Source organism: Dermacentor silvarum, chromosome 2 (assembly GCF_013339745.2).
Source record: "Dermacentor silvarum isolate Dsil-2018 chromosome 2, BIME_Dsil_1.4, whole genome shotgun sequence".
Classification (NCBI taxonomy): domain Eukaryota; kingdom Metazoa; phylum Arthropoda; class Arachnida; order Ixodida; family Ixodidae; genus Dermacentor; species Dermacentor silvarum.
Genome location: NC_051155.1, coordinates 219,322,140 through 219,394,228, shown reverse-complemented (window position 1 = coordinate 219,394,228; position 72,089 = coordinate 219,322,140). Strand labels below are relative to the sequence as shown.

At 46.0% G+C, this 72,089-nt stretch overlaps 3 protein-coding genes across 10 annotated transcripts in view; 2 read left to right on the top strand and 1 right to left on the bottom strand.

The window, feature by feature from the left end:
- Positions 1 to 2,805, bottom strand: part of LOC119442675 (steroid 17-alpha-hydroxylase/17,20 lyase-like) — a 103,978-nt gene extending 101,173 nt beyond the window's left edge. The window contains exons 1-3 of one of the 8 annotated variants that reach the window (XM_049662303.1): positions 2,627 to 2,805; positions 1,413 to 1,510; positions 827 to 978 (exon numbers count right to left, since the gene is read on the bottom strand). In XM_049662303.1, coding sequence (XP_049518260.1) covers positions 827 to 978; positions 1,413 to 1,510; positions 2,627 to 2,708 — 332 coding nt within the window. In that variant the 5' untranslated portion in view covers positions 2,709 to 2,805. Of the gene's footprint in view, positions 1 to 826; positions 983 to 1,412; positions 1,511 to 2,626 lie in introns of all 8 variants that reach the window. The other 7 variants (XM_049662302.1, XM_049662300.1, XM_049662301.1 and 4 more) reach the window with 7 other exon arrangements.
- Positions 2,806 to 45,233: 42,428 nt separating this feature from the next.
- Positions 45,234 to 63,171, top strand: LOC119442670 (uncharacterized). The gene is made up of 4 exons (XM_037707635.2): positions 45,234 to 45,366; positions 56,108 to 56,310; positions 61,315 to 61,440; positions 62,831 to 63,171. Exons 2-4 carry the CDS (start codon positions 56,169 to 56,171, stop codon positions 62,992 to 62,994), a joined length of 432 nt encoding a protein of 143 aa, XP_037563563.2. The 5' UTR covers positions 45,234 to 45,366; positions 56,108 to 56,168; the 3' UTR covers positions 62,995 to 63,171.
- Positions 63,172 to 63,814: 643 nt separating this feature from the next.
- On the top strand, positions 63,815 to 66,377 carry LOC119440709 (cytochrome P450 1A2-like). The gene is made up of 2 exons (XM_037705594.1): positions 63,815 to 63,824; positions 66,019 to 66,377. Exons 1-2 carry the CDS (start codon positions 63,815 to 63,817, stop codon positions 66,375 to 66,377), a joined length of 369 nt encoding a protein of 122 aa, XP_037561522.1.
- The last annotated feature ends 5,712 nt before the right edge of the window (positions 66,378 to 72,089 follow it).

Here is a 72,089-nt window from a genome sequence, read left to right as displayed (position 1 = left end):
AATAGAAAAAATCCTCCATGTGTATACAGGGTGTCCCAGCTATCACGCAGCACGATTAAAAAAAAAAAAAAAGAGGGACGGCCTTACGCTAAGCAAATCTAATGCGTATTGTTTTCAGTACAGTGGAGTAGCCGCCAGTAATTTTTTTGTTACTGGGATGTAATTAGGTTTTTGTAATTAATTATCTAATTCGAGAAGTACTGTCCTAATTATCAAAGTGTCAATGAGAAAATTGTAGAGCAAAATGAAAAACTCCCGATACAGCTTTCTGTTGCTCAATACGTGCTACATATAAGTGTTTTTCCGAGCGTGAAAGAAGCCCGCCAATACTCGCAAAGTGCCTCGAGCGGCCAGTCGCGCGGCAATTCTGCGTGTATTCGCGGGCTTCTTTCGCAGTCGGAAAAACCCATGTAGCGCGTATTAAGCAACAGAAAGCTGTATCGGGAGTTTTTAATGTTGCTCTACAATTTTCTCATTGACACTTTGATAATTAGAACAGTACTTCTCGAGTCAGATAAGTAATTACAATTACCTAATTAAATCTCAGTAACGAAAAAATTACTGGCGGCTACTCCACTGTACTGCAAACAATAAGCACTAGGTTTGATTCGCGTAAGGCAGTTCCTCTTTTTTTAAATCGTGCTGCGTGATAGCTGAAACACTGCCCATGAAATTATGTTACGGTTGTACAACTGGCTCGATAGGTTATGTGAAGTAGTATATTGTGACTTTGTGACTTCGCTTCTTAGTGAAGTAATTAAATCGGGGCTGCTGAGTCTATTCCCTTGCGAACACGATTTGAACTACAACAAAACGTATTACATACCTTGTGCCGTATATAGACACGCCTATGACCTTGCAGAACATAGAGAGGATAGGCTTCCTTGAGTCCACGATCTGCGTTCTATCTTTTAGGGAGTCCACAAAGGCGTCGACGGTGTCGGTGCAAAGGTTTCCCAACGACTCGCTGACAGCGTACTTTCTGCGATTCAGTAATACTCATCATGTCAACGGGTAGCCACCAGTCTTCAGGAACATTTCACAAAAAGACAACACCACCATTAAAAAACACAAAAAAACAACAACACTAGAACATAAAAAGATACAAACGATGAAAATCCTATATGTTGCATTTGACACTACTTCCGCATCCCCCCCCCCCCCCCCCCCCCTTCACTTTCCCCATCATTCTGTTGCGTTCGTCTTCGTTGTGGAATATCGCCATATCGCCAGCAAAAAATCGGCTGCCGAAGGTCAAACACACTAACATCGCTGCACAAATAACGCTTCTTGCGTTCGGTTGTTTGTGCATTTCGAAAGTGAAATCTTACTTTTTAAATAGAAAACAGAGTATGCGTAGGAAATCACAGTGCATTAAAGGCCTAGAGTACGTCGAAGTGGGCAAGGTATACTCGCCTCACAGCTGACCAAGCGACCTTCCGAAGCGCCTTCCACTGGGGGTTGTAATCCTCAAACAAGATGTCGTGGCTGCCTTGGTTTTGCAATGCGGCTGAAATCGGCAATATAGGCAATAAAACTGAAGAGAAAATCTCTCGTTCACAGCACACTATCACACTCACTCTCCTTCGCAGCTTTGCGAGCTCCCACACTTCTGGCACGAGAAATGCAAAATAAATTAAAGCGTATCGAACGCGTCACGCCCGTCAGCGCTGAGTTACATGAAAAAAAAAAAAAACATAAAAACTAGCGTCCGCCTTATGATTTCTTAGGGGCGACATGAAATATACAAAATACCACAAAATATCGCAAGATGAACTTCGCGAGTAGGACGAATTTCGCAAGGTGTCCCACAAGTTGGCACGCAAGACTTAGGAGCCGTATTACGGGGCTCATTCCAGCTGATGCTGATGCTCGTGATAACGCTACTAACGTGGTTTGTCACTTGTCTTGTAGTGCGCGGAGTGTTTGGTTCATTATATTGTTCTTTGTTTTTTTTTCTTTTATGAGTAGTGCGCGGGACTTTGGGATAATCGGCCTATAAAGAGGCCTTCCTCCCCACATTCTTCACCCAATTATACGTAAGTAAATATGGAGTAATATGTTGCAGCGTAACAACTAAAAAAGGTCGGACTAACAAACAGCGGTAACATTACCAAACTCAAATATGTTTTTATAGCTTTATTTAATCTCTAATGAATTTCTCTTTCTTGCTCTCGAAGCGAGACTCGGCATGCAGTGAAGAGCGTCGACATGTTAAATCTAGGTCTCAACGTTGCGCTGAAAAGAAAAGCAATGTAATGAAAGTTATGAAAACAAAACTGAAGTAAAACTAAAGCAAAACAGATTCTTGACTGAGGAAGCAGTAGCGCCGTCAGCTGAATTTCTTGTTTTCAAGCTTTTAATACTCATGGCGTGCATGAAGGGTTGCTGGTGAGGGTCGGTGGAGGTCGAAGTTAACCGAAGCGGCACGCTATCGCGTTTGAACTATAGAACGATTGTACTCGCCATATCACCGTACGGTTTCTCGCTGGGACGTCCCAGTGCATTCGAATTAAGTAAAAGGTCGAATTACTCAAGGTCGCATTTACGAGAGTCATGTGTAAAAAAATAATCACCTGCTCTACGGCGACATCTGTCACTTCGTTTGCCTCACTCGTTTGCTCACCCGTTCTAGTTGGGAAGCGGCCAGCGAAATCATGTCGTCGTTCCAGAAATGCTTCCCGGATAACTGAGTAGCTGTTCAGCATCACCACAGGCCTGTGGGATATCCACAAGGTGAGGACGTCGCCGTATGTCTTAGACCATTCGGTTGACTTGGAGTGCAAGTTGCTCGCGTTGCGTAGAGCTGCAGGTAGTGGAAAGAATTGTTAGGCAAACGTTTGGTTTGTGCATCATGCCAAAATTTTATAAATTACATGAACGTAAAACTCAAAGCGGAGCTCTTGGTGCGCGTACAGTTAAACGGGATTGGTCTCCACTGGGTAAATAATCATGCATGTTAAATAAACATTTTATTTAAGGAACAAAGCGTAAGGAAAACTGCTTAGCTATTTCCACTCCGGACTTGCAAGATCAAACGATGATCGAAACGCAAGGTTTAGCCTGATTGGAGTGCCTCAGAACAATGGATCGATGTCTAAAAAGATCTGATAACCATTGAAAAAATAGAGAGAAAAAGAGATAGAGAGAGATATATTTGTATTAGCCTAAAAGATGTGATAAACATTGAACAAAGATAGAGACATAGAGAAAGAGAAATACTTTTATTAATTAAAAAATATGTACATATATTAAAAGGCAACACCTATGATTTTTCCGGTGAGGTGCCTAAATAAGGTTATTTGTTTCCCTCCTTAACAGGTCTGAAATAAATTGCCCTTTTTAGTGCCTGTCCTGTCGTCGTCCTTCTCAACTCACGCTTCAGTCTCCTCGTTATGGAATACCAACTAGCAGACTCCCGAATCTTGCTTAAAGACTGCCTTTGTATCTTCAGCACATCAGGTTTAAAGGGATAGCGTAGTTAGCTTAATGCGACTGCATAACACAAACGCCAACGATTACGAGGCGCCTGCATTTATGCTTCTGCGATCTTGAAATTTACGAGATAACGTAATATGAGCTTCAGCAAAAAAAAAAAAAAAAAAAAAAAAGCTATTTGCTGGACCAATCAGCCTACAATATATCATCAGTTTATCTCGGTTAGTGCACAGCAGTTTTCCGTACGTGTGACCGTGGCCTCCGCGATCAGCTCCGGCAGCGCGCCATTGCCGGAGCTGATCGCGGAGGTCACGCTGCGTCCATGGAGTTTCCAACAAAAACTACTAGAGGGAACTTTGGCGCTAGTGTCTACGGGAGCTGGGAGTAGGGTCGTTGAGCCAGCATGGGAACGATGATTAGCACACGGACTCACCTAAACTTGGCCCTTTGGGTCGAAGCGACTTTGTGACTTCACAAATTGATGATTTTCAGCAACGTATTGTGCTATAATTGTCACAATTCGCAACTATATTGCCTTGCTTTGTTTAGAAAGGTATGAATGCTTGGAAATGTAAAAAAATGAAACGTAATAAATAACGTCATGCGAGCGTTTCAAGCCACAAGTACGAAGATTAGACAAATCCCTGTACTAACCATCGTTCACAGGGTAGCTGAACGACCCCAGGGCCAGCGTTGTCTCTAGTAAGTTTTGTAGGAAACTCTATTTCTGTGGCGAACCTTAGTGTTGTGAGAGGCGAGTATTTTGTAGCGATGCCTTTCCGATGCTAATGCCTTCTCGCGCTTTTCGCGCTTGGTCAGTGGTCAGAGCGACGGTCCGCTCACGTTATCAACGGGATCAGCCGGCCGTGAGCTGTGGATGATAAGACTAGTGTAGAATAAAGCATAACGCATCGCTACAAAATACCGTCCCTAGTACTTTTACGAGTGTGACAGGCTTTGGAAGTAGTTATACACGGCTCTATGCACTGACAAGCGGGGTGCTTTGTGAGCATTTATCTGCGTTACGTTTAAATTACGACTTGGTACCACCCAAAAAGTCTGTTTCAACAACAACAACAACAACAACAACAACAACAACAACAACAACAACAACAACAACAACAACAACAACAACAACAACAACAACAACAACAACAACAACAACAACAACAACAACAACAGCCATGGCGTCAGTGGTAAAGTTTTTCTTGCAAATAAAATTCTGCGGACAAGATATAACATTAAGAGATAGTTTATAAAACTAAGCGGTGCTCTTCCACACTTGGACAGCGTAGAATGCGGCGAGACATGGGCCGGTATTTTGTAGCGATGCCTTTAAACTAATAATGCCTTTTCGCGCTTATCGCGCTTTGTCAGTGGTCAGAGCGACGGTCCGCTCACGATATCAACGTTGATAATGCGAGCGGACCGTCGCTCTGACCACTGACAAAGCACGATAAGCGCGAAAAGGCATTATTACTTTAAAGGCATCGCTACAAAATACCGGACATGGAGCCTTTATCCCCTGGAGAGAGTATAATTGCTGCTATACGGCCACTCAAGGAGCGTGCGCAAGTTCCCGTGTAGGCTAGAGAATGTTATCACCATTGCGGGCGTTCGAAAAAAACACACAGAGTTCCACAAGCATGAGACACAATTTTATCTTATATCTGCCACAGTCGCTTTATCAATCAGCAACAAGTGCGAGCCTAAAGCCCCTATATTTATAAATGTAGCGCCATTCTTAGATCTTGCCGCCACCGCGCTCACCCCGGCGCTTCCTCCTCGCCCTCTCTTAGCCGCCTCCTGTCGCCCCAGCCTCCTCCGCTCCCCCATTGGCCAATCCGTGTCACGTGGAAGTTCGCGTCGCGCTTTTGTATATTTTTTTCTTTCCAGCGCGCTCCGACTGCCATTCTCGGGCCTGTGCGACGAAAGTGCTGTACGCACAAACGGATCAAACGTGTTAGGGACAAGAACTTCGTTGTGATGGCATGCTGCTGCGCCTTAAGTTGCCGCAACCGACAAGGCGAGGGCAAAAGGCTTTTTTTGTTTACCATCCGGCGTGCGCAAACGCTTGCTGCACACTTGAGATTTGCGCCGTCTCGCATCGTCACGTTGCTACTTCCAAAACGGCATTATTAAGACCAGTTACTGACTGACGAAGCAAAATCGCGCCTCAAAAACGTCTCCGCAGGGCGCGATAGAAGTTTTCCTCGGATTTCCTCTGGTAGCGCGTTGGCTGTCGTCTGCCACGGCAGGCCCGACGCAGGCGGCGCCACTGTCGATATCGCGCCTCGATCGCGCTGGTCGCGCCGAGCGCGATAGTGGAACGGAGGAGGAGGGAAGTGGATGGCGCTACTTTTATAAATATAGGGGCTTTAGTGCGAGCCGATCAAACAGCAGCAGCTGGGACACCATTACGTGGTGGTAATCGCGAAGCACAAAACGCTTTGTACTATGACATCAACCTACGCATCTCTCAATTCTGGTTTTCGTTTATATGCAGATAGATAAGGCTTATCGGTGTTCGGCAGAGTGTACGCGCTTGGCCAGTTTGATTGCAGTTCTTGACGCCGACCTACACATTTTGGTTGCTTCAGAAGCGCCTCATTGTGGTACGTGTTCCCGATGCGCAGCATGACTGCCGGTTTGACATTTCAAGCCAGCACAACTTTGTTCAACTGTCGGTGGGGCAAAGCGTTCTTATTTGACGTCAGGGTCCCCATTCTCCCTCGGAATGCATTGTATGGCTATTGATGATATATGAGGTTTATTGTGTACGCCTATTCCCATTGTTGTGGCATCCCTATTCATTTGCTAGGATTCAGCACAGCATTTCGCGAACAGTACCAATTAATTTAGATATACAATCGTCGCTCTTCCGTTGCCCTTCTCTTCTTCGGCATCAGTCGTAATGTGGCCGGGACCACGCTGTTCGCAAGTTGCTGTAGGCTTCTCAGAGCTCGTGCCGATTGTAGATGGCTGGTGGCTTCGTCTGCCGGCAACGAGTTTCAGGACAAAATGATTCCGGGTCTGTAGCCTGCCACAACCTACAGGGTGTTTTTTTTTTAGCTGCACCAAATTTCTAAAATTAGAAAATATATATCTTGGTCACGTTATGTTTAGCATTCGAGTGTACGGATTGGTGACCTCTAGATACAGAGCAATTTCCGCACTTACGTGCGTAATTAGCGAAGTTGCAGTAATTACCTTTCTAATTATCAACAATAGGTGGCTACAGCAAATGAGTAATTTGGGGCCCGTTCTCGACACTACCTATCTCAACGAACAAATTTTGAATAGCGGAATTCATGTGGGAGCTACGCGAACAATTAGTTCCCCTTGGCAGGCTCTTTGAAACCGAAACTCGCTGCAAGAAGAGCATGTGTCGTCGATGTCGCCACCCCCCCGCCTTTCGTCACGTCTCCGAGGTCTCCACCGGTGCGGCCCCGCGAGCAGCTTGCATTATCTCCTTGCTGTCTGCGGCGTTCGCAGTCGACGCTACAGACTGATATGACGCTGTGCCTTCAGTATCTAATAGCCCAAGGAGCAGGGTCGGCGCTAGAGCGCAACGTGGCGCCCGACCGAATGACTAAGTAAATTTGGTGGTCCGCCGGCATTGAGGCGCTAGGCCAACGCCGCAGACAGCAAGGAGATAACGCAAGCTGCTCGCGCGGCTAGACCAGCGGTGACCTCGGAGACGTGACGAAAGGCGCGGTGGCGGCGACGACACAGATGCTCTTTTTGCGGCCAGTTTTGGTTTCAAGGAGCCTGCCAAGGGGAACTAATTGTTCGCGTAGCTCCCACATGAACTCCGCTATTCAAAATTTGATCGTTGGGACAGGTAGTGTCGATGACGGGCCCCAACGTACTCAATTGCTGTAGCCACCTATTGTTGATAATTAGAAAGTTTATTACCGTAACTTCGCTAATTACGCACGTCAGTGCGGAAATTGCTCTGTATCTAGAGGCCGCCATTCTGTACACTCGAATGATAAACATAACGTGACGAAGATTTATATTTTTCGAATTTAAAAAAATTGGTGCAGCTAAAAAAAAAACACACCCTGTATATATGGTGTACAATATTGTTTCATCTGTTATAAGTCGACAATAATGAACGTGGCGTCATCGGTTGCACAACTGAGTGCAAGCAGTTCGCAAAAAAGTTTCATCAGCACTAATAATAACAGAGGAGGCATCGCCAGTGACACCATATGCAACAGCAATAAAACCGTGCTGGAGAGGAACTGTGCTGCAGGAGCCTATGAGCAGTTCTTCTATTCGAGCCTGGGCCATCGGACCTTTGAAAATAGATACGTTCTAGCGAAGGAACTATATAGCATAACGAAAGAAATGGATCTATCGGGGGCCTCGAACAAGCCCCTTACGTTTTAAAAGGACTTGCCCACATCGCTTTTTTTTTTTAAAACTTAATGTTCGTCGCAAAAATGCTTGTATAATCGTTGTGTCTTTTTTCTGTATCCCTACGCACGTTTATGGAGATGCCGGAGAAACTAATGCGCATTAAAATAGCCCAAGTTGGCACATGGCTGAGCACGAAGAGACTCACTCAGCAGGTTGCCGACAAGAGGTAAGTGGGAAGGGTCCCTTCGGGTACTTGGACACCCGGTGGTAGAAGCGTCCCACCAGGTACGTTACCACGAAGACCAGCGCTGTGGTGATCCATCGCCAGTCCAAGGGGTGGGAAAAGAAGTCTCCGAGAACGGTCATGTCTGCGCCTCTAGAAATTTTCAGTGAAATTTCGAATTTCTTTATTGACCACAAGAAAGACAAGGTCACTTTATAGACACAACAGTCTCTAAAGAAGCAGCTTCCACGAACTGCGTTACAAGGATGCGGATGGCGAACACATGCTTGAAGAGGAGCAAAGGAGGCAGAAAGGTCACCTGATGTAAGTAATCAAAATAAGACACGAAAGCCAAGAATAAAACAATAAAATATCTACTTGTATTGCGTGTCACAAGAAGCAACAAGAAGCATCACCGTCACTACTACGTGACAAAATCACAGATAATTGACAACTGAATAGCCAAACTGATACAAGCAAACGCAATCACTGATAATCAACAGCGGCAGGAGCTAACAAGTAACTAAACGTTGTCGTATTACTCCTGTAACTTCTGCCTTGTGAACTGTTTGTCTAATGATCGTTACGTTCAAAGCGTTACACTGGGTATAGAAACTGGGTCTGAGACACGTAATGCAAAACCAGAAAGTGATATCTCAAAGGAGGTAGATAACTCAGCTGAGAAGAAGTTTGTTGAAGCGTGTCACGTGCTGCTGAAAAACAAAGAAAATTTCCAGATAGTAGCCACTACGAATATTTAAGATGCGACCACGAAGTACTGCGACGCTCAGCGCATGCGTGTTCGTTTTTGTTTTCTCTCACGGAAAGAAGCCTAGTATGTGCGTTTTTAGACAACAGGCATTACGCTACAGAAACGCGCCAACTTATAACGGAGGTCGCTGTAATAAAGAAGAAACCTTTCTTTTCCCTTGTTCAGGTTACTTTGGTGAATATTAAACAACTGTGAAACAGAGAAGGAAACTATATGTCAGGGAGATTAAACAGGACTGAACCAGAATGGCTATCCTGCACTAGACTAGCTGCTGTGCTATACGTGTATCAATGACGTAGAAACAGTGCTTGGAGTCTTCTGTTGCTACTGCTGCTGCTGCTGCTGCTGCTGCTGCTGCTAAGCCTTTCCGCGTAGAATGCTCTTCCTGCACTATAGTTGAACAATCCTGTCATATGAACGCACTTTTATGACATACTCCGAAGAAACACGATTGTATAGAACTGTAATAATTACGGTTGTCTGAACCTTTTCTGCGACCGTATGGGCAACACTCGAGTTCTTTTTCACATTCTTCTCGTTCTTTGACCCCAAAGGGTGTCCTCCGCCATTGAGCCTACCGTACCTTTGGCAGACAGTACAAGATGTCGTCGTGTTTGCGTTCCGCCACCTAGGCTTTGAATGGAGATGGCTATTTGCCTCATGTCCTATATAGTATAGCTGCCTAAATGACAATGTAAAAGAAAAATAAAACAATCTAGAAAATAGTAGCAGGTTCCTTCAGAACATTAGGTATGCTGATTTCTTTGGAGCAAGAAGGCTCATTCTTGAAGCGGTGTTCAAACTATTTCTTTCTGAATTTCGCGCAATTCGGGATGCAGGTAAGGCAATAACATGTCGTTTATTTGGCGACGTTTACTCGCCGGAACAGTCAACCAAAATTACGAAAGACTTGTGCGACTTTTGTCGAATTGCAACCCAATTTCCAGCTAAGCAGTTTCAGTTGCGAAACTGATGCAATGTTTGACGAAACTGATGCAATGTTTGACGCAATGTTGACGCTATTTTCCGCCGCTGCTGTTAGGCTGCCTTCCATGCCGCCTTCCACCTTACGTGACTCCCTTCACCACACTTACTATCACCGGCTACGCGTGGATCATGCCACTTCGCTGCGCGGCTTGTGGCTATTTCTTCGATGATCGGCTTTCAAATGTGCATTCGATAGTAATTATCGGGCTCAGAATAATGATTCTGCTCTTTCAAATTCATTTTCAGTGAACTAATCAGAATGTAGAGGGCCTCAATATGCTTGTGAAAAAATTTGTGTTGGCGTGGTCGTGCGACAATTTTAAAATTTATTCCGACATTTAACGTGTTCTTGCGGCTCCTGTGGCCGTTAACTATATTGTGGCATCTTTAGTTGCCTTATGAACTTTGAACTATACTAGCCTGTTTCACATATATAGATTGCATTACTAGAAATTTTAAACTTTCTTTGGTCAGTTGTTGCGTCAAGGCAACGATTTTAATTTCCGAAAACACCTCTGAATCGTGCTTCACTTAGTGCGACATTGTTCATCATTTGTTTGACTCCACAATCATCCTAAAGCTATGACACTTCTCTGGCAAGTTTTTCAAACTACCTACTGCGTACCTAGATGTTCCAACCTTTTCAGCCCTATGCTACTTCCGCGGCACTTCATTTAACTATGCAGTTGCGTTCGACAAGCAGTAAACGAAACACCAATCAAAGCTCAACCACTCAGGCCGCATGCTTGTAATTTTGATTGCGCACGTTTCACACTCTCTTGCAACATTCTTTTCCAATCTCAACTATAACAAAATTTTTCTTATTGAAAACTTATGGCGGTCTTTGCGTGATAAAACTTCTAGTGTCAGGTTTTTCAGGGAACGTTTTTCTTTGGATGTGTGTGAGGGAACGGCATGTGTCGGAACATTTTTGCTGTATCTTGTGGCATCGACAGCTTTGCAGTAATTATTCGCTATTTCAGTCTCTACTTACTTTAGAGCCCCAGCGCAATCATTCTTCAATGAAAAACGTCTAAATGCTTTGATCATTGCAAACAAACAAGAGGGACACGTAGATCACGGGGTGATGGTCGTGTCTGCAAAGTAATCAATTGGTGAACTCCGTGAAAAAAGTTAAAATTCAAATTAAAAGTCGCGTACCCTCCCTCTCGGAGAAACTGGACTACCCTCCAACAGCTCTGACGTCGCAGGTAGCCTTCGTGTCATCGGCGCCACCCGTAGCGCTTAAATGGCCATCAGCTACAAGAAGATGGTGGGGCTTGTGGTGAAATGGCACTGCGCTCAAAACTGTCACGCGAAAGGCTTCGAGTAGCCCGAAGGGAGATAGAGAAGAGGCGAAGATCATGACACAAGCAAGCATCACGTGGGCCCTTAGCTTCGATATGGGAGAGGCAACAAATGTCACTGTGCGCTCTGGTCGAGGACGTGTAAAAGAGACTCTGCAGCCTGAAAAGTAGCCAGTTCTCTGGGACCATCGCTTCAGAATATTTTTTTTCTAGTCTATATCCAATATTACTGAACCCTTTCTAAAAAGTGTTGCCGTAGAACGTTCCCTACGTGATATTTTACACCTTTCCCGTGTGTAAGCAAATTTCCATACGAAGCCTTGTGAGGGGTGCTTGAACTAACCCAAAAGAGATGCGGTTAAAACCTATTAGGCCATGGCTCACTGGTGCATCAACTTCAAGATGACCTCGTCACCTGCCTTCCAATTTTGAATGCTTTCCGGCTTACTAAGCTTGCACTCATGGTGTGATCTACTTAATTTGTCACAAATGTGCAACTTGACGATCAGGCCTTAGCGTAACGTTTTTAGCGTCTATTATAAAAAATAATGAAACTTTGTATCGTGTCGAACCTTTTCAGTCTTTGTTTCTAATAGCTGAAGATTTCACCATGGTTACGACACTTATATTCAAGCAGTCAACCAGGATGAGCGACTCTAAGAAATTGCGCCGTGGATTTTAAACCAGACTTGTACACATAAACAGAAAAAAAACTAACCGATTGCAATTACAATTACTTCTTTCAAAAATGTAATTGATTACGATTATCGATTAGTGCTCCACAAAAGTAACAGCAATTACTAAAATGTACTCGCTTACCTTAACGTTACCTTCCTCCATTATTTTATTACCGTAGCACAAATGCAGTAAAAAGAACGAGCTCGCCTGGCTATTTCAATTCGTCCTCTGCAGCCCTTGACACGTTATTTATCTTCACTAAGAATTGTTTGTCCAAAGTTTATTCAGTAATCTTCCCTCGTTTACTTGTGAGGTCATCTGCAGAGACACTGAAGACTCGCTAATTGTGTGCGCTGGATACAAGGGCAGTGTAGTAACGTGCAAACACCTTGCCCAAAAGATTATGGTTACTCAATGCCCCGATGCTCTGGCATATAGGTTGTCTATGAAGCAGAGTGTTTTCAATGTTGCTAGAATTAAGCGAAGGCGCTATCGGCAGGACGAGTGAAAAATTGTGTTAGGTGATCATGAACGTCCGAAGTGGCCTTGAAGCGTCGTTTTAATATAATTGCCAGCATACGGTGGACCTTCTTTCGGCGCCCTACTCTCGTTAGTCACTTAGAGCTTGAAAGACTAATTGTAACGGATCGCAGCAAACTTTGACGTTCCCCGAATGAGTGTTCTCATTTGTAATGTAATTTATTATGATGCTGCCTATTATTCAGGCCTAGAAATAATGTTCCCGTGTTACAATCAGAAAAATAGGTGTATATAAGTCACGTAAAATCAGACCGATAGAAAAATATTTGTACGGCCAAAAACATCTGTCTATACCAGAGAAGTCATAGACTGCACTAAGCGAAGAATTGAGCAGCAGCTTTTACCGCCTGTAACGGCCGCTTATAAGCGCTTCCAGGACAGAGAAACATAAATTTATTATAAGAGAAAAGCTCAGACGTCGGACTTCCAAGAGAAGTGTGCAAATGTTCAAGTGATTCATTCGTAGCTGGAAGACACTGATTACAGGAAGGAGGTAACCTATGTACACGTTTTCATTCTTCGGACTCTGTTGTTGCCGAGAAATTCGAGTGCTCAAAGCTGCCTCACCTGTCAGAGCTTGTTTCCTCTAAAATGTAACTGCCTACATATAATTGATTATTAAAAAAAGTAATTGAATTACAGCGAGCGTTACTGAGTAAACAAATCGTTAAATTACAAAATAACGAAAATAATACGAAATTGATTACAAGTAATTAACTGAACGTAATTCGTTACGCACAAATCTGTTTCAAACACATACGAGGAAGATGTCTCAATTAAACAAGGAAGAAAGAAATAGCGTTACAGCTCACCCTAGAGACGCTTGCGCTCTGCGCCCCGAACTAGAACGACACCGTATTACATAGAAAACACTTGCGCGCCAGCGCACATTATCGCGCTAACATAATAGCGAGCACGGCGCTGATAATATCTCACCACATGACTGCACATACGTATGCTGCGCCTTACCAATTCCATGCACCACAGTGAAGACTACAAGTCCGGCCAGCCAATCGGTAACGAGAGCCAGCTGCATGTATCGGATAAGGGAAGAAAGCTCTCCCATTGTGCGCCACTAATCTTTGCATGACGCGTTCATTCAGTCAGCGTTGCTCACAGCATGCTGAATTGAGCGGATTGGTACAAACGCCGTATTGTTTAGTGCTGTTTCCTTCAAGTTTCCTCGCATAGAGGTCGATGAGAGGCCATCAATGGGTGAAAGCTTCTGGTGCTTTTTTTTTTTTTTGGATTGGCTGACGTGATCCACAGCTTTCGCTACACTGCACGGAATTAGTGAGACTGGAGCTCACGGATGTGAGCGCAGAAGCTGTCTTTCTGTGCCATAGGCTCCAATTTGATTGTTGCTGAACGCGTAGATACGCGTCCCCTTTTTATCACTCGTCGCTGCTCGACCTTCCTTTGTGCTTCTTATCCGAATGTGTTGTCTGTATCGAGTTTTCTTCGTACGAAATCGAGCACACAATCTTATCGGCTTTCATCGTGTGAATGATGTGTTTGTTCACGCCCATTAGAGGGAAGTATATAGAAATAACGGATTGGAAATGAAGAGGTGCCAGGGGCAGCTGTCCCAGCTAACGTTGGCCAAGCTCTGAGAAATAAGATATAGAATATACGAGGACACAGCCAATGGTATTCTGTCAGCAGGGACGTACCCCACCAGGAGGATTTGTTTCCATAATTGAACTATCGATAATTAGATGACACTAATTCACGAACGTTTTAATTACTGAATTTAAGTCGCGAATTTCGATAGAAAGTAGTAATTGTGTTTTAAAACACCCGATTCAGTTGTTTTCATTATGCTATGTCTCGTGTAATTATTTTTTCCCGCGTTTTAAAGAAAACGCTCCAAGTATGAAATAGCCACATGATTAGCTCTGCTCAATGCCTTTAAATTTCTCCTCAATGCCGCTGCGCAGTGCATTGGCTTCGCGCTTCACGTGTAAAAGGCAGCTCGCAGACCAACGCCAACACCGATGCCACGACACTTTCAACCCGCCGTGGTTGCTCAGTGGCTATGGTGTAGGGCTGCTGAGCACGAGGTCGCGGGATCGAATCCCGGCCGCGGCCGCCGCATTTCGATGGGAGCGAAATGCGAAAACAACCGTCTACTTAGTTTTAGGTGCACGTTAAAGAACCCCAGGTGGTCCTAATTTCCGGAGTTCCCCACTACGGCGTCCCTCATAATCAGATCATGGTTTTGGCACCTAAAACTCCATAATTTTTTTTTCCACTTTCAGGTGGCAGCCGGGGCAGGCATATTGGCTCGGCTGCCACCTGCGATATCCGCCACATCGACAAGTGAAAGCTGACCGATTAATTTAATGATGGGGCCTGACGTCACAAAGAGAGACGTCTGGTGTGGAGGGCTCCATATACTTACCGTTCGAAGTAATGGCTCTTGCATTCCTCTGTCATATAAATGTGGGCGCAGCGGCCGATAATTGAACTCGTGATCGGGAATTCAGCATGAGCCACTTGCCGATAAACCACTTCTGGTGGGGGCTGAAGATCGCAGCGGTAGACCGGTCATGGTTGAACACGAAGATGTTTCACAAGATGTTGTATAAGGAAGGCGTGCTGAACATGCCGCACCTGTTCTTAGACGCAGCAAAACCAAATGAACTTGCGCGTTCATAATGTTAAATTACGGCTTGCTGTGGCTAATCGATTGTTTTTATATGAGATACCTGTCAGTGATTTGCAGCGACTCAACCACGGTGATTTGGAAACCCATGTACTAAGTCCACTGCTTGCGTGTGTAGGGAGCTAGAGTACATAAATTTATCGTCCACTTCACCTGCGTACGAAACTATGCGCTGGCCATACAAAGATACGGTCTTCTGCGTCCAGCTGCCACCGCAATTGTACGCTTATCGAGAGTGCTTCTCGCTGTAGTGGCTATGCAAGTTCATGCAGATATCGTGTGTTTACCCAGATTCTGTGATCAAGCAACAGTCCTACACAAGAACCACTTCTGGTTCTTGTTTTGGTTGCCCGATCTGGAGAGTGGTTGAGTGCCATCGATAATGATTTTGTGAGCGGCAACGCATCGGGAAGGTTAAGACCAAACCATGTAGTCTCGTTGAGCGGAATTACGGACAGCAAGAGATGAAGTAGACAGGACAGACGCTCGCTTACATACTGCGACACTACATGATGCACCAACTCGCCCGGCAGTCTACGCTTCTGAAGACCAAACCTATTTTATGCTCCAGTCACTCGTCTCACTAGGACATTTACTGCATTACCACAAACTACTTCTACCATACCTGTCTCGCCTACTCAACAGAAAGCACCTCAGCTCACGGTTGACAGTAGAAGGTAGTCTAGCGAACGTGTTCAAAGTTTGTTATTGTTGCTCTGTAACGTTGATGTCGTGCAAAATGAGACGACAGCAACAAAAAGTGCTGTTTCGTATATTATTCTGGCTCTCTCAAGCTCAACTATTTCGCAATTTCCGTTCGCCTTGAGCATGCGCCCTTCACGACGAACTATTTGCTCTACTCCTTTTGGGCCGCTTCACGGACAGCGTGGCAATCTTCGCGGCGGTGAGAAATTTTGACTTCACAAAATAATTTACACCCTTAAAGTGAATAAGGTTTGCAAAGGGGTGTACTGAACAGTTCAGCTGATAATGTCATGCGTAACCGATTAGTCAGGCGACGCAGAGCAGGAACAGCTGGTTGCCCGAGTGGCTCACACTTGTGCCAAGCACTGGCGATCCGGCTGGCTCAGTAGTTGCACTGCCGGCATCAAATATACGATCTGTCTGGCCTTGTCCATTAGCTCTTCTCTTACAGCGTAAGCTGTTATGGGCTCACTCCTATAGCCGTTTCGGGTCGCGATGATGCCACCGCCGGTGGCGTCCACCGCGTAACCGCTATCGCCGGAAACGCTAAAAAGGTACCCTATTCTCGTCGCCGGGATCGAGCCCGCGCCCGCTGCGTGGGAGCCGGATACTCTACCATCGAGCCACGCAAGCGCTTGCTATCGGGCCGTGGAAACTACCCTCTAAGGCAAACGCAGGGGGAGGCGACTCGAGCCTCCGCCAGTATGGTGGCGCCATCTAGCTAAGATGCCTGCAAACGCAGCGTCCGCAGGCGCAGACGACGATATGCGATTCAGACGAGGCGCGCAATCAACGCGCTCCCGAGCTGCCGAGCCTCCACCAGTATGGTGGCGCCATCTAGTTAAGATGCCTGCTAACGCGGCGCGCCCGACATGTAAGTTGCAGTTGTAAGGCTTGATCGGGCTCAGCAGACTGCTGTGCAGAGAGAATTACAAGCCGCAGCTCGCCGTCGACGCCGGGCGGACAGTTCAGATCGTTCTCATCAAAACGAGGCGAACAGACTGCCGCGAAGACCCTGTTGTGCGTGGTGCCCGAATTGGAGCTACTCTTGAGCTGCTCCACCAGCTTACGCTGTGACTGTGCTGCGTGTGCCGCACAGGCCTGTGACTTTTTCATTACAATTACCCCCGGTGCAAAACGGAGCCATCTTGGCGACTTACGACGTGGATACGAGCGGGTTATAGTATTGCTTCAAGCGGTGAACGTGGACAACATCTCGTCCACGGCGGCGATTGTCGGCTCTCGGTGTAGGCGGCTCTATGACATAGTTGACCGGCAGTAGCGCACCCAGGAGCTCTGCCAGGGGGGGGGGGGGTTGAAAGTTTGCCAATACCATCTAAACAGCACTAATTTCAATTTATTCACGGGAAATTGTCAAAAAATGCGATTTTTCAGAGTGTGCCGACGATTGCGCGTCTTACATCTTAGTTGCAGTACTCAAATGCGCAAGGAAAGAAAAGGGGTTTAAACAAAAGGGGGGCTTAAGTTGGCCTCAGGGGGGGGGGGGGTTACAGCCCCCGAAACCCCCCTCGTCGGTGCTCCACTGTTGACCGGAGAGGTGCGTTCGACGATGCGGTATGGTCCGTCATATTTCGAGAGAAGTTTTGTCGAAAGTCCAGGCGTGGTACAAGGGACGGACACCAATGCAAGTGTGCTGGGAGCGAAGTTCGGGTTCGTGGTGTCGCCATCCCGATTGCCTTTTTGTCGTTGCTGGTCGGCGGAGGTGAACTTTCGGGCTAATGGACGGCATTCCTCGGCGTATCGAGCGACGGCTGAAACGGGAGCATACTCTGACGCGTCTGGTTGATAAAGTAAAACCGTATCGATGATATGAGAAGGTTGGTGACCGCAGAGGAGAAATTAGGGAGAAAATCCTCTAGTACTTTGAGTGGATGTATTATATGCGTACGTGACAGACGGGAGGATAATGTCCCAGTTTGTATGATCCGATGAAACGTACATGGCGAGCATGTCCCCAATAGTTCTATTGAAACGCTCCGTAAACCTATTAGTTTGAGGATGGTACGCCATGGTGGTTCGCTGAACAACGCGGCATTGAGCAAGCAGAGCTTCAACCACTTGCGACAAAAACACACGGCCTCTATCGCTCAGCAGTTCCTGAGGGGAGCCATGACGAAGAATGAAACGATGGAGCAGAAAGGATGCAATGTCATTGGCGGTGGCTGCAGGTAGAGCGGCAGTTTCAGCATACCGTGTAAGGTGATCGACGACGACAATAATCTATCTTTTTCCAACGGGTGTTAGCAGTAGCTGCCCGTACAGGTCGATTCCGACATGGTCGAAGGCACGAGCAGGGCACGGAAGCGGCTTTAATAAACCGTGGGCCGGATGAGGCGGGGATTTGCGGTGTTGGCATTGAGGGCACGAGCGTACAAACTTGTGGACAAAGGTAAACATTCTTCGCCAGTAGTAACGCTGCCGCAGGCGCTCACACGTCTTCAAAAAGCCTACGTGTGCATATTGTGTGCACATATCGGAACGCAAAGTCATCGGAATGACTAGGAACCACTTGCGACCATCGGGCTGGTAGTTGCGTCTATACAAGAGCTTATCCCGGACGGCAAAATGGGCAGCTTGGCGACGCAGGGAACCCGAGATGGGAGATGCAGGCGAGCCAGAAAGGAGATCTAAAAGAGAGGCCACCGAGGGATCCTTGCGCTGTTCTGATGCGAAGGTGTCTATGTCGACCGACGACACCGCCTCAAAGGTGGAGAGGGAGGCAGACAGAGCGTCTGCGTCAGTGTGCTTGCGGCCTGAGCGGTAGACACCGCTGGATCTCTGTGCCGAAGAGTGCCAGAGCAGGCCACGGACGGTGGCGGCGATGTCTGCTGTAGAGATTCAGGCATGACTGGTGGCAGAGTCCGAGACTGGAATTCCAGGGTGTAGAAGTTCTTAAAGACCCAGCACCTCCACCAATTGTAAATGGGTGTACTGAACAGTTCAGATGGTAGCGTCAGGCGTAACCGATAAGTCACGCGACGCAGAGCAGGAACAGCTAGTTGCCCGAGCGACTCACACTCGTGCCAAGCACTGGCGATCCGGCTGGCTCAGTGGTTGCACTGCAGGCGTCAAATAGACGATCTGGCTGGCCTTATCCATGTGCTCTTATTTTTCATTAAATGGTGTATATTTGTCTATAACGCACACCCTTACACTTTTTTTTGGGTGTAAGGGTGTTAGTTATAAATCGATTTAAACCCTTATTTGTTTTCAAGGGTGTAAAATCTTTTACAGTTTAGTTGGACGCAATCATAGTGTTTGCTCCCTGTTTGCTGACAGTTTGGTTATTTCTTTTTTCTGTATCCCACACTGTTTGTGAACCAGTCTTAGGGGATCTGGACCACAAGAAAGAAATCCACAGACACACAAAAATGGATATTTGAGTACTATGAGCAGGTGCTTCCAAGCCACGAATGGCAACCAACCGGCGTACTTGAGCATTTTTTGCCATCCAGTACTAATCAATGGGGTCGAAACTTGTAGTGAGAAAGATTAAGATTGTTATCATTTAGTTATCTATTTTTTTGCTGTACATCGTGCAGAAATTGCGATGCCGAGGCGCTCTCTGCCTTAATCTCTCCAATGAAATATCAATGTGTAACAGAACAGAACAAAAGAAAGCAACTTTAAGGAAGCTAAACACTCAACGGGCGATGACGTGACAGATAATAGAAGCAACATTAAGAGGTAGCAAAAGGCTTTGCGGATTTAAAGCAACATAGAATTGTTATGGTATTGTTGAGATTGTTACGGATAATTGAGCTGATCAGGAAATGAAGACGCAACCGAGCGCTACAGGTGATTTGGATCAGTTATGTGGTTAGGAAATATAGCCGACCTCTTCTTGCATTTTTGACAAAGTTATTCCTCGGAATTTTGAGAATGACAGCCCATAAACAAACGTCATGCTCCAAAACACCGACAGCGCATGCCTTTTATGTTAAATCTTCTCAGACTGAAATATTAAAAGTGCGAAATAATAACAAAAACCCAAACATGATGTAATTTTCTGGGCGCGGCTGTGCACTACCTCCGTGATCAGCCCACTCAAGAGGCCGAATTTCTACCAGAAAGCTCGCCTTCGTACATATCAGTCTGTTAGAAAAGTATCCAACTTTATTATTTTTTTTTTGCGAACACCTGATGGATATAAACAAGCGCGCTTGCATCAGCTGACCTAGAACATTCGTGCGCATGTGCGAATTTTTTCCCGACTGCCGATAGCGTCAGTCGCTGAGACGCAGAGTTTGAGTGAGATAGTGCGCAGTGCTCACGTCGGTTTTTTTTATTGCAAGGAAAATGACCGAGCGACTGGAGCAGCGCTACTGCATCAAATTTTGCCAGAAACTCGGCGACAGCCAAGTGGAAACCATTCAGAAGATTCATACGGCTTTCAGTGACGATGCTATGAGCAGCACGCAGATTAAGGAGTAGTACAACTGGTTTAAAGACAGCCGCACATCAGCGGAGAGCGAGCCACGCTCCGGTCGGCCATCAACATGCCGAAATGACCAGGGGCCGTATTCTGTAACGCTTCGGTTTTCGAAGGATTCGGTTTGGCGGTGGCGTCACATTGGGGCGGTCCGTTGACGTAATGAAAACAAGTGAAAGGGCAGAGAGCAATCGGTGCGAAGGTTTCTTTTTGTGGCAGTGAACGTCACAAACCGAGTAAAAATATACCAATTTACGAGCGCTTCTTGGTAAATAAAAATAATTTGTTCATGGTATTGATGAGGTTTACGTTTTTCATCATGAAACGCTTGTGAGTTGTACTGGCGGTGAGTGACTTAACGAATTTTGTTTACTTCGGTTGACCCATTTATGCCGCTAGGTGAGACGTCGTACGCCAACTTCGCGTTGCGGCCAAAATACACACTCAAGTTCCTCGCACAGTCGGAGCGCTGTCTCTTTTGAGAATCTGAATTGTCGCCTGAATCCCTCATCTGTCATCTCAAAGGCGTCTTGTCGACGTCGAGGTTGTCGCTGTCTATCACGGAGGCTCGCTAAAAGCACGATAACAGGCACCACAGGCACCGCACACGCCGTCATTTTGCTCCGAGTGCCGCGATCTCGCCCGTGCACACGGCACGCACAGGCTCTGCACACGGCACACCGCGCTTCGGATCAGACCGAAGCAGCCCGCGCGGCTTCGCTTCGTAGCAGACGACAAATTCGGTTTCCGCGTGATTGACATGTGCGTGACGTCAGCAAAAAATGCGTTCGCGCCCTGAGGCGATGGCGTCACCCAGGCGGCGACCAATCGCTGCACGCAAACCGAATCCTTCGAAAACCGAAGCGTTACAGAATACGGCCCCAGGTCATTGCCCAAGTGAACGCTGTGGTGATGCGGGACCGTCATGTGACTATCCGAGAAATTGCGGAATAGGTGGGCATCCAGCACTTTTTCTCCACATTCCATTATGACCGAAGATTTGGCCATGAAGAGAGTTGCGGCGAAATTCGTGCCGAAGCTGCTCACGGTGGAGCAAAAGCCACTTCGTGTTGAAGTCTCAGAGGACATGTTGGATTCCACAAACAGTGACCCCGACTTCATGAACGCCATAATCACTGGTGACGATTCTTGGGTGTACGGGTACGACCCGGAAACCAAATCGCAGTCGTCACAGTGGAAGCATTCCACGTCACCAAGATCAAAGAAGGTCCGCCAAGTGCGCAGCAACGTCAAAGTGATGCTGACTGCTTTCTTTGACTCCCGCGGTGTGGTACACCACGAGTACGCACCACAAGGTCAAACAATAACCAAAGAGTACTAGAGGGATGTCTTCCGTCGCCTACGTGATGCTGTGCGGTGCAAGAGACGGGAGTTGTGCTCAACAGGAAATTGGCGAATCCATCACGACAATGCTCTTGCACATTCCTCGCACTTGATTCAGACTTTTTTTGGCAAAAAACCAGACTCCTGTAGTTCAACAGCAGCTGTAGCTCTCCTGATATGGCCCCCTGAGACTTCTGGCTGTTTCCCAAAATCAAGAGGCCATAGAAAGGAGCGCGATTTCGACAAGAGAGGGCATTATGGCTGCAACAACAGCTGAGCTAAACTCCGTTCCGAAAGAGGCCTATTCGGAATGCTTCCAACAATGGCAGCACCGCAGACAGAAGTGTGTGGAGTCACAAGAAGATTACTTTGATGGTGATTAGGTTTCCAACGCTCCAGTTATGCCAGTTTGTTTTCTTCGGCCAAAGGTCGGATACTTTTCCAACAGACCTCGTATATCGTTCGCCGCAAGTGTGTAACATTACGCCGCAAGTGTGTTATGTAACATTACGGTTACATAAGCTACATTTGCCGGGAAGCGTGAGAAGCAGTCAGGGATCCTCGAATGCTATCACGTTCCACTCTTAAAGGCGAAGCTTAAGCTTCGTCCAAGTTTTTTATTGCGATAGCAATCATATGGAGACTCCAAAGCAGATTTCTGCCGTCGCCGTCGCCGTGAGGTTCCGTTTGACGTCAACGGCGATGAAATCGTCGCCGTGCTCTGGACGCTGTATGTGCGAGTGAAAGGGTGCGAGGGACGCCCGCTTTCACGGGGAGCGAACGCACATCAGCGAGCAAACGCGCGTTTTGCGAAATGCTCCCGAAGGGCTGCAGAATTAAGCGTCTCTTTCCTCCTTTACAATCACCATATATAGAGAGAAAACGCGACTTCCATCGCGCGAAAGGCCGTGGGGGGCCGGGAGGGAGGGAGGGAGGGAGGGGAGGCGACGTTTAGCTGCGGCACCAAATGCGTATTTATATAAGAACGTTGCGAGGCGAGAAGGTGGGTAAGGTTTCCGACGCTGCTGGACGAGTGTCCCATTCTGATCTGGTCGAAAACCTCCGAGCCGCCTCCTGAGGCACCGGCAACAGTCACCAACGCCGCGCGCGTTCGGTGTGAACGCGGGCAAAACGCCGACGGCGTCGACAACAGTTCTGTGCGTTGCTGGTGCTGTGACATGTCCAAGTTTATACAGCTGATAAAACTGCGATTCTTACTCCGTATAGCTCTCTACTAAATTGCTATCGCAATTGATGCTTCGCATTTCGGGTGAAACTGCGCCATTTTTTTTTCATTGTAATTCAATTCCTTCATTTTCTATTTTATAGATACCGCAAACCACTTGCATGGTCCAGACAGGAGAGGCTTTCAACCGTACAAAAGAGAACAACCAGAACAAAAGACAATCAAACTTTCAAAAGAAATGCCGAAATAAATAACATACACTTGGACAGTATATTTAGCAGCCGTAAAAGTGACACTCCAGTTCGTGCACAGAATTGTTAGCATCAAAGATATTTTCAGGGAGTCCATTCAACTCAGAAACAGCTTTAGGAAAGAAACTGTTCCTAATTGGTTTTGTTCTGGCAGAAATTGACACCAGAGCTCTATTTTGAGTACGTCGAGTTTTTCTATAGTTGTGTGGGGCTTTGTAGATGCTGGGATGGTAAATTTAACATTCCCAGTGAGACAGTTAAGCGAAAAACGCAAAGCGACAAAATTTTCTTCGAGACGCCAGCAAAAGAGAGCGCCGATGCATTAATGAAGTGGGCGAGTCGCGTTTGCGGTACTTACTGAAAAAGTATCGCACTGACTTTCTCTAAACTAGCTAGAGTTGTTTAATGTCGCCTTTATTGTCCCTTTATTGTGTGGGTCCCATAAAATCGCTGCGTATTCCAGCTTTGCTTTAAGACAAGCGTTTTATGCGGGAGCTTCAACACTAGGTGACGCATTTTGAACTTTTTTCAAAAAAAAATATTTTTTTAGTGCCGATGACCAAATAGTGGAAATTTATGTAGACTAGAAATGTTTGTTGCTTAACGTCACGCCAATGTAGTTGTAATAATCCATCTCTACTATGCCACGGTTTTTGAGTGAATGAACGGATGTTCTAAGTTGTTTCTTGTTTGTAACACGTAACGAGTTAGCTTGTTTTCAATGTTCAGTACCGTATTCCAGCATGTGCACCAGTCACCAATACAGTGTAAATTTCTGGTAGCGCACAGTTGTCATTTTGAGAAATAATTTGTTTTTAAAACAATCCCTGTCACACCGCTGTATCCCGACGGCCCATTCCCGTAATCGCCTAATTGCCAGACGCGTCATGCAGCCAGGTCTTCTAGATTACAAAAAAAAAGTGGGTCACAAGTGAGCAAAAGTGATTCCAGTTAACGATGCTCCTTTTGTTTACCAAAAGTAGACGTAATTGCTGTGCATTAGTAGTAAGCTGCGATATGATGCGTCGTTTTTTTGGGAATGCTTTGCGCGTGATCTTTATCTTTTTCCCTTCATGGTTCTTTGGAAGCGAAACACTGCTTCTCCCCTTCATTTTGTCCGGCTTTGCGCTTTCCTAAAGCAGTATCCGCTTTGGAAGTGCTTTAGCTGAATAGTGGTTTTGTATATATATTCGCGTTCCTTTCAATTTACGGGCGTTACTCTGTACTTCTTCTCTGTAATCCGGCAAGTGTGATATAATCAACCTTTTTGGTGCAGTTTTTTCTAAGCCGATCAATACGGCAAATAGATATGCAACTTACACCTAACTAGTCGTGAAACAGCTTTTCGATAACTTTATTCACCTTTGTCAAAGCGTATTCATGTCTGATTTGTTGCAACATGGTACAACGAACGCCGTCATTTATGAATTTTCCTGTACGACACAATGCAGAAGAGCATTACGAATATGAACGCGCAATGAAGGTGAATCTAGGTTAGTACGGGTGGCTACTTAATAAAGCAGACATTTAGCGTACTGCACTCGGATTACTCTGCGAAATCTAAACTGCTTGAAATAACCAGAGGAGAGAAAATAAATACCCCCCCCCCCCCCCCCCCAAAAAAAAAAAGGAAAAAAAAGAAAGAGAAGAAAAGAAGAAAATTGTGAATTATGCAATTAATTTTAAAGATGCTTTTAGTGAGTTCGCTACTACCTTAACGTATTGGAAACCAGGAGTTTGAAGAGGGACTATTCTGCACGCTATACGCCACCGGCCACATATAGTGGCAGCCAGAGTTTTAGCGCAGATTAAGCAGTACACAGATTAAGAGGTAATCTGATTATCAGCGGCCATCAGTGGATAACGAGGCAAGCTCTAACTTTGCTCACGTTAGCTTCGACTCAGGGTTTTACTGTACGGACAATTGCGCTTTCATGGGGCCGTGCGGGGCAGGTAAAAGCAGTTCTGGTAACATTTTCTGTTGCAAAGAGGTGCGGCGCAGAACGCCTTACATTGTTAGCTAAATGTTGTTCATTGATTATGACGATGACAAATGGCTCGGAATTTTATATTTTTCATGTTTTAATTGTTCCTAGGTGCATTCTTTATTATTCTGAAACTATAGCTGCTTTAAGTTGGCCACCTAACGGTCGGAAAGTGAAAGCACAAAGCAATACCATGCTGATGTTTTTTTTATATTGGCATCAGATTGGAAGTTCTGCAAATTTTCCGGGACTTTGCATAGAGCAGCTGCTTTGACGTATTCAGATGGCTCACTAATAAGCTCTTAGTTATGCCTTTACAAGAAGCGAAAATGGGAGGCGCACATCCTCTTGGGATGAAATGGTGGAGGAGCATTGAAATGTGCTAATGTTCCTTGAGGAGTTTCACCAGGGCAATTTACTGGCTATTTATGTCACTAAAAAATCACTATAAATTCGCTAAGATTCCAAGAAGGCAAAGTTGTCGGTAAGGCATAACTAAAAGTTCACTAAATTTAGACTTTATCGCTAGGTTACTAACGCTATCCGAAAGTCTCCCGCTGTGATCACGGACGTGCATCGCGTGTAAATTGTACTTCATACGCGAAACAGAAAAGACAGACAAAAAGCTACTTAGCACTTTTCAGACTTGATATTACAACGGTGACTCGTTTTTCCGCTTTGATTATTCTTATAACTGGCGCTGCGCTAACACTTTTAACGATATTCCTAACGAAACGGGCTTTCTTACCTACGTGCGCTTCAATTGATTTCCCTCTTAATCTTCACTTGGATGCTAGGTTCTTTCGCCATCCTTAGAAAGAGCCAATGGAGCTCTTTAGCCGAAGTGTCCGCTCCAGTTGCAGGAGAAAAAAAAATTAATTGTGTAAGGTTCACTAATGAAAAGCGTGATTGGATATTACCGAGAGCCGAGATTGGATGTTGCCGACGGACATTAAAAATCTCATCAGGTCTGGCGCTGTTCACCTTCTTTACCTCGTGGCAGGGAAAGGACGCGTACGTGAAGCAGCGTTCGCTTCAACGCTGAGGCTGAATTCACGTTTTGTAGAGCTCTACGGACATAAATGTACGCGTGCCACTAGAGAATTATTCGAAGACTCAGTGTTGTGGCGGCCGTAACGTGGAACAGCGAAATTGTTTACAGAAAGAGTAGTAGGTTTGGCCTCAGATGGTTTGTTCTAGTTTGCTACTCTCTAACGGGAAATAGAAAAAGACGGCAAAAGCATTGATGGAACATGGAAGGTAGGAAAAAAAAAAGCCATACGTTGTCCGGATCGCTGACATCACGCCAGATGCGAAACCAGCGTGATTATTCTGCAACTGCCATCAAATAGCGGTGCTCCACTTACGAGTATGTGTAATCCAACGGTTGCAGTGTTGGTAAAGAACTGCTCACATGATGTGACGCACTTTCTGTACATTAGAAGGTCAATGCTTTGGGTGGAGTCATCGAAACTGTTCATATTGAGACTGCCGGGTGGACGGCTGCAGAAAGTCGGCGTCTGACAAATGCAAGGCTTGCTCCCCGCCGGGCCAGGATAAAACTACAAATAAATTCCACAGTTTTACGTTCCAAAATCACGATCTCATTATGAGGCACCCCGTAGTGGAGAACTCCAGGTTGAGTTTCACCTAAGTGCAAGCACACAAACGCTCTTGCATTTCATTTCATCGAAATTCGGCCACCGTGGCCGATATCGAAGTCTCAACCTCGAGCTCAAGAGCACCATATAATAGCCACTGATCTACTGCTGTGGGCCACCATCCAGGGATAGATAGCCTGTGATAGCGTTTCATCAAGTTGCAAGTTTTCGATCAGTGTGTTTAGCTTTGTGCTTGTTCATTGCGGGGCTTAATTTAATTTTATGAAGTGTTATTTCGTTCCGTGTGTTCCTTTATATGCTAGCGGGGGCTGCTCACGAATTATTCCATGAAGCCAAGTCGCGTCAACGTCAATGATTTTCCCCGGTCCTTGGACTCATACCGCGATAGCAGATCAAATATGTTGATGGGCATGTAGTTATTAAATTTGAAGAACTACTTTGGCCCAAACACAGATATCTGCGGCACCCCGGATGTGACTAGTGCAGTTTTGGGTGACACGTTTTCTATTAGTGCAAATTGGGACCTGTTTTCACAAACAAAAATAAAAACGTTTTAGTCCAGGTGGTTACTTCCCCGTTACCGAGCGCAAGTTTTAATTTCGCTATAAACTTTTTACGACAGACAGAATCAAATGTTTTAGTGAGATATCCACTTGACTGTAGCTGTTGATCGAAAGTTCAAGGTTATGAACTACTTCAGTTAGCTGCGCAATAATTGCTAATCCGCTACGAAAACCATATTAATTAGGCCACAGGTAGTCTCTAAAAAATTGGGATATGTTTCATAATTATGTGCTTACGCCATCCCCCTGTGCAGAGTAGCCATCCGGACACTTAACCTGGTTAACCACTCTGCCTTTCTCCTCTTATTTTCCTTCCTTCTTATGTGCTCGCGTAATTCACAGGATGCTCTCGGTAATGATGTTAGCCTGAAACTAGATGGCGTGTCTGTGTCTCCCATTTGTAGATTTGAATGAATTTTGCGACGTGACAATCATATGGTAGCCTTGACGTAAATGATTTGCGAATCGTAGAACATTCGCATGCAATCGTGTCATTTTTCGTCAACTGTAGTTGAGTGGCACAAGTTGACTGACATAATAAAATCCCAACATTCGTTGTTGACTTTCAAAACATATCTTCAGGAAGGAAGGTAAAGAGAAAAAAGTGCTGCTTGTGCCGAGATTGTGTTTTTCAACGCTTTCTTTCTCTCCCATCCGTTCCTTTGATATACTTTCACGGTGTTTCTTTTCTTGTTAGTTAATCTTATATACATTGTATGTACTTAACGTTATATGAACTGCGGTGCCTGTCATGTCGTTCACAATAATATGTTCTATATTCTGTGTAGTTCCCCCATTTTTGTTCCCATTCTCTGTAGTTACATGTGTACCACGCTGCTAGGATCTTGTATAAGATCGCAGTATTCATAAATAAGTAAGTAAATCTGCTTGTTTGTTCTTGCAAGAGTGAGAGCTAGGGAAAATAAGGATAGCAAAGGCAGGGAGGTCAACCAGAAGAGCGTTAGGTTTCCAACTTTACGTTGGGCGTAAGGGAAAGGAGGAATAGAAACATGGAAAAAAAGGGAGAGAGTGAGCACTGCGCGTACACAGTAGGATGCTGCAGGAGGACTGTAAAAAATAACTCCGACAGCTGTACTTCTAAACTCTATAAGTGCTCTAACACATTTTTGCTCCAGAGATGGATGTTTGCCCCAATCCCAGTATTTCTTAATCATAAAATGATCTGAAGTCCAGACGCTTTGAAATGGTCTGCAGCGAGTACCGCTTGATGTCGTGTTTCCGTAAAACTTCTGGTAGCCACCACATAAAGCATAGCGCTAGCTAGCGTAGGGTAACATACCGGATCTTCCAATCTGGTTAACCACCCTGCCTTTCCCCTTTATTCTGTCTCTCTCTCTCTCTCTCTCTCTCTATAGCGCTAGCCAATCCCTAAACAAGTTGCTCTCCGCGGACACCCCTTCACTTCAATTTGCATTTCAAAGAATAGAAAGCTTGGATTAGCAGAACTGCGTTTTCGCGGCTCTTCGGCGCGGAGGTGGACATAGTGAGACTTGCCAACTCGCGGAATGAACCAACCCAGATTCATCTTTTAGTTCATACACCGTATATTCTGTCGCAGTAAAAGGTAAATGAAAGTAAGGATGAAGTGTCTGCAAAGCAAGACACATACCGGTAACAAGTTTCATGACAACCTGGATCATGTTGCCTTAGGTGAGGTTCACGAGATCGCCTTTCTTTTCGAGGATAGCGTCTTCCCGAGCGGCGAGCATGACATGCATAAAGGATTCCGTCTGCTTGGAAAAAAGAGAAAGAATGAAAAAAAAAGGATATGTAGTCTTGACAACGTTATGGGTGAATATTGGCTCGCAGTTTACGGCGCAGCAGTCATTTGAAATTCTGTGTCGTATGTTGAGTTCAAAGCGGCTTATTCTCCAAAGCCATACTAACACTGATTTTCTTTTGTATTCAGGCAGGGTAGGCAGCGATTGCTTGCGGAGGACAGCGAGGGTCGATATACTTTGAATGAATGCATAAACCAGCTTTATTTCCTCTCAGAAGAGTGGGCGAGTATCGAGAGAAAAATCTCAACAGAGCTTGATGGGCTCCCGAGCGTTAGTACGTAATAAGAGACTCGTTATCTATTACATTGTTTAATAGTAGTGCTCTGTGAAAGCTTTTAAGTATTCTGTGTTATGCTGCAGGAAGCTTCGCGCTGGCGCGGAGCCTGCTGTAGCTACAGAGATGGAATGGGAAGAGTTGCTACAAGTAGACAATACGAGACGTCATAGGGAGAGTTCCTTGTGTATGAAACCAGATTGGGTTCTTTTGCACGCACCGCAAATGCAAGGGCCTTTTCACAGTCTACTGCCATCGGAACGCGGTCGTGGGGCCGGAACCAGGGAAAACGGCGCTGTGTTCAGCAGCGGTATCAATCAATCAATCAATCAATCAATCAATCAATCAATCAATCAATCAATCAATCAATCAATCAATCAATCAATCAATCAATCAATCAATCAATAATCAGTCAATCGATCAATTGCAAAAATAGCTGTTCAAATCGGCAGTGTTGTAGCCATTGATCCATCATTGCGGTTTATGAAGAGGAATGCCAAGAAGGGGTAAGCACATGAACGTCTGGTTTGCTACACTTGTACCATGGCGGAGCAAGAGTGTAATAAAAGAAAGAGAGAAAGAAACGGAACAATTCGTGAACACGTCGTCACGCAAAGAAAAGGAGCAAAATGAACTTCGGGAGAGTGTGTTAAAAGAAAAAATTGTCATCATCCCATCAGTAGCACAAAGGCATACGACAGAGAACAAAAAAAAAAAAAAGAAACTCATAAGGTTTTTTTTAGAACCAGAAATTAGTATGAGTTTCCCGTTTCTGAGAAACCCGTACGGGATTCTTTTATAGCTTCGTGCTATAATTACGAGTGGACACTATTTCCCATTCATGAAATGCCATGGATCTTGGCCATTTCCACAGAATCGATCTTCTTCGAGATAGGGCACACGAGCTTACTATCTGTGTCCCTTGATTCAATTGCAATGCAGTGCAATGTAGTGTAATTTGGCTTCTCATAGAGGTGTGTGCGCAGTCGGGAAGAATTACTTTTGATGATGAAACTATGAACTGGATAACCACAGTGGTAGAAATAAGCAGCGCAACGCTGGGATGGGCTAAAATGAGAGTTTTGTCAAAGTTTTGCTGCCTGCTGCAAGAAAATGGGAAGGGGGGGGGGGGGATAGAAGAATGTAGGAATATTGCAAATTGAGAATATTTGAAATTGATTATTCTCACAGGAGAGGATTTTGTCCAGCAGTAGACCTTATAACACTATGATAATGAACATGACACATAACATGCATCATTTCGGAGGATGGGACGACAATGGGATTCACGTTCAGGCAATAATTTTCTTTATCTTGCATGTGACTCAGGCTCTCAGACAATGAGCCGACGAGGTTCGCTTACCATATTATTCAGGATATAAATTGAACAGGCACCCGCCGTGGTTGCTTAGTGGCTATGGTGTTGGGCTGCTAAGCACGAGGTCGCGGGATCAAATCCCGACCACGGCGGCCACATTTCGATGGGAGCGAAATGCGATGTCATCCGTGTACTTAGAATTAGGTGCACGTTAAAGAACCCCAAGTGTTCCAAATTATTCCTGAGTCCCACACTATGGCATGCCTGATAATCAGATCGTGGTTTTGGCAAGTAAAACCCCATAAAAATTACTGGTGTGTATGAAACCGTTCTATCCTTTAAATCTGAAGATGCCCAGAAAAGTAAAAACTTGGCTTCCTAAGCAGAGCTCAAGGAGAAGTCAGTGTCCCGCCTATTACTGATTAGAAATTAAAAAAAAAATTGTCGCTGTTTCACCCAAAAGGGGAAGCATCAATTGCGATAGCAAATTAGTAGAGAGCTATGCGGAGTAAGGATAGTAGTTTTATCAGCTGTATAATCTTGGACATGCAGCAGCACCAGCAACCCGCAGAACTGTTGTCGACGCCGTCGGCGTTTTGCCCGCGTTCGCACCGAAGGCACGCGGCGTTGGTGACTGTTGCCGATGCCTCTGGGGGCGACTCGGAGGTTTTCGACGAGATCAGAATGGGACACTCGTCGAGCAGCGTTGAAATCTTACCCCACTTCTCGTTCCTCCTTTACAATCACCATATATGTAGAGCAAACGCGCCTGATGATGATGATGATGATGATGTTAAGTGGTTCTGGAGGGAAGGGAAAGGTTGACGCTATCTTCTTCGTCTTGGTGTGGCGTTTGGGGGCCGCGAGGCCTTCGCGCGTTCGCGGAGACCGAACGCACGCGGCAGAAAGGTGGTTCGGCCGGGGAAGAGTAGGTGACTGCAGGCCGGGGACGTTGCCGGTGCCTCTGGGGCGACTCGGAGGTTTTGCGCGAGAGGCAGTGGGGGAGGGGAGGGAGGGGGAAGGAAGGGAGGCGACGACGAGTGATCAGAATGGGACACATTTTCAGCGAACGCGGGCAAAACGCCGACGGCGTCGAGCAGTCCAAGTTTATACAGTTGAACTATCATTACCCACCTTCTCGCAATTGATGCTCGCACTGCGACACTTTTTATATAAATACGCATTTGGTGCTGCAGCTAAACGTCGCGTCCCCTCCCTCCCTCCCGTCCCCCCACGGCCTTTCGCGAGACGGAAGAAGTCACGTTTGCTCTCTCTATATGGTGATTGTAAAGGAGGAAAGAGACGTTTAATTCTGCAGCCCTTCAGGGAGCACGGCGAAGAACGCGCGTTTGCTCTCCGACATGCGTTCGCTCCCCAGTGAAAGCGCGCGTCCCTCGCGCCCTTTCACTCGCACATACAGCGTCCGGAGCGCGGCGACGATTTCATCGCCGTTGGCGTTATACGGAACCTCACGGCGACGGCAACGGCGACGCCGACGGCCGAAATCCGCTTTGGAGTGTCCATATAATTGCTATCGCTAATAAAACACGCCCTTTTGATATTAGAAAAAACGAGCCCGATTGATTGTCGCATATGAATTGGATTGGACAGCCTGTAGATGGCGGTGGAAGTGGACAGAAACCGTTTTCAGGTGCCGTACCTAAAAAGCGAGGACACAGTTACAAACGAGGACATACAGTAATCCAGTAATGTGGAATATACTATATCCATATATACACACGACAAACGAATGCAAGTCATGCAGCTCAAGAGCAACTCTTGAGCATATGCTGTGGGAATGCCAAGGGCTAACGAGTAGCAACGGGGAGACAGCCTCTAGCGAAAGCCTCCGCGCGCGTTGGTGTGCTGTGCTGCTCAGCTCAACTCCAGAAGATCAACTGTGGGCAGTCCAGTGGGCCGACGCCGACGCCGCCGCCAGAGCCCAAGGGCTCGTGGCAGACGCCTAGGCAAGGTGAAGCCCACCCTATTAACTTGCCGGACAAAAATGAAGTTTTTACCTACCTACCTACAGAATGGATGAAGAGGTCAACAAATCTGGCAACCAAGTACAGGGAAATTGAAAGTGTAAATAGACAACCACGAGTCATGAAAATGAAAGGGAGAGAAACAGAGGCAGTGAATTGGATGCAAAGAACGGAAACTAAAAAAAAAAAAAAGAAAACGCTTAACCTTGCACTCGGCCACGCAACGCTTGATACAGCGAAGCTGGGTGATCGTTGCCCAGCATTTTCCGGAAGTGCGCGCGAACTTTTCATCTTATTACTCATGATGATGATGATAATTTCTTTTCGCGCGCCTCGGACTTACGGCCGTCACTGTGCGTTGCATAGCGCAGCTTGCAACACCGACACCTCGTTCCAATGCCGACACCATATTCCATGAGACCCGCTCCGTGAATACGTCTTTTTCTCTCTCGCTCTCATAGCGCGCAAAACCGCTTCACCTCGCAGAGCACGAGCAGAAGATAGCGCCAACCTTTCCCTTTCCCTCAAGAACCACTTATCATCAGAGTACGAGCGTACGAACGCGCCAGCAGTGGACGAAGACGGCGACGCTCGAACGCAATCATGTGGCTCGTATAAATGCATGTTCTGCACGCGTGGCTGTATAGCTTAGTGGTCGGCTCCATCGACAGCAGTTCGGTAACATTCCGGTTGTTTTATGTTCTCTAGATTGGGCTGTATAGCCTAGTGGTTACCATGCTCGCCTTGGGACCTGGGGTACGCGGGCTCGAATCCCGCCTCGGCAAGAAAGTTTCTTTTCTTTCTTGGTAGTTTCTTGATACGCACCACAAATTACGGCTGGCTTAAACAGCTTCGCTGTTAAAAGTGGTCAGCTTGAACTAGTGGTGCAAGGCTGAAGTAAACAGCGGAGCTGGGGGTCGACCTAGCTTCTTTTCAGGTTTTACTAGGTTTGGCTAAGTTTTGATAGGAAATACTAAGTGCTGCTATAGGCACGGTATTCTGAATCGGCTCGCCGCCGACGCGCAGATTCTCGCTTGGCCGCGTGGCGCGCTTCAAGATGAGCGGCATCTTCTTTGGTGGTCTCATGTCAAGGCTATACATGTGCTCGCCACAGAGTCCACGAGAGTTGTGCCGCCATCACGGCGGTTACTCCTGCCGTGTCTCCCCGGTGACGTCACGGCTTGCCGGGGCGTGGCTGGTCGAAACCTGCCGAGACTACCTGCTGCAGTCACGGACACCCCGCGCATTCGTCGCTAATGCGGGGAAACGGGGAAGTGCGGATGGCGTCGGCAGTAGCCGGGGAATGCGGGCGGCGTCAGCCGCCGCTCCGCGCGTTGCCTCGTTGGTGCTGCTACAATTTCTTTTCTCGCTCTCATTTTCTCTTTCTCTCTCCCGAGCATTGCGCACGCCGCGCGCATGCTCTCCTTCCCTCTCCTTTACGTCCCATGTCAAGGCAACATGTGCATGGTACGGAGAGGAGGCGAGGCACACGCCGCTCCGCGAGGTGGTTGCCAGGCAACGCAGTGACGTCATATCTCGGCGATTATTTGCGGCAGCAGGCGGCACTTTTTACGGTTAGCTAGAACAGCTTCGCTGTTAAAGACCATGGAGATTTACAAGAACGGGAAGAAAGAAATTAGAAAGGAAAATCTGTACGATAATACAAAGGCCAGTGTCTTGCAATTTGAGGCTCGAGCTCATTGCCTAAGGACAAATAAATACAGAGGGAATACTCGCACTAAGTTGATGCATGTGTATGCTGCAGCAAAAATCTGGAAACCACTCAGCACATCTTAATGGAATGCGAAGAGATTCACCCAGTAAGGTCAGCAGGTGAGGCATACCTTCCAGAAGCGCTTGGATATAAAGCGGATGGATGTATCAACCAATCAGCAGTCCAGATAAGCAAGAGACGTTTAGAGTACTGGTAAAAAAAAAAACAGCGAAGAGATTGATATGACTGGATCCGTTACAGGCACAGGTAGCGGTACAAGGTAGATAGAAGTAGCGCTTACCTTGTCCCTTCAGCCCCTTATGTTTTATGTCGATTTTCGCTAAGTGGTCATAATTCATATGGTGCGTAAAACAGTAGATAGAGAAGTTTTGATGAAGAGAAGAAAGATTAAGGAGATGCATACAAAAATGCTAGAATGAAAATAATGTGTAGCATACCTGATTAACTCAAGCAGGCTAGGAGACTATTTGCAACCGCCAAAGGAGATGCCAAAAAATGAGCAACCACCAGAAGCACCACAGCATTACCTCCCTTTCAAAATGCCCGTGGTCCAACACATGACCAAATAATAAGGCAAAAAATTGATGAGCTGTGCCAATCTCAACAGCAGGCGACGCACCGTCATGCGGTGAAGCAAACGTAGCTCGTTGCTTTATCCCTATGTTCACTAGCGTCCGCTAAGTTTCATTCGCTGGCTCCAATGCATGCCGGACCTTTGGGGTATCCAATGGCAAAGCGGTGACGACAGACACGGTGAGAGAGGTTTGATATTCCCTTACCTCGTCGTAACACTCACATTGAAAAGAAAAAAAAAAAGAGTAGAAGATACGCACACTTTCATCAGCGCCAATAGAAAAGGCGTGGAAGCCTGCATCGCGTCGACCTTCCTTCAACACAGTAAGTCGGGAAGCGAATAGGAAGCCCACGAATGCGTTACAGCATAGCGTGGATCGCGAGCAGTCACTCGGCAGGTTTCCGAACAACGGAAGCGGAAATGGTCGCTTTGGATATTGGGACACGCGGTGGTAGAAACGGCCCACCAGGTACATCACCACGTAGGCGAGTGCTGTGGTGATCCACCGCGAGTCTCAAAAGCATTAAACAACAAGCTTCTTGGGGAGAACGGGCATGGCTGGGCGGCAGCTGCAGTCAAAGTGCGTGGAATGGGCGAAAGCCTGGCGAGAGGCAGCCCCGCGTTCGAACGGGGCTTCGCTGGAGAGGAAAAAAAGAAAAAGAAAAAAGAAAGAAAAAATGCAGCCAAAAAGTAGGACGCTGGCTCCGTCACTCCGTAATGTGTAGTAGCTGCGCGACCACGAGACCTTGAAAACGGCTGGCGTTTTCAAGCGGCGCTGCTGCGTTTCCTATGCGGTGAAATCAATCAGCGGAACAGAAAGCATCATCAGCGACGGTAGGCCGAGTACTAATGGCTTACCTCTGCCATTTACCTTTGCCGTCATACATATAATGGCAGTATTACGACTTTTGGCTCGTATTTCGGAGCACTGGCGTGCATTAAAACATGGGAAATCTGGCGCTTCGAGAATAATGCGGCAGTTATTGCGCACATTACGTCCGCATTGACGTGCAACTCTCATATGACGACATGTATAGTACGTAGACATACGACTTCCCGGTTGCGATTGAGAAACAGCAGAACGTTCGTATTGAGCTTTTATTCCGAAGAGGGTGAATCATTCGATCACAGTAGCAATATGCACGGGCCGTGTAACAAAATCTTGTAACTAAATAAAAGTGTGTAACACACACACACACACACACACACACACACACACACACACACACACACGCACACGCACACGCACACGCACACACACACACACACACACACACACACACACACACACACACACACACACACACACACACGCACACACACACACGCACACGCACACGCACACACGCACACACACCACGCACACGCACACACACACACACACGCACACCACACACACCACACACAGCACACGCACACGCACACGCACACGCACACACACGCACACGCACACGCACACACACACACACACACACACACACACACACGCGCGCACACACACACAAACGCACGCATGCACGCACGCACATATAAGCAAAAGCTCCAGGCTAATATCTTAACGAAGCTATAAGTAAAGCAGCACTGGTGCTACAAATGAACATCTGGTGTGCTCTCTCTCTCTCTTGCCTCAAACACCTGGCCTTTCAGGTCACCTGAAAATGGTGGGCCTACATCCCGCGTCACCACTGGACTTTAACTTGTCGTCATTGTCTCCGCAATCGCGACCTGCTTTTGTGGAAACCGGCCGAAACATGTATACATGATAGCCGCGAACGTTGGTGCACAGTATATTAAAAATAAGAAATAAAAATAAAAGGGAAACATGGAAGAAATAAAACAGGGTCACGTCTGCTTCAAAGTATGTTATCTCATTTCTCACGCATAAAAAGGGCACGTCAATCCGCTCCAGCTGTTTATCCAGCAACCACGTAAAAATACACGTGTAGCCATGGAAGTCTTGTATAGTCCCGTCGGAGCTAGATAAATGAATGGTAGTTGCCATCCCAGCAGCGCGTCGGGTGCGCGAAAGAAATTGTGAGTCTATTTGGTTCTTTGAAGTAGAAAATGCCACTTTTTATAGCCTTTCCTTTTTTGTTTCGAGACTTCTGCAAAATTTGAGTTTTCAATTTTGATGAGATCTTGAAGAAGAATTAACATGTGGAGTAAAGGGGGGTGCGGGGTGCGAGGGCTTCAAGGAAACAGCCGTCTCGGATGATGCGCTTAAGCGTTTCATGGCACGATATACCTCGAAGAAATGCTTGAAAGTGAATACAGGCAATGACTCTCCAATATAGTAATAGCACTGTTGAGCGTATTCTATTATAGTTTTGTGCTTTACCTGCGCGCTAGTGCTCGTCTCTGGTGTTTCTTGCTTTTTTTTAAACGAAAATCATCATGTTTGTTGCTGTAACATTTCCCGCCTATTTTCGATCATGGTGAGAACCACGCGTCACTGCTCCAAAATATTTCCTCTCATTTTGAGGAAAGCGTTCATTTTGATTCTTCTTCATTGACTACCAAGGGAAAACTTGCCGTAAAGCGAGCGTGCAGATAAATTGTGAAGGGCGCCGCCAAGTTGAACGCTTCTACACCAAAGAAAGTTATTAGAGTTCTTATATTAAGGGACCGGCCTCAGCATGACCATTAAGCGCAATGCTCGAGGATAAGGCATCCGCGCACATATATAGTCTGGGATTTCCTTTGAATGACATGCGTTCAACCGTTCTTTTTCTCACAGAAGTAGCGATGCGTTCTATGTCCAGTAAACGCCAAAGCAGCCGCATTTTTGCAATACATTTCCAGCACCTTAATTGTGAAAAAACAAGGGACGAATTTGGGATGTGCATGCAGGAAGGAAATTGTGTGAAGCAAGGTAAAGTGCTCCAAAATAAGCAGATTTAACCTGGACTAGTACACTCTACCTTGACTAAGATTCGCATCGTTCGGGCTAGGTTTTTTATTGTTACGCTTCATGAGCACAGCACCTCGAGCATTCACTTGTCTCGTGGCATTAGTGGCCCTCAAACATGTCTCCCCAAATGAGCAAAGCACGTAGGCGTTTATGAATTATGTGCATAAGTGCAATGGCGTACATTGTCTAATATATCTTTGGCTAGAGACCAAATTTCATCCATGGCCATTGCCTGTCAGATTCACTGGAATATATAATTGTGCTCAAGTAACGAATGTTTTGTTAAGTTTAGGGCATGAACAATGCTTTGGCATGGTCAGAAAAACATTTCTTCGTGAAATGGACACGAACAAAACTTTACCATTCAGCCGCATGCCTAACCAGACACGGAAGTTAAAACCGGCGCCCGTATTCACAAAATTTATTGCACTAGAATTGTTCTTCAGAGGAAATTCTAGCCAATCCGGGCGCTGCAAATATTATTAACGAATGCGGTTGGCCAATGGCACAGCACATTTGCGAACACAAAGCTTTGTAAATTCATCCCCGTGTCTTAAGTGCCGCCTTGACGGTCGACAGAAAGCAAGTGCTTCGCTTGTTTTTCTGCCGCATTAGCGTATATTAAGACTCACTTCTACTAGTTCGCGTGGTTACAATCGCTGCACGTTTTTTTTTACATGATTGTTAAAATATTTTTGTTCCTATAGTTGTCGTAGGCGAGTCCTTTCAACATAAGGTAATATTATGAGAAGAAATGCTAATAAAATACTGCACTAAAATAAGCGGCGCAGTGTGGCCTACTTGAAGCATTTTCAAGCCAAAGTTATATTTGTGAGCGTGTGTAATGCTCAACAGTAAGAAATTCGAGTGCGAGTGCTGAAATGAAGGAAACGCAGCTGTGCCAGTATTAGTGAAATAGTTTTCGAGACAATAATCTTCATTGTAGTCTGATGAGTGATTGAACCTTCCTGTACACAGCCCAGTTTCTTCAGGATGTTGAACCTGAACACATCAGCGCAGGCGATCACCTGCATCGTGATCGGTGCGACTACGTTATTCATATGGCACGTTGTTCGCTTTTACCGGAATGTATCGAGGCACCCGAGAGGTCCGTTTCCATGGCCTATTGTTGGAAACTTGCTCGGTAAGCGATAATCTTGACCATCGCACGCGGTGCATTAAAAAAAAATATCGATGGAGTTTCATTGCTTGTTTCAGCTACAACTAATTATAGAAGATAATGACATAAACATGATAACACAGTGATTTACGCGTATCTTTAGTAAATAAGTTTTCTGGTACCTTAAGCTACAGGCCTTAGTGCTACAGTTCAGCTTGTTTAGCTTTCTATGTAAATAGCAAATTGTTATCCCCTGCTGAAAACTGGCACTTGAAGCTTACGGACGCGATGTGAGCCATTAGATTGAATTTTATATTTCGAGCTAGTAGATTTATCTTCGAAAAGCGTTTGTTGATGATATTAGTCTAATTGCGCCCGTGCAACATTATTAAAATTGCGTCGCATTGCTTTAGGCGATGTCACGTCACACTCTATATACTACAGATATCGTGATAAACCGCACCAATGATTTCTCTAAAGCAAACTATAATTTTGCATGTACGAATTTACGCGCTGCCTTGAAGTGCCCACTCGTCCGCTGCACAACATATTTGGCCGCGCTCGTGAACAGATGACCTGTTTTCTCGTAATGTCACAGTCCACGCACGCGCACCACAAGGGTGCTTCCTAAACGGTGTCGAACCAGTGTATGCACTCGTGTCAGTAAATGTTGCCGCAGAAATATGGGCTAGTTGGATTTCTGATAAGTGATGCATTTCCAGTGCTTATATGAAGAAAGCGCCGGACAAGCGGGCTCGTATGCGCACGAGTCGTACATGACAAAAAGCACAAAAGGCCTGTCTGCTCAAAAAAGCACGCCACCCCTTTCAATGCGTGCACTACAGCGGTTGTTTATAGCATCCCCTTGTCACGTGACAACTGCTACGTCGGCCAGAATGGGCACTGCGTAAACGACAGGCTAAGGGAACATTGTGCGCAGGCACGGGTATTAGGGGGATCCGGTGACCTTGCAGACCTGTGTAAGCGATGCGAGTACACCCCTTTGTTTCGCAGCGCACGTGTTATGCGAAATTACAAAGACGAAAATGATTCTTGAGGCATACAACATCAAAAAAGTTGTCGCAGTTTCACCTGAAAGGCGAAGCATCAATTGCGATAGCAAACTTGTAGAGAGCTATACGGAGTAATGATACTAGCTTTATCAGCTGTATAAACTGCAGCACCGGCAACACGCAGAACTGTTGTCGACGCGGTCGGCGTTTTGCCCGCGTTCGCACAAAATGCGTGAATCGTTGTTGACTGTTGCCGGAGCCTCTTATGTAAATAGGCACTTGGTGACGCAGTTAACATCGCCTCCCTTCCCTCCCCCACGGCCTTTCGCGCGTCGGAAGAAGGCGCGTTTTCTCTACATATATGGTGATTGTAAAGGAGGAAAGAGACGCCTACTTCTGCAGCCCTTAAGGGAGTACGGCGCAGAACGCGTGTTTGTTCTCCGCCGTGCATTCACTCCCCGTGAAAGCGCACGTCCCTCGCGCCCTTTCACTCGTACATACAGCGTTGTGCCGTGAGGTTCCGTATGACGTCAATGGAGATTTCATCTCCATTGACGTCATACGGAACCTCACGGCGACGGCGACGGCGACGACGACGGCGACGCCGATGGCAGAAATCTGCTTTGGAGTGTCCATATAATTGCTATCGCAATAAAAGCAGTCCGAGAAATGTATTAGCAGTGCCTGTTTACAATTGACAACGTAAGAGTGTGACTATCTGCGTCGAAACTAGTGTGATACACATCTGTGATGAATGGCTTGATGCCTACGCCATGATTCAAATTTTATTGCGATAGCAATTATATGGACACTTCAACCGGATTTCTGCCGTCGGCGTCGCCGTCGCCGTCAGGTTCCGTATAGATAAAATCTTCGCCGTGCGCCGTATGCCCGATCGGAAGCGTGCGGATACACGCGCTATCACGGAGAGCGAACGCACTCAATCTCCCACGCGCAAGCAAGGAAGCGGGAAGCCAGCGCCGGAGGAGAGCGGGGGGGGGGGGGGGGGGGCGCACTTCTACTCTGCCAACAACCGCGCTCGTCGCTCGCCCGCACCGTCTCTTATCTCCACACGGCTCTGACCTTTCTATGCGCTGTGCATTCGCCGCTCAGTTTCCGTTGAAGCGATAGACCGCACGTACCTTCGCCCGCTGCGGCGTATGCGCTTGCTGCCAGCGTTTTGACAGTCGTTGTCTGCAGTCATTCAGTGTGATCTATTCATGTTTGTTTGTGCAGCGTTCACACCACGCTTGTTCATTCAGTTAGTAATAGTTGGGCCACATTTTCCAACGCACGCTACACATGCAATGCTGCCCGGATCGGCAGTGCAGCGCTACAGGCGTGTCCCTTCGCACGCGCTGCCCACGGGAAGCGCTTCCCATCAACACCACCATTTAACACTCGCGCCTTCTCGTGGTCATCGAGTCTCTTCATGTCGGTCTACTTACGCCGCAGCACACCTGCTTACTTAATCAGCTCATGTTTACTACAATTAATATTGCTACCAAAGCCGCTCACCTTCGTACTGTGTTGCTATCGCATTCATTGCTTCGCCCTTAGGGCGAAACTGTGACATTGTTTTTTCCTGTGCTACCGCGTGCGGTACGGTTATATTTTACGGAATTCAAATTACTTGATGACCAGCACCCTCACTGTCCTGTTCTTTTTTGCTTTCTGATTTTTTTCTGTTTCTTCCAAAGCGCTGAAACCCGTCACTTAACGTGTCAGTAACATTCAGCAGCTGCCCCAACTGCAATTGTGAAAGCTAAGTCGACCCGCGCTCGTTATGAAATGGTGCATCAACGGCAGCTGTACACGATGGCCAGCGGCAGAACTCAACACTTGTGACGCACCTTTAATACACTGGCATCCAGCAACCATGCACTCTCGGTTAACTGATGGAAATATAGAATGGACTATTAAAATAAAAAAAAAACGGGCAGAGACAGAAAAGATAACATGCTAGTTAAGCAAACTTGACAGACAGTGAAATATTCAAGCAGACAGAGAGAGAGATAGAGAGAGAGAGAGAAAAGGCATAAGGAAAAGGCAGGGAGGTTAACCAGGCTGAGCCCGGTAGGCCACGCTGCACTGGGGAAGGGGATTGAAAGAGGAGAAGAGAGAAGTTCACACCCTGCAGAGTTCCACAGTCAATCGTTCATCGCTGAGTTTCGTCACAGGTGTTTATAAAGAATTACGCATGTCTGTACCTCTCCGAAGGCATCTGTCACAAATTTCAGACCAGCCGTGGTATACCGATCTGCTCAACTCTGCGGTGGCTCATTTGCTGCGGAGTTCTGTTGCGGACCTCGAGGTCGCGTTTTCGATTGCCAGCCGTATTTCGAGGAGGCGGAAAGCGAAAACGCTATGGGTGTGCGAATGTTCCGAAATTTCGAGTACGAATCAAATAGCCCCTTCTATTCGATTCGTATTCGAATCAGGAATTCACTGTTAGAACTTGCCGAAGGTTTGTTTCTTTCGCATATAAAATAGATAAAAACACTCATCGGAGTCTCCCAAATCGATAGAACGATGGATGTCAGGACTGTTCGGAATTATTATGCTGCAGGATAGCTGTGGAGTTCCTATGAGAGCGCAGGGGGCAGACAACTTTGGCTTGATATTTTCCAGTCATTTAATAAGAATAGCACCCTTCATGCAGCCTATATTCGAATTCGTTTCGATTTATCCATTGGCCAGTCTCAGCCTAAAGTCCCTATATAGTAAAGGTACCGCCATCTACTCTTTCCTCCGCCGTCTCCTCTCCTAAAGCGCTTGTTTTCTTTCTTTATTTTTTGCTTGCGATAGCAAGTCGACAGTGGCGTCCCTAGAAAGTCCACGTTGAAGCTTCCAGGCCGGGCGCGCGCCGCCGCGGCGGCCGGCGACGGCGGCTACGCAGAGTCACTTTCAACATGGTTCTGAGGCGGAAAAAAAAAACTAAATATAAAGAAGTGAAAGCGCGCGCTATCATCGTCCAATCGGAGATACAGGAGAGAGAGAAGCGGCGTTGATCAAAGGATGGTGGTACTTTTCTTATATAGGGACTTTAGTCTCACCATGTTTGCGTACCTTTCAAACAATGTACGGCAATGTAGTATCACACTTCTCTCCTTTCAGGGAACACAACTCTATGTGTGTACCTAGTAGCATGCATGTTTTCTTGTTTTATTACTGTTATTGCCCCGGGGCTCCAGATAAGCGAGGGTATACCTTTATGAGTTCAAAGCTCCTCAGTTGTCTGCCCATGCGTCTATGGCATTATACGCATGGGCTACTGAATACCTATAGGCCGATTTTTCTTTTTTTATATTTTTTACTCACACTGCGCATAATGATTAGCTTACGTTTCATTAGAAATGCGAAAATATTCAATATTCTATTCGATATTCGGTACGTATTTTCTCGAATATTTGTATTCGATTCGATACGGAAATGTCACTATAAGAACACCCATAGAAAGCGCTGGTTTACTAAGCTTAGCGCAGACGTTTGTTTGAGTATGCTTTTGTACTATGCGTTTGTACTACGTGTGCGTGTGTTCTGTAGGGAACGTTCGGCTAACTGCGTCTTGGGGCAGCGGGCAATAATGCAGCCTACTTTCCCGTTTGTGTATGCTTATTGAACAAACACACCCACTCAGGTTGTCAGAATTGATTCATAGTTCTTCACTTTGGTTTCTCTCACAGATATATTTGCGGTATGCAGTCGAACGCAAGGTCATGGCTTAGATCCGTGGCCATGGTAACTTCGATAAACGTGGTGCATCTCAACATGGTACATGTAATGATATTTAGGAGTGCGTAAAAGCTCTCGGCGTTGTCAAAATTGATGCCGCAAGCTCAAATACAAGCACTATTGATTAAAAAAAAGTATTGATATGCGCTTTGCGTCTAAGATTTCTGAAAGAACTCGCGGCTGTGCGAAAATAATGTACAACCGTGAGCAACAGGAGACGAAACATCCAACTTTTTTTCAAGGAACGATTACTCGATAATGAGAGCGGCATGTGGATGCACAGAAAGTAACACTCCTGCTGTGCATTTCTTGTCGTGCAACTAGTTTACCTTCTTCACGTAGCCTCTATGGCGTCCTGAATGTAAATTTGGATGGTTCCTGCTAGAATGCTTCGAATGGCGTGCAAACCTATATTAGCCTAAAAAATACGAATGTTAACCTCTAGTTTCTTTTGCGTTTCTTCGATAATCCAGCAGTGGGAGCGAGGAAACACTTCAAGAATAGGATCTTGGCATGGTCCGACAATTACGGCGACGTGTTCACCTTCTGGATGGGCGAAAAGCCTGTCGTAGTGTTGGGTAGCCACGATATCGTTAAGGAGGCGTTCGTAGCTAGGAGAAACTCCTTTGGTGGACGGCCTCCTTGTAATATGGGTGAGTATTAGGATAGTTTCTTGTGGGGCTGTTTGGGAAGTCATTACTCGGACATTATGTGCTAAAAGACTTACGTACGTCAAGAATGGGCAAGATGAGAGTATGTCTTGCTAGTATTTTGCAATGTGCTTTCTCTGTGTGTATTTCAGTGCCTAACCTTCGTTCACTAACCTAGAATAACGAAACAGCAGTCCACAAGCTTGACTGTTTAAGGGGGACTTTTATTTGAATCTGTAACGCATTTACAAGTGACACTACCTCAAGTTGTGCGATGCTTTGTCATAGTTGCACAGTTGTACACAATCACATACATTTGAAGCCAGCAGACAATGAAGCCAAGGAAAGCATATGGACAGCTATTTGTAGTTTTAATTGCAGCGTAGAAATGATAAGCTGACGAGAATTGAAAGTAGATGAAACAACAACCGTTCCGAACCATAGCCTTGGCATTATGTATGCATTGCACTACCAATTGGGTTATCGCGACGGCTGTTCCCACATCCACATTCTTGGGTATTTATGTATGTGTACAAAATTAAACCCGGGGAACATTGACTAGCGCCACTCCCAGTCATGGCGGTGGATGTGAAACAGCCTTTTGACGTAGGATTTGACGTAGTGAGCAATATCCAGATCTCAATCGCAGGCATTTTGGGAAGCTTAAATCGTGGGGAAATGTAAATATAATAACTGTCTGTTGCAGGTTGCTCTCGAAAAAAAAAAAAAAAAACACGCTTCGCTTCCAGGGGAAATGCGCAAGCAGAAAGGGGATCACGACATCATTTTTGAAGATGCAAACCTGACCTGGAAAGCGCTCAGAAAAGTCGCGATGGCTGCAATGAGGTAAGGGGTATTCCCTTAAGGAAGGTTCTTGTCATAATTAGAAGATGCTTCAAGTGCATCTATGCTTTCTGTAGCAATCGAACGATTTGATTCGTTTTTGTTTTTCTTGGAATTCCTGTGAGCAGATCTTGACAATAGTTTCCCTTCACTATTGCAGGAAACATACTTCCAGCGAAAAATTAGAAATCCTTTGCTGCGATGTCGTCGACGCCTATGTGAACTCGTTGGACGACGAGACGGTTACAGTAAAAGCGAGAGATCCTCTATTGTTCATCATTTTCAACATAACGGCAGCGTCAACATTCAGCACAAAGTAAGATCACTCTGTTTAAACCTTTAGTTTGCTATTGTTCGTGGCAGCCATAGGAAATGTTGGGTTAATATATATATATATATATATATATATATATATATATATATATATATATATATATATAGTTGGGTATAAGGAAATCACGCTGGCCACGGTTTCGGCTGGTCCACCAGCCGTAATGTTAGTAAGATTTACTGTGCAAATACAACGTACGTCGTCCTCTCGTTTCGTCGTTTATATATGTATATATATATATATATATATATATATATATATATATATATATATATACAGGAGGTTTATTGAAAGTTGAACACGCTGGACCCAACGTAACAGATGCAGAATGGAGATGACGAACTTTTTGGACATAAGACATATTTACTGAACGTTTTCGGCTGGTGGAGCAGCCTTCGTCAGAGTACAGTAACACATGTACAAATTTGTTCATGTGTTGCTGTTAGCAGCACGACGGTACCCCAGCCCACAGCTGCGGTCAAGCATGAGCGTGGCTCGGTGTTACCTTCCCAGGGCAATGGATAGAGAGAAACAGGCCTGTCCTGTGGCCGGCAAGGTCACCCGACCTCAACCCTCTTGACTTTTTCTTGCGGGGCTATATTAAGCATCACGCATACACGACGGAAACGACGATTCCAGAAGCCTTACAGGAGAAAATAACTGAAGTATGCCGCAACATTTCACCGATGGTAAACATGTGTTCTACGACGGTATCCAGCGAGCCATTGTGTCAAAAGAGCGTCTGCTACCTCTCGCGCGCCTGCTTGGTTTCGTGGGGTGGCGCAATGTATGCCGCTCGTGCACGCGCACGAGACAGGGGCGCGGACCATCACTGGAAGAGAAAGAAGTGCGTTCGGCGCAGAGACGCTCGTGTGGAACGTTCTTGAAAACTCTTCGTGTACATAGTTAGTTGCAGGGCACAGGTTCGCCCTTAATAAACCAGTTTTTGTATTTTACTCCTCGAAATACCGCTACATCCTGGTGGAGGTGCGGGGTATGTTTGGAAGTCCCCTGGGTGCCAGAGACCGGAGCCCCGATCCTCAGCGATTGGAATCTGGAGAGGTGACTCCAGTGCACCAGCGCGCCAGCCGCCGACTTCGGGGAGACCCACCTGAATTCGGACCGCTTCCCACTGATACGGCCACACTGACGATGTCTTCCACTGACGCCACGACGATGACTAGCCAGGCGACATCACCCGAGGTCGTCCTGTACCCGCCTCGCATGCCCGAGCTGTTCCACGGCGACCCGTACGAAGACGTCGAGGATTGGTTGGAGCACTTCGAGAGGGTCGCAGATGTCAACGGCTGGAACCCGGCACGGAAACGTCGCCACGTGTACTTCGCGTTGGGGGATTCAGCAAAGACATGGTATGAGAATCACGAAGCGGTGTTAACGTCGTGGGAAGAGTTTCGGCGACATCTGCTTGCTGCGTTTGCATGCGCCGATCGCCGAGAGAAGGCTGAGAATGCTCTGCAAGCCAGGAACCAGCGCACCAACGAGAGTGTCGGCATGTACATCGAGGACATGTCCCGTCTGTTCAAACGTGCCGATGCAAACATGTCCGAGGAGAAGAAAGTGCGCCATCTTATGCGTGACGTGAAGGAGGAGCTATTTGCCGGGTTGGTTCGCAACCCGCCACGTACTGTTGCGGAGTTTCGCACCGAGGCGACGACGATAGAGAAGGCCCTGCAGCAGCGGGCCCGCCATTACAACCGTGATGTCAGCAGCGCCCCAGTGGACGTTCTTTCGGCAGGCATGGGCAACACCGAAGCGTTGAGAGAGCTGGTGCGAACTATCGTTAAAGAAGAGCTTCGGAAGCAGCAGCAACCGCAAGTCGCGTCGACTGTTTCTTCGCTGGCCGCCGTCATTCGGGATGAAGTTAGGCATGCCATGTTAGAACCGCAACCGGAGGGGCAGCCTGTTTCACTCGGGCAACCACTGCAGGAACGCCGCGTACCAACATACGCTGACGCTGTGCGTCAGCATGCCGTGCAGACTGCATCATTCGCAGCCCTCAATGCACGCCCACCGGCTCCCCGCAGTGCATCTTTCCAGGGAGAAAGATCCACGAGTACAGACCACGAGTACAGACCACGGAAAAGTGACGTGTGGCGCACACCCGACAGGACGCCGCACTGCTTCCATTGCGGAGAGGCCGGACACATGTACAGATGGTGCCCATATCGGCGAGTCGGCCTTCGTGGATTCGCTGTCAATGCACCTTGCCCCCGCAATGGGGAAAGACCCATAGATATCGAAGATTACTTGTCGCGAAGTCAACTTGCAGCTGCTAGTTACCAACACCAGTCACGGTCACCAGCGCCCGCCCGCTACCGATCACCAAGCCCACGACCCTTTTCAAGTTCCCCAAGGCGTCGTTCAGAAAGCCCGCGCCCGGAAAACTAAAGCCAGCGACCTGGGGAGGCAAGGCCGCTGACGTTCGACAAAGCGAAGATCCTCCGTCAATGTTGCAGTGCAGTAGCGACATTGAAGAAAGCGACGACTACGATAAGTACGCAGAAAATTTCTTCAGACTTACTTATTGCCGTGGATGGACATGAATCGATTGCTTTAATAGACACGGGTGCTGATTATTCAGTCGTAAGCTACGCACTTGCAAAACAGCTAAAGAAAGTTTTGACGCCGTGGAACGGACCGCATGTACGTACAGCTGGGGGTCACCTCATTAATCCTCTAGGAATATGCTCTGATCCGAGGTGTAACTTACGTTACCCAATTCGTAGTACTTCCGGACTGTTCGAGAGACGTTATACTCGGTATGGATTTTCTGCACGCAAACGGTGCTATAATTGACTTGCAGAATTCTAGCGTTTCCTTCTCTACGAAGCTGGCCATTGACATGGAGGAGCCTAAGGAACCGGACTACACTGCCTTGCGAGTTCTTGACGCAGACGTAACTGTGCCACCACCAAGCAGTGCACTGGTTCGCGTCAGAAATCAAGCATTCGTTGATCGTTGAGCTGAGGCGAAAACCATACAAGACCTCATAGGTGCTTTTGCAGAGTGTTTCTCTACTTCATCAAGAGTACGGAGAACGCAGGTTGTTAAACACCGTATAAAAACAGATGAAGCAACCAGACCTGTATACCAACACCCATACCGAGTATCGCCGAAAGAACGGGAGATCATAAAGAATCAGGTGCAAGAGATGCTTCAGGATGATGTTATTCAGCCGTCCAACAGCCCATGGGCGTCCCCGGTAGTTCTTGTCAGGAAAAAGGACAACACAATGAGATTTTGTGTTGATTACCGGAAACTGAACAGCGTCACCAAGCGTGATGTCTACCCCTTGCCACGTATCGATGACACCTTGGACCGGCTGCGTGATGCAAAGTATTTTTCTTCATTGGATTTAAAAAGCGGATATTGGCAAATTGAAGTGGATGAAAGAGATCGTGAAAAAACAGCATTCATTACTCCGGACGGACTTTATGAGTTTAAAGCACTCCCATTCGGCCTCTGTTGCGCGCCAGCGACCTTCCAGCGCATGATGGACAGTGTCCTGTCGGGTCTCAAATGGCAGTCATGCCTAGTCTACTTGGATGACGTTGTGGTATTCTCTTCAACGTTCGAGCAGCACGTGGAGAGGCTACGTTCAGTGCTCCAGGCTATCCAGTCGGCCGACTTGACAATCAAACCGGAAAAGTGCCAGTTTGGATTTGAAGAGCTTCGTTTCTTGGGTCCCGTCATCAGCGCTCAAGGTATTGGGCCGGACCCCGAGAAGACTGCAGCCGTCGCGGGATTTCCAAAGCCACGAGATAAGAAAGAGGTGCGTCGATTTTTGGGCTTCATTCATTCTTCACTCATCTTCATTCTGCCTCCGAGATGACGCACTCTACAAGAGAAACTTCCAAAACAACAATGAAAAGTTCTTACTCGTCGTACCGTCAGTTATATGGCCTGAAATATTAGAAGCCTGCCATGATGACCCATCATCAGGCTACTTGGGTGTCACCCGAACATTCGCCAGAATCCATGCAAAGTATTTTTGGCCGAATTTATTAGCGTCAGTACAGCACTACGTGAAGACATGTCGCGAATGTCAAAGGCGTAAAGCACCACCCGTAAAGCCAGCTGGTCTTCTTCAACCCATGACCCCACCAAAGACTCCATTTCAACAAGTTGGGATGGATCTTCTTGGACCATTTCCCACATCGTCATCAGGGAAGAGGTGGATCGTTATCGCGACCGACTATTTGACACGATATGCTGAAACTGGCTGCCTTGAGCGGGGAACGGCCGTCGAAGTTGCCAAGTTTTTTGTTCACAACATAGTGCTTCGACATGGTGCCCCAATGGTTGTCATAACAGATCGAGGTGCAGCATTTACAGCTGAGTTGATGCAGTGCTTGATGACGATGACTAACACCAGTCATAGAAAAAGCACTGCATACCACCCCCAAACAAACGGGTTGACGGAACGCATGAACCGCACCATTGCTGACATGTTGTCAATGTATGTTGACATCGAACATAAGACTTGGGACGAGATCCTGCCCTACGCTATATTCGCCTACAACACGGTCCACTCGTGTCACTCCGTTTGAACTTGTCTAGTATGGGGGCACCGTCACAACAACGCTGGATGCCATGCTGCCAGCAGATAATGACGACGTCAGCCCGTGCGACGTTGACGAGTTCCTACAAAGAGCCGAAGAAGCCCGCCAGTTGGCACGATGCCGATTACGCTATCAACAATGCAAGGATGCACGTTCTTACAACAGGCACCGCCGAATAGTTCAGTACCAGCCGGTTGACAAGGTGTGGGTATGGACACCAGTGCGACGTCGCGGACTCTCAGAAAAGCTACTACGACGGTGCTTTGGCCCTTATGAGGTTATCCGTCGACTAAGCGACCTGATTTACGAAGTAATCCCTAGTGGAAACGAGCGCACTAAACGCCCTAACATTGCTGACGTCGTCCACATAGTCCGCATGAAGCCTTATTACGAGCGATAACGAAAAGCCTCCGACAAACTTAGCTACCCTCCTGCCTGCATCGGGACGATGCTTATTGGGAGGGGGAGTAATGCCGCAAGTATGCTCCTAAACATGTGTTCTACGACGGTATCCAGCGAGCCACTGTGTCAAACGAGCGTCTGCTACCTCTCGCGCGCCTGCTTGGTTTCGTGGGGTGGCGCAATGTATGCCGCTCGTGCACGCGCACGAGACAGGGGCGCGGACCATCACTGGAAGAGAAAGAAGTGCGTTCGGCGCAGAGACGCTCGCGTGGAACGTTCTTGAAAACTCTTCGTGTACATAGTTAGTTGCAGGGCACAGGTTCGCCCTTAATAAACCAGTTTTTGTATTTTACTCCTCGAAATACCGTTACAATATAACGTGAATTATGTGCTAAAAGAGAACGTGAAAGTATGGTTCACAAATAAATATTCGGAGACTATTAGAGGACCCTAAGGTTCGTGACTGTCATTCCCAACCACCGACGGTCTCCTGGGAAGATTGTAATTGCGTTTTCTAGATTTATTAGATTTTAGAGATCAAATATCAAACTTCTTCGAACAAATATTGTGCATGAATAGAAATTATCGAATATCGAATAATATATCGAATGGTGAAATGCCGGATGCATATATTTACTGAAAAATATGTATTTTGGCATAATTAGGTACCACGCATGTACTGACTAGCGAAAAAAACCAAGCCAACGGTCACCGACAATTAGGATTCGTTTTACACGCCTTATCACTTACTACCATTAAAAGAACTGCAGGAATAGCCTCTCAACCTCTTAGAAGCCAGGTTGCAAACAATCTTTCCAAGAATGAATGGCTGCTGTATGACTAGCTTCCCAAGAACGCTAAATAAATGGGTGTTGAAAACAAAAAAGATTAGAAGCGGGGGAAAAAGAAACGAAAAAGCTGATGAATGACTTGTGTGCCGCAGAAACATGTGTGCCGCAGTTGTGTCCCCCAGTTGCAAGGAAAATATCACTTGTGTAGCGTAAAAAATGAAACTGCTACAGAACTACAATGCAAGAAGCACTACATGAGCGACTACAAGCAAAAATCACAGGTTGTCATGAAGGCGTCGGCCTCAAAATTGAAAACAAAGCTTGCATTACCCACTTTGTTTCTGCACTGCTTTGAAAGCTTTTGTCGTTGTTTCATTTCTGATAACTTGTGGTACTTTGTGTAGCAGGCGTAGAGTAGTAGCCGGACTTCAACAGTCGCTTGTTGGAAAATATTTTGTGTTGCTGTAGTAGAAAATACCGAATAGTTCATTGTCGAATACGAATACGAATGGTTAGTGCGTAATATTCTTTTCGTATTCGAAACTTCGAATATTCGCTCACCCCTATTAGATTTGATAAGACTTGTTGCGAGGCTAATTGACTCATTGTGCAAGGGAAAGAAATGGTGCAAAACAGACGAGCACGAAGAGACCAAGGACCGCATTCAGAAAAAAAATCTATTGCGGTAGAAATGTTACTAAGAGGAAATTTGACAATTCTGATGCTGGAAATGTTGCCACGCGTACTTATTTATCTTTCGCAGTGACCGTCTTTCCGTGGCTGACAATTGTTAGCATCTCCCAGTTTCTCGAATGTTTCTCCAAGTTTCTCGAATGTTATCCGTGGTTTTATCTATTGTTTATGTTGCCGCCTAGCCTTGTGTAATAAGATTGTGTGAGCGAAAAGAGAGCAGGGGTGTGCTTACATTCTAGAACTTACGTGAGCACCAGCGATAAAGCGCTGGAAGGTACAGTGAGTCATGTATAAATGGCCGGCGAGTCTGAGGGACAGTTTAGATATCCGGCCATCGACGAGTTTGCTCGCGGCTACCATTGTGCTGAGTGCTACTTGTTTTTCCGGGCACAGGTTCGCCAAATAAAAAGGTAAACTCTTGACTCAGTTCGGACACTGCGTCTTTCTTGACCGTCGCTACAACAGGACAATATAATAGTTGAAGGCTATCCGTCCAATGGTCAAGACCAGTAACGAATGAAAAGCTTTGGTAATTTGGACCCAGATATGGAGAAAAAAATTATACGTAAAGCTAAAACATAACCAAAGGCAAAAATGGCGTGAAGGTTGCCTTCGCGCGCTGCGCCTTCGAATCGAAGAGGAAAAGACCCAAGAACAGGAAATCGTCGAGAACAGCAAACGGCGCCAGTCTCATCACGTTGAACAGAGCATCCGCCGCGGCTGTTGGAGGCAAGTGCTGCCGCCGGTTACCCACCGGTAAAATAGGTACAAGTGTGCTCCCGGCCTGGTGCTCGGCCATTATGGGACCTCAATGCTTGGAAAGGGGTGTTTGTCCCCAATCCGAAGTCGCCTCATTAGGTGCAATTGGGGCGCCACATGGGAAACTGTCGCCATGGGAGCCGCCCAAACCTCCTTACTTTTGTGTGCTGACGGGGGGTTTCGGCGGGAATTTACTGCGCAGCCTCCTTTTCCATGCGTTTCACCCCTGAAGAAAACCAAATGCCAGGCCGGGGTACACTTGTGTCCATGTGAACCAGTGGGTGACTGGCGGTGGTGGGAATCGAACCCACAACCTCCCGCAGCTGAACTAGGCCATATATATATATATATATATATATATATATATATATATATATTCTCTCTTTCTCCATCTCGCTTTATATATAAAGAGAAAGAGAAAGGGGCTTGCCTCCCCACTCGAAAAAAAAATAGTTGACACGCCACTGCCACTGTTCCATAAACCTCTTTGATGGCAACTTGGGTAACTGTGTAGCACGCTTTTCATAACAATAATAATAGAAAGCATATCACCAATTACACACTCATCATAAGATAGATTGCTAAAGGCATTAAAGTGGCCAATCATCTCCAAAGTATGGATGCGCCACGTCTTTCTTTAGTCTGTCATTACGTTTAAATTGATAATTATAGGTTATTGCTTATTGCGGAAATAATTAAAGGAAGCAGGCCCATTTTTGAATCCTATCCGCGTAGACAAAGAGAAACGAGCAGCTTCTTTTATGAAAGATTACGCGTTCGACGTTTCAGTGCGCTTTTGTATACCTTTCGCGTTTGACGTTAAACATTTTTGGTGCCAACGTCGGTGTCCGTCAAGCGATAACATCGATATAAGAGCCGCATTTCCAAGCCACGCGAAAGGGCTCTATTCCATCTCGCTGATGTTTACAGTTCGTTGACCTAAACATCAATGAAGTGCACTAGTCCCATGGAACACCTAAAATTAAAGATTACGTTTGTGGTGAAAACAACAATGCTAGGATAAATCTATTATAAGTTCACTGAATGTGTTAAACTTGACCGGACAATGCACCAGTTTGTTCCTGGCTTCAAGTGCCGTCGTGTGACCTTATTTTGTGTTTTCTGATATGCCCTGACGTATTGTAGTAATGTGACTGGACTTTGTGTGTCTGTGTTGTTTTCTGATGCCTTTCTTTTTGTGGGGCATGACTTTATGAGTTATGCCCTCAAACCTAATGTCAACTTATGAGTTGACATTAGGTTTGAGAAGGATTTCATGTAATTTTTGTTCATGTCTGTAGACTTGATTAGTTACATTTCTATTTGAAACGTAGTAGTCGGCGTAGGTAATGGTGCGAACATCTCCAAGATATTATATACGTAAAAAAATTAGAACGCTGCAGGGGAATTGAAAATGTCATATAATCAGTGCATTTTATGGCCGCTTTTGTCTTTAAAAACTATCACTGCGCCAATCAGTTGCTAATCTAAGTAGTTCATCTACTTTAGATAGCGCCTCGTTGTACATTCTTGAGAGAGGAACAGTCTTGAAGTTGTAGACTAAAATATTATAAAGTGGTTTTGTTTTCCGCTTTAGCTATTTTTGCTGATGCTGGCGGGCATTTTCGAAATTATTTTGGAATTAAGAGTTCAGAAACGTACGCAAGTAGCAGCATTTTTTTTATGGAAAAAGCGATATACTGGAGGTTGAAGAGAAACGTTTTCATTCGTGTCACTGCGCTTGATGTATAAGTCGTGAATTTCATATCCGTGTGAAATAAATGTAGCAGCTTTCGTTTCCAGCACCGTGACCAAACCTTCGATGGGCCTACTTCCGAAAAGTGTGACAGAAATGTAGAGCAGTTTCGCGCGCACATGGTATTCATTCCTGTTGATATCCGCAACTGCGAAGGTGACCTAATAAAGTACTGTTGTGAGCTGCTGTACTTAATGCCGATACCCCGTAGGGTTACTGTGACAAAAACACTTATATGCCTCGAGTCCTACAATGGGACACATTAATGATATATACATAATGATATCGCTCATTTCAGGATAGAGCGATATACTTCCTATTCGTATGAAAACAAGAAAAGTAAGATTAGAACTTCTAAAGCGGCACTTTAGGTCAATAAACGAAACGCCATGATAAGAAAGAAGACTACAGCTTGTACTTCACAGGAAAATGCTTTTTTTATTTTGAAGGGCGTGATGAAAGCGGCGTCTAGATAATTGTTCATGGCGAAATTACGTCCTCTGGGCTTGTCAAAAAAGTTCTGAAAAGATGTAACCTAAGAACAGGACACAAGAACAAAGTAATAACGAGAAATCCAAATGGACAGTAAAGTTAATTCTGACGGAACACTAACGACATTGTGTCAACAAACACGAATCTGTGTAAGCACACACGAGGAAGTTTGTTTGCACCACAAGCACGCGAGACATAAACAACGAGCGGCAATGAATGTTGACACTACTCAATAGTTTGTTTGGGCGTTTCGCGCCTATTTGTAATTCCTTCACATTAGCATTTTACGGTCCACTTCATATCGGTTAGCGGCCGTCTGCAGTTTTTATTAAATCTGTGTATGCAGTGACATGCCCGAGTTTGAGAAACTGAAGGGTTCAGAATTTTTTTTACGAGAGCTTTCAGCAGTGGCCGTCTATCCAAACACGTGGATTGAGCAAAAAAAAAAAAAAAAAACACAAAACAAATGCTGTTTATCTTAGATGCAGAAGTCTATAAATATTTGTCAACCAAGTCGTTGGACATGTCTTAAGTAAATTCTGACAAGTGTTTACAGTCAATAAGTAGCCTGTTCACAGAGTGTGAAAAGGCATGTGACCTTACACTCCAACGATTGTCCGCACGACGTTAATTGATAACATATAGAAAAAATATAAAAATCATAATAATTATTGCAGGACGTCTTTTAACACGTTTTATGCACCCAATAAACCGCGAATGCCTCTTCTAAAATTAGCGCCCGGCAAGGATAGTTAAATCATATCTAATATTTTGTTTCGCTTTCCCTGGTAAACATATGTTTGCAAAATAACCTGCTTCTGTGCGAACTTGCCCTCTCACTATACATCAACTCTCCCTTCCTCTTCTCTGCGATGTTTTTATCAATGAACTGGTAGAAGCATGAGTGAGAATACAGCGGTTCTTCTCTTACCTCTGTGGTCTAGCTTATTCATTATTATTTATTATTTGAGACTCCGTGAATAACTTATGTGTTAGTGCATCTGTTAGTGCGCGTGTGTGTTTACTTTCTTTCACTTATTTCTTTCACCAATAGCCATCTCACGTGCCAGATAGCGTGCGAAACCTGCCACTAGCCAAAGCTCTTGTGATATCCTTAAACTCTCTCTAGCTTATTCATCTTTATTTCTGCTTATACCGTAAAGAAATCAGCGGTGTGGGCAGTAATAACTCCCTTGGCATCATTAGATTGATACGTATTTGTGCTGTTATACATCCTCATTTTAATTCAGGTTCGAGGTCAACAGCCCGGACTTAGTGCAACTGGCCAACATAAACCGAGGTCTGCCCGACATGTCTCCGCTGCAGAGCGATATTGCCCCGTGGCTTGGCGTCTTGCATTGGCGCCTGGAGAGGGCCTTTCGTCGCCACATGAATGAGCTGCTGGCACTGTTCAGGCGCCTGTACGACAAGGCCAAAGACGAATATGTTCAGGGTAAGGGAAGGTTGCCAAACGTTACGGCCTTACCGCAACTGTTTTTCCTGTCCGCACGGGGTCAGAGCGAACTCCAGCGTGGCGGTGCAAAACAGTACTCAGCACACCATCGTCGTAGGTGCATTGTTAAATTCTTGGTGACATTGACCATTACTTACTTGAGTGTCCTGAATTTGGCCCAGAAGGTACAGTATTAATACAGGGTGTTTTTTTTTAGCTGCACCAAATTTTTCAAATTAGAAAAATATATATCTTGGTCACGTTATCTTTACCATTCGAGTGCACCGATTGGCGCCCTCTAGATACAGAGCAATTTGCGCACTTACGTGCGTAACTTAGCGAACTTACGCTAATTGAACTTTCTAATTGTCAACAATAGGTGACTGCAGGAAATGAGTACTTTGGGGCCCATCCTCGACACTACCTATCCCAACGATCGAATTTTCAATAGCGGAGTTCATGTGGGAGCTACGCGATCAATTAGTTCCCCCTGGCAGGCTCCTTGAAACCGAAACCGGCCGCAAAAAGAGCGTCGTTGTCGTCGATGTCGCCGCCCCCCTGCCTTTCGTCACGTCTCCGATGTAAGGCGCCGGTCCGGCCCGCGAGCAGCTTGCGTTATCTCCTTGCTATCCGCGGCGTTCGCAGTCGACGCTACAGACTGATATGACGGCGTGCCTGTAGTATCTAAAAGCCCAAGGAGCGGGGTTGGTGCTACAGCGCAATGGGCGCCCGACAGGAATGACGAAGTAAATTTGCCGGCCCGCCGGCATTGAAGTGCTAGGCCAACGCCACAGACACCAAGGAGATAACGCAAGCGGCTCGTTGGGCCGGACCAGCGGTGACGTCGGAGACGTGACTGAAAGGCAAGGGGGGTGGCGACATCGACGACAGAGACGCTCTTTTTGCGGCCAGTTTCAGTTTCAAGCAGCCTGCCAAGAGGAACTAATTGTTCGCGTAGCTCCCACATGAACTCCGCTATTCAAAATTTGATCGTTGGGCTAGGTAGTGTCGAGGACGGGCCCCAAAGTACTCATTTGCTAGCCACCTATTGTTGATAATTAGAAAGTTAATTAGCGTAACTTTGCTAATTACGCACGTAAGTGCGGAAATTGCTCTGTATCTAGAGGCCGCCAATCCGTACACTCGAATGGTAAACATAACTTGACGAAGATTTACATTTTACTAATTTTAAAAATTTGGTGCAGCTAAAAAAAAAACAAAAAAAAAACACCCTGTAGATAGACTGAAGCGCAAGATGACCCCACACTCAAGTGCAAGTGCCATTTTGTTGCCGCGAAGACATTGGATATTTAGGAGAAAGGTGCTTCCGCTTCTCCTAAAGTTCATCCGTGATACGGGGTTCGAGTGTAGATGGTGAGCCATGTGAATCCTCCAGCTCGCCCATTATTGAATATTGGGCGAGCTGTGGGACTACGTGTCAAGTTCCTTGTGTTACTGTGCGCTGTTTTGTTACCAGATGGACTATGATTGGCTTCAGACCGTACTGATTTGAACAGGTGGCGCTCGGCTGGAGCAATGACTGACAACACTTGCAAGGCTAAGTCCACCCGCAGCAAGCAACAGTCCTCCTCCTTTCCCTCCCTAATTTGCAAGTGCGCTTCTCTGCACAGAACACTTGTACAACAAGCGGCGACCCCCGCCGTGATTCGAATCACGAAGAAGTGCAAACTGCAAATTTTAGGTAACAAATAAACGTCTTTCGTAATGCCTCGTGACTCTTCGCCAATCCCACACAGTGAGTATGTTCCATTCAGTAAAGGGAAACCAAACGAAACCAAACATGCTTGTAACTTGTCTTTGCGCATGGTTCCATCGCGAGAACCACGTCTACATCTTTCATGTCATAAGACAGGCAACCAGGCGCTCGTATGTGATGATTGCAAAAGTGACTATACCACCATTAATTGGGCAAAGTGCCTCGCAGAAAGGCTAGCTTTGCAATTTGGAAAAGGGTTCATTGGCCTCCCTATTAAAGTTGCCATCCACTGGCCCGACGGTGGAAACCTCATTTATTTCATTGTAATCGGCTTCCCCGGAAACTGTACACAACTCCCCAATAGAGCCAAAAGCTTCTTGAACATCGAATCTTGAGAGAACGGCATCGGTCGACCGTTCTTCAGAATCGTCGCCATCGGAGGTGCCTAAACATTTTGTACGTCTGGTACTTTCCTTGGAATTAACGCACAGAGGGTACTTTGTGTTGCTTCTGATATGCTGCATAAAGAAAACCTTCCCTCACGGTGCTACAGACAACCTTTGCGGTTTTTGTCCCAATATTTATCATAGTCTTGAACACAACAATCAGCGCACAGACGAAGGACAGAGAATTGAAACGCTTATTCACGTTGAAAAACGCACAAGCACCTCAGAACGTACCCTTCAAAAACGTGGCTTATCAGGTGGAGGGTACATAAGCCTCTCAGTTGCAGTTCCCATTTTTGATTTCTTAGCCGCAGGGATGCACCTGGGTTCATGACATGTCATGGATTGATCGTGAGAACGAAAATAATTCAAATGACCAAGTTTGGTAACAATGCCGAAGAAAGCGTCAGGAGGAGGGCATTCGAAAATCACGGGATACCTATTGCACACCTATTTGTGATTCCTTTTACTGTTTCTGCAGGGTTGACCAGCTTCAGCTACTGTGGTCACTTACTTTAGTTCAAAAATCAAATAGGCATTTTTTTTCGCACAGTGTTCGGCACCATGAACTGAATCCAGCGATTGCTGCCCTGGTGTTGACGATAAATAGTGGACCTGCTACTTTAGGCGGCTTGTGTGGCAGCCACGGTCGAATTTAACGACCGTTATTACATGGCTAATGCGATATGCGATACATGGCTAAGGCTTCTTCTAAGCGCTGCATGCTTAGAAGAAGTATTCAAGCTCTTAGACTGGGAAGGCTTAGGATGAGGATCAACGGCGAATATCTCAGCAACCTTCGGTTTGCAGACGACATTGTCCTATTCATGCAACAATGGGGACGAATTACAACAAATGATTGAGGACCTTAACCGAGAAAGTGTAAGAGTGGGGCTGAAAGATTAAAAATTTGGAGGAGGCTTAAGCTTCGCTTTTAAGAGTGGAACGCGATAGCATTCAAAGATTCCTGACTGCTTCTCACGCTTCCCGACAACTGCAGCTTAAGCAACCATAATGGTTACCGGGAAACACTGGCGGGGAACGCTATGCACGAAGGCGAGCTTTCTGGTAGAAACGCGGCCTCTTGCGTGGGGCGATTCCGGAGATATTGCACAGCCGCGCCAAATAATTGCATAATTTTAAGGTTTCCGTTTTTGTTTCGTACTTTTATTATTTCCGTCTGAGAAGATTTAACATAAAAGGCATGCGATGTGGGTGTTTTGTTTCATGACATTTGTTTGTGGATTGTCATTCTCAAAATTCCGAGGAATAAATTTGCCAAGAATTCAAGACAAGGTATGAGCAACATTAATGATAAAATGTTGTGGCAATATAACCCGCATATACCGTATGTCATATAAGAAGGGTGGCATATACATGTACCTAAATATATTCGGAGGGCCTGCGTGGTTGGGGATGATTTTCTCCCCCACCCGCCGACATCGCACGCCGATGCCGGTTGCCGACGCCGGATTTTCTGCGACACGGGGCCTTAACCCTATCGCGTTAATATGCAGAAGACAAATATGATGGTCGATAGCCTGGCAAGGGAACAAGAATTCAGGCTCACCAGTCAGGGTCTATAGTCTGCAAAGGAGTACGTTTATCTGGGTCAATTACTCACAGGGGTCCTGATCATGAGAAATAAATTTACAGAAGAATAACATTGTATTGGAGTGCATAAGCCAGGCATCGTCAACTACTGACTGGAAGCTTACCACTGCCGTTGAAAAGAAAAGTGTACAATCATTGCATTCTACCGGTGCTAACATATGGGGCAGCAACTTGGAGGTTAACGAAGAAGCTCGCGCACAAGATAAGGCCCGCACAAGGAGCGATAGAACGAAACATGTCAGGCCTAACGTTAAGAAACAGGAAGAGACCGGTGTGGACCAGAGAGCAAATGGGGATAGCCGATATTCTAATGGAGTGCACATTAAGAGAAAAAAATGGAGCTGGGCAGGCCACATAATGCGTAGGATAGATAACCGGTGGGCCATTAGAGTTACAGAATAGATACCAAGAGAAGGGAAGCGCAGTCGAGGATGGCAGAAAACTACTAGGTGGAGTGATGAAGTTAGGAAATTTGCAGGTGCAAGTTGGAATTAGCTAGCGCAAGGCAGGGGTAATTGGAGATCGCAGGGAGAGGCCTTTATCCTGCAGTGGACATAAATATCGGCTGATGATGATTACATGGCTGAAGAATTCTGGCACTACACTGATTAATGCGCAAATCAAAACCAACACGCTGAAAGTATCGCGACTGCATGGAAGTAATCTTAACAATTTACATAATTTGTTTGCCTAATTTGAAAGGTATTGCGATAATCTGAAGTCAGCACTCAACAAGGATATCGAGAGCCTTCTGTTGGTGCAGTGGTTGCTCACATATTATATTGTATTATTCGCTGCTTCTATTTTAATTTCACTGAAAATTTGACATTGAACTGAATGCAAGCGTTCGTAAAACACAAGTAATGAATATCACATCGCACAGCCGAATATTTCTTTCTTTCTCTATTTATAACAGAACGCAATTAAAATGAAACAAAAAATGTAACGCAGTTCTATGATGTGCCTTGTAGGTTTAGCAATGTTTAAGTTTTTGTTATTCACCGAGTACAGGCATATATCTCTATTCGCAGCGCGGTGCTGTAATCCAGCGCTTCGTCCTTTTCCTTCCTTATGTTCTGTCCCGCGTTGTTATTCGATTTAATATAATCCCCTAGTCTCGCACGCCGTCTTCCTACTGGGAGTTCAGGTCAACACCAAAATTTTCGCTTTCGCTTAATTTAACACAGATGTCTCACAATTAATGCGAATGCTGGGCGATGGTTGCAGGTGAGGAACTCAACTTCGTACACGCTATGTTGGCTGCCAGAGAGGAAGCCATCGAACAAGACAAGAACGACGCCATATACTTGACCGAAAGAAACATGATGCAGATTGTGATGAACTTATTCGAAGGTAGGTGTGTTTCGATGTGTCCCTGCAGGTAAAGATTATGTGACCGAGCTGTCGTTCACAGACCTACTGGCGTGGTTTAATTTCTTTTTTTTTTGTATAGCGATCTGTTTTAAGAACGTTACAACAGCTAGAAGGGTCGTTGAAGAAACATTTTTACCTACCTATGGTCAATGCTTTTAAAGAATGCCTTTATTCAGCTATTGTAATTTGAACTACAGGTTCTGTCTACAATGAATAGAAAGCTAAATTGTATAAGCAAATCAATAATACAAGTTATTAATTATTTACGGATAATTTTCATTTGGGAGTCCAAAGGGAGCTTGTTGCCAGCGGACCTTATCTATTGAGTGTTGGGGGAAGGTGATGTGTTCAAGGTGAGTGATTCAAGAGAGCGCGTGGAAAGAGATTGGATTCCGCAAGTTTCCTTTAGTTCTTTAGAACTGAGGCAGGGGCTCTGTTAACGATTGCGTGCGTCCACTTGACATTGCGCGAAGGCAACCCTTTCTCCCACCCATCGAAACCTTAATGTTTTTGAGACAGTTCAGTTGGAGTGCCCGTGCTTTTGAGACAAACTGGTGATCCCGACATATGGGCGTATTTTGCACCCATGATTGTGTCAGCTTTGAACATTTGCAGAAACGCTTATGACGCGTTAGATATGTTTATTCAAGCTCCAGCGCCGCTGTTACTCTGCAGATGTTCAGCGCTCGCAAAACTTCAAGCCGCTGAGCACTCAAGATGACATATCAGGGGGTTTAGAGTTGATTTCGGAATTTATCTCTAACAGGCCGCTTAATATTTCATGTCTACGTCGGCGCTGCGTATCATGATCGTATCTTCAGTAGTGAACATTCAGCCATCTTGTCCGACCAACAAATATTACTTGAGCGCCATATCTCATGAAATGCACTGCACTTATTATACTATATGCCGGTATCGATTATTTTGACTGGTGAAGAAATCTCAAGAGTGACAGCGTTGTTATAACTGAAAAAAAAAGGTTTGATTGTACTGCATTACGCTACGTAAATATTTCTGATAATTTAGAACGTGCGGAGAAATTCGACTCCTGGCGTGCTTTTCGCCATTCGCCGGCGGCCTTCGGTATTATGTGCAACTACATGACAATTGGCTCACATCTGTTCTGACGAACATGTCTATAGTAAGAATGTACTTGTGGATATGTGCTGTATTTTTCTCTGTGCTTGCTGATGTAAGCTACATAACACGATGAGCTCTCTAGAGGTGTGTCTCTCACGTCTTGATTGTTGATCTCATCTCTTTTTGAGAAGCCACATGGTTCTCTTTATCACCTGAATTAGACCAATTAAAGAAACAGAAACAAAAATATTGACCGATTACATGCAGCAACTTTTTTTTCTTCTTACAGCGGGCCTAAACACTTCAGTGAGTGCCGCTGACTGGCTGCTTCTTGAGCTCGTGCGCAACCCGGACATCGAGAAGAAAGTCCAGAGTGAAATCGAAATTAGTGATTGGTACATGCTCACACTGTGCCTGCCCATACTGTCACTAAAAACATTTTATACGTTTTAATACAGGTCCTTGAAAAAAAAACAATGGTTGTGTAAGATTTTCTTAAACTGTCAAATAACAAGACAGTAATGTCACAACTGCGGTCTTCGCTTATTAGACGGACGGAAGCAGGCGCTGTCTGTCTAAGAGATTTTGTGGACGCATCACTTACGACCAAACTGCACGTTTACCCGTATGGGGGCGCTCCGGTCGTGGACACGGTACATTGCACTTGTGGGAAACTCCACAAGAAGGGCAAGGCGCAGAATAACTGTCATGGGCTCCTTAAGGTTTTTCGCCGAAGCACTTGTCATAGCGTTCGAGCCTCTTTCATTCAGTCATTTGTATTTGGCAATACAAAGAGGCGACCTGAGAAATGTGATATGTGCTTGTCGGAGCTATCTCTGTGCGCAATCGCTAAACCTTGCGGCAAGACAGTTAGTGTGGGGCAATCGCGTGTCCCTTTTAACTCGCGGTGGGGAGATACCTCTAAAGAATGAGTAGTACTTCCGTTTCAAGGCGGGCGGTGGTCTTTAGGTCAGTTCCTGGGATGCTTGGTACTTGAGCGTTCATACAGTGTGCAACTGAAATTGGCGAGAAAAGTGGCCTGCTTGAGGTGCATTGTAAATAGACAGTCCACTGCAATTACGATCAAGCAATAAGCTCAGGTTAGTATCGAAAGACTAGGCGCTAGTTGTCAACTGTGCGAATGTGCTCCTTACAGGTGAGAGGCGGCCAACCATGCAAGACAGAGATAGACTTCCCTACACAATGGCCTGAATCCTGGAAGCCCTGCGGCTGTACCCTCCCGCCCTGCTAGGGCTGCCTCGCCGAGTGCAGCATGACGAATGGTTAGGCAAGTGCGCAAGCGTATATTCATTATTACAGAAGTAGTCGATTGTGCGTGTGTCCGTGCGTGGGGTAGAAACACCAACAAATGAAAAGCGACGTTCTTGATGTGCCCAGAAATGTGCGGGCGCCTAAATGGCTCTGTATCACCACACTTGCAAACTCACCTCCACCCCCCGCGTCTATAGCTATAATGATCTATAACGTCTATAATGATCTATAGCATTACTACGATGAATTGCTTAGCCGCCATGCAAGCCTATCTTACAGCGAAGCTTTCTCAGCGAATCCTTCCGTACCTTACTGACAGTGGCTGCTGTTACCGCTGCTGTTTTGCCGAATAGCTCACACAGCGAAAATAAGAGAATGACGTGCTTGATGATCGAAATTCTAGCACAAATGCCCGATGCTTTAACATTTTTTTGCTGTATTCATTAGGCCGCAATCGCATGCACATTTATCTTGAATCAGTGCCAAGCAGCTTTCCCAGATAATAGCACGTTAGCGAGAGTACGTGCGCCCTCCAGTTTCCATGGTGCTGTCACCTCGTCAGCGTCTTTCGCGTCGTACTTCTCTATGCATACACCTCTGCTCACCATTCACCTCTCCATACACCTCCATAGACCTCTCCTCACCACGAACGTCAAACTTCGCCTTCGGCCTCATGGCATCACAGCGTCGGCGTCTCAGAGTGCGCACTCGCACGAATGGCTGTTCACATTTCATCATAGCTCGTGAACGGTGTACAGCATAAACATAAACATTGAACGACATTGAAGTTGGGAACTGTGCGGTGCATCAACACGAATATTGCTTGAGATTGCTCATGCATAGGGTGACAATGAAGGAAAATTGTGCGCATCGCATCCAGATTTAGAGTAGTTAAAGGAGTAGTAGTGACATAATATCTTTGCCTTCTCATTCTCATTTTTTTACGTCAACTGGAGCTCTGCGACCTTGAAATTCTAGAAAGAACATACTGGCAAGCCTCAGAGCGGCCGAAATCTTTTAATACAGTAGCTCATCAGGAGGAAGGTTTGGTTTTGTTTCCGGGGAGGTTACTGTGTCATGGGGTCACGTTGCAGAAAGTGGTCACATGCGAGCAGGAACGTCGCGACATTTTGACACTCGCTTCGATTCGCTCGGTCATCTGCTATGCTGCTACATCGGGCCTCACAACGAGCAATAACCACTCATCTCACATCTTCAATAAAAAACAAACTTCAAGTTTACGATTGTGAGATCGAACCTCTCACTCTCAGCACAGCAGCCATGCTAGATCCTCTAACCGCCAGGCCACAACATTTTCTGAGGTTTCTCCTTCAGCACCCGATGTGTGGCTTGCCGTCAAGCAACGACTGCATGTATGTTTATTTCGCGCCAACGCCAACTAATTAGCTCGTTGAGACGACTTGCTTGTGCGTCACAGCTCAGAGCTTGGGCAGTGATTCATTCTACTACAGACTTATAATTGTCTGTCGCGTGCTTCACGAGCGGGAGCATGCCATTTTATCCCACTCATGCTTCGTGCAACGCATGCACATTCATGCGACACATTGAGACGCTGTGCTCGACAGCTATATACATAATTATTATTCAACTATACCAAATCAGGATAGTAGTTTTATTTACCGTGTAAACTTGTAAACATTCGCTTACTAAGCAAATTTTTATTTCTGCTATGGTCGCTGATACGAAATTTATTGCCATATTAAAAAGCACGGTGTGACGGAAGCACAGACAAACATAAACACATCTTTACTGGAAGACTGCGGACATTCGCTGTCAGAACGCAAGAGTGAGGATGAGCGGCAGCAGCAGTGAACGAATTCTCCTTATTTCTGCCTCTCGCGTCTACGCGAGAGGCAGCAGAGACAACGGCAACAGCGAGTGGGCTAGCCTTCCAGTCGGCTAGCCTTCTAACCCACCGTAGATTCTAACCCACCGAAGCGTGTCAAGTGCTCTCGCGTTAATAATGGAAGTTCATGCACACACTTCAACAAAAACCCAATTATACGCCCACACGTCTTAGCAGTCCTAAACGCAAACACTCAGTGTACGTAGAGTTTGCAAGAATCTACAAACTAAATCAAACTAATTATTTTTTCGTCCACAAGGAAACCATGTCAGAGCATATCTCTTTCGCAGAGAATAACCAATGACACTGCTGACAGAAGTCATACTTCGTCTTTGCAGGGGGTGTACTAATACCCGAGAACGCTATTCTCCTCTACAACGTATTCAAATGTGGCCGTGACCCGAACCTATGGGAAGATCCGTGCTCCTTCAAGCCCCAGAGGTTCCTGGACGGCTTGACGGGTGCGCTGTCCACCAAGGACAAGCCCGCGCTGCTGTCCTTCGGACTGGGCCCCCGAAGCTGCGTTGCGGAAAAGCTCGTGCCCACCGTTCTCTTTTACGTTCTCGTCAGGCTGATGCAGCGCACGACCTGGAGCCTGCCGCCTGGCGAGGTTTACGACCCCACGCGAACCGACGGCACAACATTGCTGTTGGCACCGACAGACCGGCGCGTAATCGTCAGCAAGAGGAACAAATGAAAAGTGATTGAGGACCTTATTGTGTACTGTGATGGACAAACAAAACCTCAATGACAAATTGATGTGCTTGAATGGAGGAACCTCGGCTTCTGCTAGGCCGTCATTCTTTGCAAGGAAAAACAACTTGCTCGCCGCTATGTTGAAAAAAGTACCATGAAAGAATTCTGAGTTTTTCTATTTAATGAACCGATTTCCCCATGATCAGAGGGTATATGCAGAGGCCCTGCCGGTGCCATAATGACAGTTGTTCCCACCGATTTCTCCATAACATGGGCTAAAGGCAAGTTTCAAGGTTATGTCAAGGACAATGCCATTTGTGGATTTTACCAGTGAACTTTAGGGGAAGTTGACAGCTAAGTATCCTCAACCCCACCCCTATTACAGGACGTTTTTTTGACGTCCCCGTCTTTTAATGTCGAGGTCTAAGCGGGCCTGTGATGACACAAACACAACACGCTTTATAGTTGCCCTTCAGCCCGCTAAGATTGACTACTTACCGGCTACTTTGCGGATAGATGGCGTAATTAAACTTGTCGTGAAGTTTATATAATTATTGTCGAACGCATGTTTTATTCGTTCATAAACTAAAGGGAAGGGGGGGGGGGTCTCACTAATTGGGAGAAAGTTTGCCGGGAGGGGGGGGGGGGGGGGGGGGGAGGGCGAAGTAAAGGACTTGTGAAAAGATTGATGACGTGGACATTAGGGGCCATTGTACCTTCACTTTATGTAAGCATTTAACGTTATCACTTAGCATAAATGCATAAAATCAGCGCATTATATTATTTCTGACCTTTCTGAAGTCAATTCCCGGAGTTCTAAGCTCCTAGATTCTACTCAATATGCTTTAAAAACCCTGCTCCATTCTTCAGAGATGGTAGACATATGTGGGTGAAAGACTGTGATATCAGGCAGATACAGCTCCTCTCTTACAAAAATTGAGAAGCACAATATTAAAGTTTTAGCGAGAACACTACTATCAGCCTTCCTGAAAACTCAAGCGCCTCTTCGGCCTCTGTGCTTTTTATGAAGACTATACAAGTGCACTTAGTTATATTGTCCTCCATAATAACATATTCGACGAGGCTAAGTACAAGCATAGCTGCGTTTATTCTTAAATGCAATGTATAAATGTTAGAGGGCCTTTCAAATTAAACCTTTAGGGGCCGTAGCTAGAACAGCGGCAGATGCTCGACTACGAGGGTGACCCGGACGATCATGACACAAATCGTACACAAAGATGCAGGCAGATCGACGTCACGAGGAGCTATACGTTCAAGAACCTAGATTGAACTCTCGACATGGAGAAAAACCGTATGCTGCGACAATCATGCTGCACAGATGACGTAAGATGTTTCAACTTTCTGAGATCGCCTTCCTTTAATTTTCTCGGGTAACCCCCCCCCCCCCCCCCCCCCCACCCCTTTAAAAAAAGAAATACTGACTGTCTTCATAAGAAAAAAAATATTTCGGACAAAAAACACTTAGTGTCTCTCAAATAATCTCTAACAAACACTTGTCCAACCTTTTCTGACACTGTTCAAAGCAACTCTGGAGCTCCTCCAGTTTGATGCAGTCAAGTGGCCTCTGCGAAGTTGTCTTCAGCTCGTGCGCAGTGGTAAATCTCCTTTATTTATCAATTTTTTTCAAGTAAAGAAAACATATCACAGGCAGCGTAATCTGATTAATAGGGCACGTGGTCAACTACGGCTCGTTCATAAGAGTCCAAATACCCCGTCCTTACAAAAGCAGCGTGACCTGTGGTGTTATGATGAAGAAACCAATCACCCCCATTCCAAAATTTTGCGTATTTCCCTCGCAAATTCTTCCTTAATCGCCTTACTATTCCCTAGTAAAATTGCTGATTGACAGTTTGTCAAGGAGAAACAAGTTCCTTCTGGATAATTCCGAGAACGCTGAAGAAGATAAAGAAGAGAAACTATGATCATCGTCTTCACACGAGCGTATTCGTCGCATATTTTCGGTTCTCGTCAGGAAAGAAGCATCAACTGACTCGTAACTTGCATTCTTTGGCGTTCATACACATAGGACCAGCTTTCGTAACCCGTAATAATCTTCAAAAACAGGCCTGATCACTTTCAGCATGATATTTAAACTACTGGCACAAAATCGAGCGAATTATCTTTGTTTTGTGTTTTTGTCCTTTGTGAGCACGCGAGGAACAAACATCGCGGCAACGTGTCTCAAGCCCAATTTCACACTCAGAATCTACTCGCATGAGCTCCAACGCAGGCCAGCAGCTTCTGACATCTTGTCATTTGGGTAGCGACTACTCTCACCAATGTTTTGCTGAACCTTTTCGGCAATCTCGTAAGTGTGACTGGTTCAAGGTTGGCCGAAACGAGGATGGTCATTGACCCTCATTTATGCTCCTGGAACAGCCCAAATCACGGAAAAATTATGGAGTGCGTAGTGACGCACTCCATAATCGTTCTCTGAAGCATTTTGAATGTTTCTTGGTCCTTTTTTTAAAAGAAACTGTAGTAAAAGACTCTAGGACATTCGCTGTATGTGACGAACAGACGTCACGATTTTGCAAGAGCAGCGTGAAAACACTAGGGAAAACTTTCACCACGCAGCGGGCGTGGGTTCGATCCCGGCGGGAACCGGGTACTTTTTTCGCATTTTCAGCGATAGCGGTTACGGTCGCCGGACGCCGTCGGTGGAGGCGGCGGCGGCGGCGGCGGCGGCGGCGGCGGCGGACACCATCGCGAACCGAAGCGGCTATTAGAATGAGCTCATAACAGCTTACGCTGTAAAAAAATGACCTTTCGTTGATGGCGCCCGTGAATGCCCTACGCCGCTCGAGCCCAACGCACTCGTAGATGGTTGGAGGTCCCGCGCTTGCCTCAATCTCCTGTGCTCGCGCACCCTATGAACAAGGGCACGTTTCGCTGTGACCAAGGGGAGTACCAAGGGTATCGCTGCCCGAGCTTTTTCATGCTACCTTTGCGACCGTACTTGTCAAACGAAGAGGGGCCATAGCCAAGCAAGCTTGAAATTTCTGCACCAATTTGCACGCTTCTAGGCCTTGTAACTCGCGATGAGCACCAGTTTGTGTTTGATTAATGATACCTGCTATGGCATAATGAGCTCTCTCAATCGCGACCATTCCTGGTCGGATGGACAAACGTACTGCCGAGCAACGCCTCTGGGAACGCGGCGCGAGAGGCTAAATTTAGCTTCGATTGCTTCATTCGATCGCTGCTCGAAAACTGTACCATCTAAACACGCGGCAGGATAATGACTGACCACCGTGATCAAAGGTGGAGGGCACGAAGTTATATTAGCATCCCTCTGACTTCCTGCTCGAGTCTCTCCACGCCATTTATGGACCGTGCGTGCCGAACGCATGGCGCCATAGCTAAGCGAGCGTCAAATGTTTTGGAAAGAAATATTTGCACACTTGTAAACCTTATAACTCCTGATGAGCACAGGTTTGAGTTTGATGTATTAAACCTGAGTGAGCTCCCTTACGCGACCACTCCCGCTTGGGTGGACAACTGTACTGCCGAGCTATGCCTTTCTATGCCTTTCTTTCTGATACACGTGCGAGGCTAAATTTAGCTGCGATTGCGTCATGAGTAGCGCAACAATGGCGCCACCTGTACACGAAACGACATCGCTCGAACGCAGCAGCAGTAGCTGCTGCGTTTATGTGGCTGGTATTTCTTAATGGCGGTTGCAGCAACACAAAAGCAGTACATTGTCTTAGTTCAACAGCTTTCACCGCTGCCGCCGTACAAGCTACCTACCGACCTGCAACGTGGAACTGGTATAACGTAACGTGAGAAACAAACATTACGAATTACAGGTTAAATGACTGCGAATATAGGTTGATTTTTATTTGAAGGAGTTACATAGGCAAGATAACTTCATATAATAGTTATCAATGATCACCTTCAAAAGCAAACTCGAGGCTTCGACGCACTTTTCGTTGCCTTCACATTTGATATCGACCACGCCGTCGCCCACTGCCTCACAAAACCCACTGCGGAATTGCCCTTAACAGTTTCACTGTAGAATAAAATTCTGGGGCCGAATTCGCAAAGCTTCTCGTTCGTAAGTGCTCTTTACTATACTGGTAGGCCGCTTTTGCTAATGATATGTCCTGTATTAAGATTGACCGGAAATTGCTGTCACGGTAAGTTATTATATATATAGCGTAAGAGCTTTTTCTGAATACGAGCCGTGAGGTTTTACGCGCCAAAACCAACATCAGATTAAAAGGCACACCATAGTTGTGAACTGCGGATATTTCTAGTTCTTTAACGTGCACCTGTAAAGTGTACGAGCGCTTTTCTTTTTCGCCTTCACCTAAATACAACTGCCGTGTGCGGGATCGAACCCACGCGCCCGAGCTTGTCAGGGCAACGTCACAGCCATTAAGCTACCGCGGTGGGTCAATTACGTTGCAACCGCAACCGGCGTTTCACAAGGCACTCACTTTTTTCGGTGACCAGCAATTTACAACCACCACTTTACCGGCGTCAGCCGCGCCTACAATACTGGCATGTATGACGAATGGATCGGACGCACGCCCGTCAACAACACGCGCCCGCACAGCCACATACATACACAAGCGCGTGGATACAAAAAGAAGCAGAAGGTTTCTCAGCAGCTTGCTTACAGTTTGGTCCGCACCAAAGAAAGTGGGCTGTACTCATTAATTGTGAGCGAGGAGTGCTCAAGGCAGATTGAATTATGAGAGATGTGCTCCTGAGCAAGGCTATGTTAGTATTGGGCATCACAAGTTACAAAAAAAAAATGTTTGGGAAAGCTGAACGCAAAGTAGAGTTAGGAAAAGCTGACCTCAAGCTTTCTAAACACACGCCTCAAAAAAAAAAAAAAAAAAAAAAAAAAAAAGAAGGCCCGATACAACATGATGGTACAACATGTCATTTTGATCTTAAAATTCGGAAAGGAAGCAGTTTACCAGAACGATTTCTCACTGCGCAGTGCAATTTCATCGGCAGTAAACGATTCTGCGCTGAGAATTGAGGCGCAGATAAAGAAAGGTGCATTTTCGTCGAGAAATAACAGAGTTACAGAAACTGATGATTTTGCAATAACCGTAATATATGGTTCATGGGACACAATTTTCGGGAAAGTAAAAAGTTACAAATATTATTTTGCATAATTTCTGGTATTTAGACGTAGATTTCAGCTAATGTATAAAGAAAGTCACAAACAGATGCAGATGCAGCTCTTTTTTTTTGTAACAACACACTATTCACTGCGGAAAACATCAGAAATTGTACAATATTCACTAAATATATTGTTTGTGCGCGAAATTCAGTCGGTAACTACTTAAAGAACGTCATTGGACGCGCATTGCAATAAGACACACCCAGCGCTCTTGACATGCCCATGTCAAGAGCGCTAGGAAAAACCATCCGTGTAACTGGTAGTTTGACATTGGCACCACTTGTAATATGTGCATTTTTTCAGTATACATTTACACAAAGATTCACATATAATCGAAATCCCATGTATCATTTTCCCGAAAGGCCTCCTTAATTCACTGTGATAAAGCACAGCTCTTAACTCCAGCACATTTGATCGCCCAGTTTAATACAGATATATTGAATAAGGACCCGTGTCCCGCAAAATAACCTTGCGGTACTACTTTTCCTGAGAGGCGATGCCGGCCAATAGTGATGTTGGACGTGTTTACAAAGGCGATTGGCTATT

Bases quoted from the DNA above. Each gene is read 5' to 3' on its own strand.
- LOC119442670 (XM_037707635.2), top strand. From the start codon at position 56,169: ATGTCTCCGCTGCAGAGCGATATTGCCCCGTGGCTTGGCGTCTTGCAT. The intron at 56,311-61,314 runs GTAAGGGAAGGT...CGATGGTTGCAG, and splicing joins CAAAGACGAATATGTTCAGG to GTGAGGAACTCAACTTCGTA. The intron at 61,441-62,830 runs GTAGGTGTGTTT...TTCTTCTTACAG, and splicing joins TGTGATGAACTTATTCGAAG to CGGGCCTAAACACTTCAGTG.